The 64,343-nt window shown below is 57.3% G+C and overlaps 1 protein-coding gene and 1 long non-coding RNA gene across 3 annotated transcripts in view; both read right to left on the bottom strand.

The window, feature by feature from the left end:
- The window catches only part of STUM (stum, mechanosensory transduction mediator homolog), a 60,106-nt gene extending 42,620 nt beyond the window's left edge, over positions 1 to 17,486 (bottom strand). For both annotated transcript variants that reach the window (XM_053909431.1, XM_053909432.1), the window contains exon 1: positions 17,119 to 17,486. In XM_053909431.1, the coding sequence (XP_053765406.1) occupies positions 17,119 to 17,314 (196 nt within the window). In that variant the 5' untranslated portion in view covers positions 17,315 to 17,486. The remainder of the gene's footprint in view (positions 1 to 17,118) is intronic.
- Positions 17,487 to 38,014: 20,528 nt separating this feature from the next.
- On the bottom strand, positions 38,015 to 42,234 carry LOC109250475 (uncharacterized). The gene is made up of 2 exons (XR_002073040.2): positions 42,001 to 42,234; positions 38,015 to 38,938 (listed from the first exon to the last, which is right to left on the bottom strand). It is a non-coding gene; the product is annotated as an uncharacterized LOC109250475 (long non-coding RNA).
- Positions 42,235 to 64,343: the final 22,109 nt, after the last annotated feature.

Below are 64,343 nucleotides of genomic sequence, written 5' to 3' on the forward strand. Positions count from 1 at the left end.
TGCCTTTCCCCTGGTCTCTCCGAGCATCCCCCGAGTCCCTGCGTCCTGACACAGGGGAGAGCTGGCCCTGGGTCCTCGGGGGGCCCCACACGGGGAGATCTAGAACATCCCGTGGCGGAAGCTGCGTTGTGCTGAGGTGAGAGCTGGCGGGGAAAATAAAACGCACGGCGGAGGGTCGTCCAAGAGCGGGCCCAAGCGACAGGCCCCTGTGGCTTCTCCCGCTTTCGTTAAAATCATTTCCGAAGCACCGAGGCCCCGCTCCTTGACGTGCGTCAGACTCAGAGTCAAGCCACGGACGCTGAAGCCCAAGACCAACCGAACCTTCCGACCTCAGAACCCCAGCCCTCTGGGCCAAAGACGGTTACGTTTCCATCCGCTTCCGAGCCGGGCCACAGAGTGATTCCTGGGAAGATTCCATTTGTACGTTCAAACCCCAGGGCCCCCCTCCCCGCCGGAGCAGCCAAGGCCGAGGGGAAGTTCTGTGCTTGGCGTGATGACGTGATGCGCTCACTGGCCGTTGGCTGGAGGTTGGTTTCTCTGAGGTCCACCGAGGATTCTCTGACTCCACACGGAGATGCCAAACAGGAACAGACAAGAAAAGACCTCTCCAAAATAGATCTGGAGCCCTGGGATCCGCTCCAGCTCTGGCTGGGGCGTTCAGATTCTTGGTGCGCCCCAAAGGCAGGCTGCACAGGACTGCGCCAAACTTGCGTGTGACCTCGGGGGTTTCAACAGGGGGAGTTCCTGGGAAAATCTCTTAAGGGCGTCTGGGCCCTACAGGCCAATGCCACCTGCACCACGACTCCCCTCCTGTGGCCCCAGACGGCCCCCGAGTTGGTCAGAACTGGTAATAGACCTTAGGGGAGAAGAAAGAGCCTACTCAGAGTACCCTACTTTGCATTTAGTTGAACCCTAGGAGTATATTTGATTTTTAACCATATATTTTTTAAATTCTTCTTTTAATGTTTATTTCTTTTTGAGAGAGAGAGAGAGAGAGACCAGGAGAGGGACAGAGAGAGAAGGAGACAGAATCCGCAGCAGGCTCCAGGTTCTGAGCTGTCAGCACAGAGCCCGACGCAGGCTCGAACCCACAAACCATGAGATCATGACCTGAGCCGAAGTTGGACACTTAACCGACCGAGCCACTCAACCGCCCCTTTAACCAGATTTTTTAACTTTTAAAATACTCCCAAACTTGCAGAGAAGTTTCAAGAACAATCCAGGGCACTCCCATCTATGCTCTACCCATCACCAATTCTTGCTACTTTGCTAATTGAGCGACTTTCTTTCGCTCTGTGTTAGGATTCCTTTTTCCCGACCCATTTGTGAACAGGCTGCATACGTCACGGCTCTCGAGTCCCTTAATCGTGTGTCTAACAACAAAGCTGTGTTCTTACACAGTTGCCGATTTGAGGAAACGTGACAGCAGATACGGTAACGTACCTAATTGAGAGCCCAATATTCCGGCTTTGCCACTTTGCTTCGATAATGTCCATCTTGGTACTTGTTTTCCCTTCAGTACAGGATCCGATCCAAGATTATGCTCTGTACCCGGCTGTTGTGTTTCTTCAGTCTTCTTCAATCTTTCACGACACTGATATTTTGGAAGAACGCTGCCCAGCTATGTTGCAGAATCCCCCTCACTTTGGGCTTCCTGGTGTTTCTTCAGAGTAGGTTCAGATCACGCACCCCCCAACGCGACACAAGTGTTGCTATGACGCCCCCCCCCCCCCCAACCCAGGATATCCCACCAAGAAGCCCGCCATATCTTTGCGTCCCGCCTCGGCGATGTAAATTTTTAACAGCTTAACTGAGAGGTAATTCATGTGCCGTCACATTCACCCATTTAATAATTGAGTGGCTTCTGGTATATTCAGAGTCGTGCAAAGCAGCACATCCAATTTGAGGATGTCTCTGCCACCCGGGAAGAACCCCCGTATGTATCCGCAGGTCTCCCCGTGTTCTCCGAGCCATGCCCCTCGGCCACACTGTCTTCCACCTCTGTGCACCTGCCCCTTCCAGACAGTCCATAGAAATGCGCCCGTACAGTGTGTGGCCATAATTCTTTCAAGGTCTAGGCGATATTACTCGGTTCACCCGGCGAGATGCTGTATGACTTTTCCCTTTGCAGGTTTTTTTTTTAAGTTTCTTTATTTATTTTGAGAGACAGAGAAACAGAGACAGAGAGTGAGAGCAGGTGAGGGATGGGGGCGGGGGGAGAAAAATCCCAAACAGGCTCCACCCTGTCAGTGCAGTCTGATGCGGGGCTCGAACTCATGAGCCGCGAGATCACGACCTGAGTCGAAGTCAAGAGTCAGACGCTTAACCGACTGAGCCCCCCAGGCGCCCGCCCCCAGCCGCAAGTCATAAGCATTCTGTGGAGACACTTTGAGGTCACGCAAACATCCTGCTCTCCGTCAAAACTCCCCCCTAGATGTAATGTGATGGCTACTGCCCAAGCCAATCTTGATTAAAACGGTTTACTAAGATCGATCACCTCCCCTGTCGGCCTCCTCCACTTATCAGCCATTAGCTGCATAACTCGAACGGACGGATGGAGGCCCGGTTCTTCTCAGTAACCTCGTGACTGTCCCCAGCGAAGCTCCCGCAGAGCAGGTCCTCTGCCCCAGCGAAGGGACAGCCAACATCCCTCCCTGGAGTGGCCGGGACACCAAGGACCCCTCAGAGGCGCACATGCTCCGGTACAGCACGCCCTCCACTCCGCCTGCAGCCAGAGAAGGCGGTCCCCCCTACCTCCGGCTGAGCTGGGAAGGCGGAGGGGGGGGGGGACACGAAAGCCTGTGTCCCTCGGGTTGGGGTTCGGCAGATGAAAGGAACAAGGCGCCCTCCACCCTACTTTGCCACGGGAAATCAACATGCGTTTCGTTCCACCTGCCCGGACCAGCGGTGGGAGGCCCCACCAGCAGGTGACAGACACTTAGCCCGCACCGCCACGGGAAGGACACTCTAGATTTAAACAGAAAAAGCAGGATTTCAAGGGAGCAAGAGGAACACGGAGGTGGCCGGACGGTGCCGGAAGGAGTAACGCCCCCACGGAAGTGGTCAGGAGGCCACGTGAGACGGGCCTGGACGGCTGGGCATCCCGCCCGTGACGGGGGGGGCAGACGTGCGACAGGCGCCAGGGCCCCAGGCGGCACCCTGGGAAACCAAGCAGCCCCGCTGGACTAAACAAACCACTGAAGCAGCGTGGATAACGTTCACGGGTCCCGCGGGCCCAGCGTGGCGTCCGAACCGAGCCCGTGCATGGACGACGGGGAGCTGCCGAGGGCTTCGGAGCAGAAGAGGAAGTGATCAGAGCGGGGACAGGGGCACAGATGTGATCTGGGGACACGGAAGCCCCGTTGGCACAGCAACGTCACGGCCCCGGCTGCACCACGCGGTGACCCGGGAGGGGCCGCGGCCACGCAGCCCAGCCCACGGGGGACGCTTCCCACACACGCCAGCGTGGCCAGAGCAGGCCTGTCCCGCAGGGCAGGGCTCTCTCCAGCCCAGAAAGGTCCCAGGGTTCAGCTTCCGCACTGGTGCCCGGGCTGTCGCGTCTTCCCTGGGGGGGTTGGCCTTCCGCGCCGGACGCGTCTTGTCACCATCCGCCACAGCGACCCGGGCCCGGCCTGCCCGGACGCGCATGCCTGCGCCAGCTGACCCCGAGGCGGCCACGCCAGAAGCTTCCTCGGAGGCACCTGTGTTGGCGCGTTCCCGTCGCATGGCGCTTCGGAGGTTCTGAGAGAACGCCGTCAAATAGCGAGACCACAAGACAGGACGGGCGGAAGGCACAGATGATGGATTTGCTAACGAACAACAAACACGGAATCACACACTTTGAAAGGTGCACGCGGTACGTACAAGTGGACCTCAGGGGCACTGCGGGTCTGGCTCCAGAACGCCGCAGCAAAGCGACGGTTACAATAAAACAAGTCAAGGGGGCGCCTGCACGGCTCAGTCGGTTCAGCGTCCGACTTCGGCTCAGGTCACCATCTCACCGTCTGCGAGTTCGAGCCCCGCGTCGGGCTCTGTGCTGACGGCTCAGAGCCTGGGGCCGGCTTCGGATTCTGCGTCTCCTTCTCTCTCTGACCCTCTCCTGTTCATGCTCTGTCTCTCCCTGTCTCAAAAATAAATAAAACGTTAAAAAAAAATAATAAAAATAAATTAAAAAATAAAATAAAAAAACAAACCAGACAGGAGCGCCTGGGTGGCTCAGTCGGGTAAGCATCCGACTTCGGCTCAGGTCATCATCTCACAGCTCTTGGGTTCCAGCCCCGCGTCGGGCTCTGTGCTGACGGTCGGAGCCTGGGGCCGGATTCTGCGTCTCCTTCTCTCTGCCCCACTCACGCTCTGTCCTCTCCCCAAAGTAAATAAACATTAAAAATTTTTTTTAAAAAAACAAGTCAAGCGAACGCCAGCCGTCTGTGCGTCAGAATCGTAAACGCCGACCACAGACCACTATAGCAACTGTAATAACGAGAAAGTCAGAAATATCGCGAGAGTTAGCCGAACGTGACACGGAGACAGGAAGGGAGCAGATGCGCTGGGAAAACGGCCCCCAGAGACTTGCTGCCACGAACCTTCCAGCCGTGGGAGATCACTATCCACAATGCGCACGACAGGCCTGCGAATTCACCTCCACGAGGCCGTCAGGAGGGGCGCAGAGGCTGGCAGTGATGAGGAGGCCCTGGCGGCGGGTCACACGCCGTCCCCCGCACCCTTCAGTACATCTCTGCAGGGCCCGTGCGCACATTCGATTTGACAAGTGGCAATCGGGCGCCCACTACGAGCGGCACCAAGGCGGCGGGAGGGTCACTGCCGGAGTCGGCGGGGACAGACCCAGGGGAGGCCCCCCGGGCAGAGGGGGCCCCTCTCGGGTAAAGCTCCCGGCCCTGGGAAGGCCGGACCATTTCCTTTGTCCAGGTTCTAGGACAGGCTCTTCTCTACAGACACCGGATTATTCTTGGCATCGAAGTCAAGCTTCTCTGTAAACGACCAAAGCCGACGGGGTGCTCGGCTCCACGGGCGAACCCCGGCGGTGCCCAACCCCGCATTCTGGGCTCCGGGACGGCCCTGGCCTCAACGTCAGCTCACTCCGTCCAGGAGAGCAACCTCTCCAATGGATTTAAGGCCTTTTCTAAAGGAAATGCAGAACAGGCCCCTGTGTTTTGCCATTTGAATAAGGAAACGTTGCCCCCACGCCGTCGCCTCGGCGTCCCCTCCAAAGGTCGTCCCGGGTGCGGGTGCGCACGGCTCAGACTGGGGCACGGAGACCCAGCACTCAGTTCTTGTGGGGAAGTTCCCACGCTGGAGATGCACCTGCCCGACGTACGGCCAAGGCCACCCCCACCTTGCCCAGGTGACGGGGCTTCACGGGGCACCACACAGGCCTAGGAACCGCCTCTGCCTATGGTAAAATAACTCGAGGTAAAGGCTGGGGTGGGATTCGTGTGAGCACATGCATATGCGTCCCCCCCCCCCCCCCCCCCCACACACACACATTACCAGTCGGATGCTCCCATGGCCTCTTAGAAAACTGTAAAGTCAGCCTCAGGCCCTGGGTATGGGGTGTGCACCATCAACACCCCCCCACCCCAGAGACCTCACACTCACCCCCCAGCACGTGGGGCCTGAATGCTCCTGTTGTCCTGCCCACGAGCCCGGAGCCTCTGCCAGAATGGCCCCAGAGATCACCTTGAGAACCCACGAAATTTTCCCGATGTCCACTCATAATGAAAAAAGACAATGACCTTGACAATGACCTTGTGAGGCGGCTGGGCGGGAATTATGTCCATTTCACGGATGGAGACACAGAGGCTCGGAGAAGTCACTGGGCCTGCTCCGGGTCTCACGCTCTTGAGATCCGGAACGAGCTCCGAGGCCTCCTGACGTCTGGGACACTTGCGGCTTCGGGACTCTGATGCACAACCGGAAATGTCACTTCATTCCGTGCCCCCCTCCCCTCTGGGTCATTGTTTTTTTGTTTTTTTTGTTTTTTAATATTTATTTTTGAAAGAGAGACAGAACACGAGCAGGGGAGGGGCAGAGAGAGAGAGGGAGACACAGAATCCCAAGCAGGCTCCAGGCTCTGAGATGTCAGCACAGAGCCCGACGCGGGGCTCGAACCCTCGAGCCGCGAGATCATGACCTGAGCCGAAGTTGGACGCTTAACTGACCGAGCCACCCAGGTGCCCCCCTGCCCCGGGTCATTCTGTTCAGCCCATGGCTCGTTTTCCCTGAGGCCAGTTTTGCCGACACGCATTCCCTCACCTCTGTGCACCGCATTAGCTGGGCCCAGAACATTCTTCCATTAACACACACGCCCGTTGCTCCGGCCCCCCTCCCCGACAGCCAGCCAGCTCCTAGAGGGCGGGGCCTTGTCTTCTCTGACTCCGTTCCTCAGCTCGAGTACAGACCTGGAACACAGCAGGGGCATACTGCGTGCCCAGCAAGTGACACGCTGCTGGGGGCACCCGGAAGTCACTGTCCCCTGCTCAGCACTGGGGCCACGCTTCTTTGAAACACAGACTTCTTCCGTATCCCCTGCTGACCAACCACTTCCAACAGCTCGGGCCCTCGAAACATCTCAGAAGAAATGGGGAGGCCAGCTGCGTTACTGAACTGGACCCAGTCACCCCTGACCCAACCCATAACGGGACACATCCCACGGGAGAGTTACTGAGCGCATCACACAGCTCGCGAGAGTGACGGGGAGCCTCTGGCCCCCTGGCCACACCTGACACGGTGGCAGGTGAACACCGGAGTTCAACGATCCTGCAGCGTATACCTAGACAGAAAGAGTCACCACGAGGGGTGTAGACACAGAGGCCCCGAGCATCTTAGAAGATGCCTGTTGCCGTCGTCCAAACTCTGCCACATTCGCACTGGAGCATCGTAACCCGATGAGAAGGATGTTTGCTCAAGACGATGTTTATTCAGCTTCTCCAGTTAGAAAAGTAATACACAGGGGCGCCTGGGTGGCTCAGTCGGTTAAGCGACCGACTTCGGCTCAGGTCATGATCTCACAATCCGTGAGTTCGAGCCCCGCGTCGGGCTCTGGGCTGATAGCTCAGAGCCTGGGGTCTGCTTCAGATTCTGTGCCTCCCTCTCTCTCTGACCCTCCCTCGTTCATGCTCTGTCTCTCTCTGTCTCAAAAATAAATAAACATTAAAAAAAAATTTTTTTTTAAAGTAATACACAGGGAAGCCTGGGGGGCTCAGTCGGTTGAGCGTCTGACTTCAGCTCGAGTCATGATCTCACGGTTCGTGGGTTCGAGCCCTGCATCGGGCTCTGTCCTGACAGCCTGGAGCCTGCTTCAGATTCTGTGTCTCCCTCTCTCTCCCTGCCCGAACCCCGCCTGTGCTCTGTCTCTCTCAAAAATGAATAAACCTTAAAAAAAATAAGTAATACATTTTATGTTCATTTTAGAAAATTTGGAAAATACAGAAGAGTATAAGGAAGAAAAATAATCCCCCAGGCTCTCGCCACCTGTTACCATCTCAATGTGCCATCTTCTGGTTCTTTCTACCCATCTGTCTATTTACCTAGCTACGTTCCACCTTGCATCGTCTAGATTTTAAGAGTCTGTCGATCATAAGACACGCCGCTAATCTGGCAACTTTTTAGGAAAGAAAGGAAAAAGATCGTGTCTCTTGGTATCAGTCTCCCGTTTAGAAACATCCCAAATGTGGGGAAAGGAGGTACCCTGGAATCAAGCAAACAACAAAGATTTGAGATCCTACTGATGGCACAATTTCAACCTACTTTTTCCCCCTTCTGCCACATCATCAGAAACTTTGTAAACACTATTTTCATAGGTATATAATATTCTACCATAAAGACAGCCACGATTTATTTAACCTTTCTTCCATTGTTGTCACCTGGGTTTATTTATAACACCATTTCTTAAATTTTTTTAATGTTTTATTTTTGAGAGAGAGAGAGGGAGCGCAAGCGGGCGAGGGGCAGAGAGAGAGGGAGACACAGAATCCAAAGCAGGCTCCGGGCTCCGAACTGTCAGCACCGAGCCTGATGCAGGGCTCAAACTAAAGGCCCACGAGATCATGACCTGAGCCGAAGTCGGAGGCTCAACCCACTAGGCCACCCAGGCGCCCCAACACCATTTTTTAAAGTAATCTCTGTGCCCAACGTGGGGCTCGAACTCACAATCCCAAGATCAAGTAGTCACATGCTCCACTGACTGAGCCAGCCAGGTGCCGAGTTTGTTTATGATTTTCGAGGTTATAAATAATGCTTCGTGGCACATTTTTATGCATAACTTTTTGTCCAGGTTTTTGGTTGTCTCCTTAGGATGAATTCCTGAAAGCGGAATTACTGAATTAAAGGGCATGAACATTTTAGGACTCTTAATACGTAAGGGCCAAACTGGCTTCCAGAAAAGATATCCCAATTTACGTTCCTATTGACAGGGTATAAAAGTCCCTTCTCTTTCCATAGCGTTGATTCTTATCCTTAAAAAAAAAAAAAAAAAAAAAGCAAGTAGGGCACCTGGTGGGGGCTCAGTCGGTTGAGCGTCTGACTCTCGATTTTGGCTCAGGTCATGATCTCATGGTTCGTGGGTTCAAGCCCCACATCGGGCTCTGCACTGACAGCATGGTGCCTGCTTGGGATTTTCTCTCTCTCTCTCTCCTCCTTTCTCTGCCCCTCCCCCCCCTCTCAAAACAAATAAACTTAAAGAAAAAAATCAAGTAATACAGGTATATAGTTTTTTCAAAAAATCAAATAGGGAAAAAGGGGCTTTCAGGGGAAAGCAATTGTCCCCTACGTCACCTCTCCCTGCTCCGCGTCCAGCTTCCCAAGGGCAATCACTTCTTTTCTTTCGGGACAGATCACGAGCCAGGGAGGGGCAGAGAGGGGGAGAGAGAGAATCCCAAGCAGGCTCCGTGCTATCAGTGCCGAGCCCAACGCAGGGCTTGATCCCATCAACTGTGAGATCATGACCTGAGCTGAAATCAAGAGCCGGACGCTTGACCAATGGAGCCCCCCCGGGTGCCGCAAAAGGCAATCACTTCTATTTCTGGTTTTAGCATATATACCCACCCCCCCCAACCCATCATCCATCCAGCTTCTGTCTGTGGAGCCTCTGTTATAAACCAGGCTCTGTTCCAGGGTGCAGGGGTTACAGCAATGAACAACGCAGACCAGAATCAAAACCAAACAAACAACAAACCCTGCCCTCCTCCAGGAGACAGACGGTAGGAAAAAATAGTGCTCTTAAGGAAAGCGGAGTAGGGAAAGGTAGGGGTGTGGGGAGGTGGGGAGGAGCTGCAGTCCCAAGTAACGTCCTCGGGGAAGGTGTCTGAGCTGCACTGCATCCCCTCAAAGTCCCCAAGTTGAAGTCCCCACCCCCAGCACCTCACGCCAGCCTCCGGAACTGTGAGAAAGATAAATTCCTGTCGCTCAAGCCGCCCGGTCTGTGGCGCTGGCTGTGGCCGCCCCGCCACACCAATACGTGGCCTCGCGGCGTCGGCGACACGGGAGCAGAGATCTCAGGACGCGAATGAGCGAGCCACATAGATCTCTGTGGGACGAGGACGCCAGGCGGAAGGAACAGCAAATGTCAAAGCTCTAGGGTGAGAAGGTGCCTCTGAAATATTCAAGAAATGGCAAAGAGGCCGGTGGGACAGAGTGAGTGAGACGGAGAGGAGGCGATGACCCGCAGGACCGTGGGAAACAGATGCGCGGGCCGTGTCTCAGTGGCCCGTGAGCCCCGGGGCGGGGCCGCTTCAAACTTACGACGTGTCGTAAGCGAGCGACGCACACCAGGTCTTGAACACTTAGCCCGCAAAACAAAAACACAGAACCTTCCACTGATCATTTTTATTTATTTTTTATTTTTGAGAGAGCGAGAGAGAGCAGGGGAGGCGCAGAGAGAGAGGGAGACACAGAATCGGAAGCAGGCTCCGGGCTCCGAGCTGCCGGCACAGAGCCCGACGCGGAGCTCGGACTCACAAACCGCGAGATCGTGACCTGAGCCGAAGTCGGTGCTCAACTGACTGAGCCACCTGGGCGCCCCAATAATTTTTATTGATACGCATCGGATGATAAGTACTTTGGACATATTGAGTTAAATATCTATTAAAGCCCATTCCTCCTGTTCTTTTTTATCTCGTATAACGTAGGTACTTAGAAAATCTTAGGTTATACCTGTGGCCCATGTTCTATCTCTTTGGGAAAGTTCGGGCCCAAGGCCTCGTGGGTTGTGACAAAAACTTGGGCTTTTGCCCCGAGCGACACGGAGCGATTGGGTTTCCAGCTCAAAAATGACAAGACCTGACTCCATCCTATTTTCAAAGGATCCCTCTGGCGGTCACGGTGAGGGAGGACCACTAGGGACATCAATAGAGGTGAGCAGGTCATTTACGGGGCCACTGAGATCATCCGGGAGAAGACGGGCTTGGGCCAGCGAGGCAGAAGCGGCATGGTAGGAAGTGGTCAGATGCCGAAGAGATTCTGAAAGCAGAGCCAGAAGCATTTCCTGGCAGATTGGGCGTGGGGTGCAAGAAAAAGCAGTCAAGGATGAGTCCGGGTTTTTGGCCTGAGCTCCTGGAAGGATGCCATTTGCTGCGAGGGTGGGGGGAAAGAAGGGAGAGGCAGGTCCAGGGAGAAACAGCAGGGGTTGGTTTTAGAGAGGTTACGCCTCGATGTCTTTTGGTTTCTGGGTGGAGACGTTAGGAAGTCAGTGGGGTACGAGACCTTGGAATCCGGGGAGAGCTCTGAAACCAAGATCTGGCTTTGGGAGTTGTTATTATAAGGACGTAATCGAGGGGCGCCTGGGGGGGGCTCCGTCGGTTCAGCCCCCGACTCTTGATTTGGGCTCAGGTCGTGATCTCAGGGTTTCGGGAGTTGGAGCCCCGTGTCAGGCCTGCTTGGGATTCTCTCTCTCTCCGCCCCTCCCCTGCTTGTGCTCTGTCTCTCTCAAAATAAATACATAAACTTAAAAAAAAAATTTTTTTTTAAGGATGCAACTGAAGGCCAGGAAACAGCAGGAACATCAAAGGAGCAAGCGTAGGTGGGAAAAAGAACAAGGTCAAAGAGAAGGCGGAGACTGAGAGCCTCAAGTGCCCCGGGGACCCCCAAGTTTGGAGGCTGCCGAGACGACCACGGGAGACAGAGAAGGAGCTGTGAGGTGCAGAGAAAACCAGGACGGGAGGCGTTCGGGGGAAGATAGTGTTTCAAGGGGGAGGGAGTGGGGACGCCGTCCAACGCTACCGAACGTTCCAGAAGACGGAGACAGAGACCTGACCGCTGGATTTAGCAACCTGGAGGTGCCGGCGATCCCGACAAGCACAATTCAGGTGAGTGATGGAGGCAGAGGCCAGTGGGTTCGAGGGGAGGTGAGAGAAGAGGGGTGGGTGACCGCCAACCCGCATACTTCCTGCGGGAGCCGAGAGAGAGGGCCGTGGCCGTGGTGCGGGGAATGGTGCAGGACCGAGAGAGTCTAGTTTTAAAAGGCGGGGCACGATTTCAGCAGGTACACGCACCACTGGGAATGAGCCAGTCGACACAGAAACCTTGGTGATGTCAGAAAAGGGCGGGAACTCTTCTGGTGTTTTCCTGATCTCCAGAGCACACTGGTATCGCTTGTTCCTAGTTCATCAGCATTGGCCCTTGACTTTCTGCTAGGCTAGGTGGGATTAGCTTACTGACATCACCCGTCATCTTCCTGCCGTCCCCTCCAAAATTATCCCAGATCACTACTGCCCCACTGTCCCTATAACTCTAGCTCAGTTCATCAACTGATCACCTTGGCAACCTTTATGATCACCTTGGTAACCTTTATTTCTCGGTCTGCCAACTACATACAGCATCTCGCTTTATAGGAGTAGGGCATTCACACCCTCTACCCTACCCCCCTCGCCAATGCTTGACGACAACAAAACCTCAGCGACTCATGCTTCCTTCTCATTCACATGACACGCGGTGCCCGGCCTCTGATGTCCTCTTTATTCTGGGAGGCAGACTGCCGAGCAGACCCCACCGGCCATTCTCACGGGAGAAAGAGAAGAACGATGCCAGAAATTCACAATGCCTAAGTGTCTGCTCGGTCACCGCCACTCGCATTCAACTGGCTGAAGCCAGTCACACGGCCAAGCCCGTTATCAGTGGGCAGGGAAGGAAGTATTCCCCTCCCACAGGAAGCATGGCAAGCCATATGGCATCAGGTGGGTAAGTGCCATCCTCTTTCAGGGAGGACACTGAAGAATCGGGAACGATAATTTAATCTACCACAATCCACTTGCCAAGTTCTACGAGCTATGGTTTTCATTTTACGTCGCCCGGATGGAAAATCTTTACATCTTCTGTTATAGCTGTTATTAAGCAGTCTTCGGGGCTTTGTCTGCAGCTGCGTTGAAGAGTTGAAAACTACCGAGCAGCATTTATATTATTATGACTAAGCAAGTATTCTTTGCTGCAGAGTCAAAGAGGAGCTGAGAGCCCATAGTGTGGGCCACTGTTCCAATGAGACAGGCCCTACGCACTTAAAAGAGCCTTTCTTATATTTCACCATCTGCTCAGTATCAGGCCACATTTTGATTTGTTTCCTATCTGAGTTATGCCTTTCATGAAAAAGGTTTGGTTTTTCTGAAGTCGCTGATTACGTCTCTTTTTTCTATTGTTGGTAGAGGAAACGTGTGCTGCACTGTATCCCCACTCCCCTCCAAATTCTGTCTCACTCCATTTATCGTGTGGAATATTTTTCTTCTTCTTTTTCGAAGCCTGCTGACCTCCTGATCTAACTGGGAGGGCTGCTTCATTTTTGGATCCTGATGCTTTTGCACAGCTTTTTGTCTTTACTGCAGTTACTGATTGCTTTCTGTTTTTTAACAAAGCTTTTATTTCTGGCAGTCCCAATGACACTCTTAACTCTATGGAATGTCCCCTTCTCACATCATCCTCAGAAAACTCTTCCCCTGTGCCTTCATCCTCCCCCTCTAAAGAAGACTGACTGCTCTCAGACCCGCTGAACAATTTTTCCTCCGGTGGATGTTCATGGCTGCCCTGAATTGGATCCGTTGTTTCCTGGATCTCATATCTTCTCTCTTGGTTTACTCTCTGGTTTTGCTGAAATACGTACTCAAATAACTTCCTTAAGAAGGCTGAATAGGATGTAAACTTCCTTGGTTCTTGAATCCTCAGGACTGCCACACTTAAATATAAAATAAAGGCATCGGACCGGATGATCTCTAGTCCCTATTCCAGGAGTATGCTTCTAAGTCCATATTCATTCATAAATAGCATAGCATATTCATAGCATCATTAGCATAAATATCAAGGAGAAATTTAAAATGGTTGAAAGCATTCAAGGAACTTACGTTTAGAGTGGCAAAAAGTAAACTCTTAAAACAGTGACAAAAAGCCAACAGTACAAAGGATGCCACAAGAGAGGACAATATTCGTCATCGGTTTGAGCCTCAGGGCTACAGGGAATTAAGACAGAAGCAGAGCCGGCCTGCGGTGCTCTTATTAGGGAAGCAAGACTTCAGCTGAGTGTCAAAGAGTTAGGCAGTGTATCAGAGATTAAATATTTCTGAATGTCCAACCGCGGATGGATGGCCAACAGGATTCTGACAGAATGGCTAACCGTCAGTAGAGGCTCTCCTCCCCACCACTCCCCTGTAACCAATGTTTTCGTCTCACCAAGTCAATGGAGACAGATAAAATCTTCAAATACAAAAGTGTGATGTTGCCCCTGACCAACAGACAAACCCTCCGTCCATGCTGGGTCCTAACAATGAACTTTCGCGACACATATGAATAATTGTATAGAAACTTAAAAATGCCCTACTTTTTGGACCGTGAAGTTACCCACGATGGTCTTGATGAGTAGCACTTCACCGAACGGGACAGGGGGACATGGGGGGGGGGCTGCCGGGAGGCACTCTCTTTACCACCATCCGTTTTTAAATTTCTTTTTAACGTTTATTTATTTTTGAGAGAGAGAAACGGAGTGCGAGCAGGGGAGGGGCAGAGAGAGGGAGACACAGAATCGGAAGCAGGCTCCAGGCTGTAAGCTGTCAGCCCAGAGCCCGATGACGCGGGGCTCGAACACACGAACCACGAGATCATGACCTGGGCCGAAGTCGGACACTTAACTGACTGAGCTCCCCGGGCGCCCCACCATCACATCCATTTTTAAAATTTGTTTTGTTTTGTTCCCATGAGGAGTCAGAGTGATCACAGATCACTGCTCCTTCCCTTCCTTTCCCCAGGGGAGGAAGCATCCCTCTGACATCCTAACAGCACGGACACTTGCATCGAGAAGGCCCGGGGATTATAAGGACTCGGCATCTCACGCAGACCCTGCACACTGGGTGAGCCAGAGACACCTGCATTAGAGGAAAAACATGGCCTCATTCAGCCCCCCACTTGCTCTCTCATTGGATTTGCAAATGAGGAGAGGACTTGCGGAGAAAGGCATTTCCAGAAAAAAAGAAAAGATCTTTGGGCCAACGGTCTGACCGGTTTCCAAAGAGTCCCAGGTAAAATGAGGACCCCAAATGCTTGGGGCCGTGGGGTTGATTTCCTCGGCAGGGTCTAACCTACTGCTGCGCCCCTGGGAGCCTTTTTCTGAACCCCACTTCCACACAGGAAGAATTAACTAACTGCACACAAACGCTCTGTTCTTGCTGCCAAGACAGCATTCACCAAATTCAAAGTTTGCATCAATCTTCCCCAACAGTCTATAACGCCTCGACTGACATATTCATCGTCAGGCCCGGTGGAATGCGTTTGTGGAATGAATGACAGCGCGTGGACCGAAACAGGCTGCGTGTCACAAAAGGGCAGAGCCAGACATGAATATTCAGTTAATATTCACAAATATTCAGATAAGCCACAAGGACCTGGAGAAGAGGGTCTCGGCCAAGGAGAGGGTTTCCAGGCACTGGGACCACCAACACCAGTCATGGAGGACAGAACAAAACCACCTGTAAGTTTCACCGGGACTGCTCTGCTATCGGGGCTCCCCTGCGGGTCGAGGGGAGCAGAGAGAGCCACAGGACTCAAAGGCCCCAAAGAGCACCCCCACACATCCAGAGGTGGGGGCAGGGCTCGGCTCTGCAGAAAGGCCAAGGGCAAGAGGAACCCACCACCCCCGGAGCACCGCCCCTGCGCCCCACCCCGGAGCTTTCTATCATTTAATTTCATCCTCTCAAGGACCCAGAGTGACAGGCATCCCCGACTAACAGAGGAGAAACACCACCCAGGATCAGGAACCCCTCCCGCAGCACGGAGAAGGGCGGGGGCTGTGCGCCCAGTGAACTATACAAGGCAACCCAAATGAAATGGAAAAAAAAAAAAAAATGCCCGGATTCAGTTGCTGAAAATTCAGACATCTGCACCCCCTCGGCTCACCGGTTTTAGCCCTTTGGCGGTTTGCTTATTTTTCTCTTTATTCTCTCCTGCCTTCCCAGGAAGGTTCCTTACAAAAATCCCGTGGGATTCGGGTCTAACAAAGAGAAGCGTGAAGAGCTAGACCCCTCGGGCAGGAGAGCAGGGGCCCAGGAGGAGCGGCAGGCAGGACCGGGTGGGAAAGGTACCTGGGGAGGTGAGACCCGGGGAGGCCTGCAGGTGCCCTGGTGGGCAGCTGCCCCTCCTGGAGGTGATCCCCTCAGCCGGCCCCAGCCTGGTACAGCATCTCCTACCCAGCCACATGCATCTGTTTCCTCAAAGGACCATATCGGGTGATACTGACTTCATCACATGGAAAAAGTGAAGACACGCGATCTTCACGTCCTGGAGAGATGGCTGGGCGGTGCTCTGTACTCCAGCAGGTGGGAATCTCCGACGCAATTCACATCGGCCAGGCTTCCTCCCGGAGTCTACACTTGCAGAGAGCCGGCCTGATGACCCCCACTCCACCCGGGGGCAGGGCGGTGCAGGCTGCTGGAGGTGCCGCGGAGGGGACCCCTAACCGCCTGCTCGGACGGCTCCACGACCCTGGCCGGGCGGCCGCCCAGCGCAGAAGCACCAGTAGGCGCGAAAGGGAACGTGAATCCGACCCGAGTGGGTGGGTGGGTGTGACCTTCGCTATGACGGCCACGGCCAGAGGCCCGGCTGAGCGCGCTGAGCCCGAGGCCGTGAGAAAGGCCAAAGTAAAACAGAAAAGCACTTTCAGCTGACCTCTTTGGGAACTTGGAGCCTTATACGCTGGCAGCCGGCTCGCTCCTGGGAGGGCTCAGAGGCGCCTGTCGCTCCAGTCCCGCAGGCATTTGGGGGGTGGGAGGGGTTCCCGGGCAGGCAAGCTGGGGGTTGGGGGAGGGCAGATTGGGGTGGGGTAAGGAGACGCAGGGTGGGGAAACTTCTCATTCCCTCCCGCTACGCACCCTTCGGCACCCGTACCTCTAGAAAGGGGCTTTGTTTTAAAATTTGGGACACTGGGAACCTCAGGGCCCCCGCGGGCAGCCAGGGTCCGACACAGAATTGCCCCGGCGCGCTCCCCACTCCGTCAGGAACAGAAGGGCTGGGAAGGAGCCACGGGGTCCCCTCCGGCCGGCCGGGAGCGCTGGAACTAGCGAGATGGTCCCCCCGACCCGCGGGAGCTAACGGGCGCTGGCGGAACCGAGGGCACCCGGGAAGGAGGCGGAGGACGCGCGCCCCCGCACGGTCCGCACCCCGCGAAGGCAGGCGGGCTCGCGGGGTGTCCCTTTTGCCCCGCTCGGCCGCGGTCTGTCGCCGCCGCGCTCCCCCCGCCCCCCACGCCGGGACTCGCGCCCCTCCAAGGAAGGGGCTCGCGGGAGGGCGCGCGCGGCGGCGAGCAGGGGCAGAGGGTCTCGGGGCGTCTGGAGCGGCGCCTCGCCGGAGCCGGGGGAGCCTTTCCGCGCCGCCGCCCGCCGGCCCCCGGTCTCCCGGACAAGTTCGGGCTCTCGGGGCCGGACCCCCGCGCTCACAGGTGGGGGGAGGCGCAGGGCGGGTTGGGGGGGGGGGTGCCGCGCGGCGCCTCCCCCGGGGCGCCCACCCCACGCGCCGCGGCCACCTGCCAGGGGGCGCCGGGAGCGCGGGGGCCGGCGCGCGGGGGCGCCCCCCGGGGGTGACCCCGTGCCCTCCGCGGCGGGACCCGGGGGCGCCAGGGCCGCGGCCGCCGCGTCTTACCCAGTCCCGGCACGAAGGTGTTGAGGAAGAGGCAGATGACGGCCACGGGGAAGGGCATGTAGGGGATGGCGGCGCGCAGGGGGCCCTTCTTCTCGCGGACCTGCACCACCACCCCGCTGGACGCGGACGCCGCGCGGGGGTCCGCCGCCGCCGCCGCCGCCGCCGCCGTCTCGGCGTCTTTGTGCGAGGGCTCCATGGCGGGGCGCGCCCAGGGGCGGGTGGCGGCGGCTCCGGGCCCCGGGCTCCGCGCCGAGCTCAGGCGGCCAGCGTGCTCCCGCGCCGCGCGGCTCGCCCAGAAGCCCGCACTCCCGCGTCCCCACGCGGCCGGCGCTGCGCCGCGCCCACACCCCGGCGCGGGGCGGAGGGGGCGGCGCCACACGCGGCGGCCGCGCTCCGACGCCCCTCCCTCTCCCCCTCCCCCGCGGAGAAATGCCACTTACGGGTGGGGGCGGAGGGAGCCGCTGGTCCGCCCCCTCCCCCCGGGAGGGATGGACGCCCCGGGGCCCCCCCCCCCCACCCCCGACAGCCGAGCCGACGCGAGCCTCAGCCCCGGGACGCCGCCAAGGGGGCCGGTGTGCTCGGCGGGCCCTGCCGCGAAAGCCGGGAGTTGGGTCCTTTAATCAGGAGGATGCACACGACGCGGCGCAGGTGGGGGGCCGGGGACGCACGGCGCCTGGTGCCTAGTAGGCCAACAACTCCTTCCGATTCTCCTGGATTTGGTTCCGGTCGGTAATAGGGCTGCAGGCAGGAGACAGCTTTTCGAACAGGTTCGAGTCTGCTTAAGAGGGGACCCTCCCCTGCACGCACGTGCGCACGCCCTCGCACTCAGATGCGGAAGGCCTGCACCTGCTGCCGGGAAGCGGGGATGTTGGGATCCAACCCCTGGACCGTCGTCCGGGAGGAAGACTTGGCCTTGTGCGCGCTCGACGTGGTGGTGGTTAAAAAGCCAGCGAGGGCACAGCGCCGTCTGGTGTTGACAGTGCGGCAGTTGGTGGAAGCGAGGAGAAGGTTCGGCCTCAGGGTCCAAGCCGCGGCATGAGGCCCCCTACGGAGTTAGGGGGGTTTGGTTTGGTTTTGGTTTTGATTTTTTTTTTTTGGAAAAATGCCGTCCTCACCTCCACACCTGGAAAAAATGAACGGACAAAAGCATCCGCCTCTTTTTCAATGCGGCGAACTGTCCGAATAATCGGAAAAATCAAGTTCTCCGTCTTCAGGAATAAGAGTTATTTGCATGACCCTAAAACAGCCCAGGGGTCAGAGGGAGGACGCTATAAGACCATAGGGTATTTTATGCGGATCTTCATAAAATTTAAAGGCAGAGGCTCAGCAGGGGGTAGTGGTGATACCCTGGACACAGACTCGTGCACACACACACACACACACACACACACACACACACACAGTAACTAGCTCGGACCTGGCAGTCAGAGTGAACAAGACTGAGCGTTTCAGTCTCTTCTTAGCCGCTAATTACCTGTGTGGCTGAGAAGAACTCACATGAGCCTTTTCTGGGCTTGAGTTAGTGCGATTGTCACATCAAAGCTGGGTTCGACACACGTTTGTTGGAGGTCTCAGAAGACTCAGGTTCTGGGGACAGAGGAAGGAGTAAAGCCCAGGCTCTCGCATCATGGGTCTAATAGATAAACTGCGTCAGGGTGATAGAGTCAGACAGTGACAGAAGCCAGGGCTGAGGGTGCTGAGCAAACGTGGGCCTGTCCCGGAAGCTGCTACCGGCCAGAGCCAGCAATGGCTTTAGCCAGCTGCTTGCAGGAGATGTGTCATGTTTTTTATTCTTTTTTTAATGTTTACTTATTTGTGAGAGAATGCAAGCAGGGGAGGGGCAGAGAGAGGGGGACGGAACATCCAAAGCAGGCTCCACACCGACGGTAGTGAGCCCAATACGGGGCTCGAACTCATGAACCACGAGATTGTGACCTGAGCCGAACTCAGACGCTCAGCAACTGAGCCACCCCGGCGCCCCTGTGTTTTATTTTAAAGAAACACTTCTTTATCCAAATACTCTCTGCCAGGCACTGTACTAAGCACCTTACCCATTTTAATTCATTTAATCCCCCGCTCCGTAACTCTGTGGGGTAAGTATTCTTTATGCCCTAGTTTACAGGTGGGGAAAGGGGGGCACAGAGAAGTGGAGTATCTTGCACAAAAGTCACCCGCTAATAAGTAATAGAGCTGGGATTGGAATGTGGGCAGTGTGGCTCCAGAATCCGAATGGATGACGGTTATTTTACTCAGAAACCTAGGAGATAACCCACGTTATTTGAATATTCTTTCGAACGATTTTAGGGCCGTGCAAACAGGCGGGGGGGGGGGGATGGATTTCAGGGAAGAAAGTGGATTTACATCCCTCAATGTGCCAGAGGATTCACTTAATATCTGGATGTCAGGAAGATATCCAGACAGAGCAACAGCATGGATGAAGCATGGAAGTCAAGAAAAGTAGGGAACATTCCAGGGATTACAGTGTGTTCGGGACCCCGTCTCAGGCACGAGGGGTAGGAGCTGGCTCTGGTGGTGGGCAGGAACCCAGGAAGGAAGGGCAAAGGAATTCGGGCTTTATCCCGGTGGCAATGCGGAATCACGGGGAACATTCTGAGCAGGGGTGTGGCCTGGCGTGAGTGTTCCGTTTACTATTACTATGTGACAAACTACCCCAGAATTTCGTGGCCTGACCCAACCATTTTGTAATGATCACAAATTCTGTGGGTCTGGAAACATCTGGAGCCTCAGCTTAGAAGACGCAGGTGGTGGCGGCCAGAGCAGCTGGGGTCGAGGACTCACTTCCAAAATGATTCTCCCATCGGTACCTGGACTGAGATAACTTGAGAGCTGGCTCAACCGGGACCATGCCCCCCAGGGCGCCTACCCGTGGCCTGACCACGTGACTCGGACTTGTCACAATATGGCGGCTGGCCTCCAAGAGGAAACCCCGCCCAGAGGGGCCCCCAACGAGAGCATGGGCAGGGCCAGTAGAGGCTGCGTGGACTTCCTGCCCTGACCTCAGCTGTCACCCGGTGTCACTTACGCGGACCTTGTTGGCAAAGCAGTCACAAACCTGCTTAGGGGACAGCCCACCTCTCAATGCAGCAATGTCCGAGAACTTGGGCCCCTGGCTCTAAAACCACCATCATGAGGTGTGGTTTGGGGGACGGTCCCTAGCACCATGGAATGAGGCAGAAGGAAAGATGGGGGGAGAAGGAAGTTTAAAAGGACAAACACTGGGGCGCCTGGGTGGCGCAGTCGGTTAAGCGTCCGACTTCAGCCAGGTCACGATCTCACGGTCCGTGAGTTCGAGCCCCGCGTCAGGCTCTGGGCTGATGGCTCGGAGCCTGGAGCCTGTTTCCGATTCTGTGTCTCCCTCTCTCTCTGTCCCTCCCCCGTTCATGCTCTGTCTCTCTCTGTCCCAAAAATAAATAAACGTTGAAAAAAAAAATAAATAAATAAAAAAATAAAAGGACAAACACTAAGAGTGTCTCATGGAGGCCAGATCTTTAAGCAGTGTCAAATGCGTCGGGGGTTGGTAAGACCCCAAAAGCACCTGCAGGATGTTTTGTCTAGTTTTAAAATATCCACCTTATTCCATATAATACTTAAGGAGGTATCATTTACAGCGGAGTCTCAGTGCAAAAGTCTCTCCCACCGTGTCCATTTTCATCCACATTATTGAACGTGTCGGCATACAATTATTTATAATACCCTCTTATCTCTTTCGTGTCTGTAAAATCCGTAATGATGTCTCCTGTTTCCGTCCTGATACTGTTCCTGTGGGCTTTCTCTCTTTTCTCCGTCGTTCCTGCAAGGGGTTTCTACTATGTCCACACAACAGGGCAAACGTCTCAAACGGTTACATCGGCCAAAGAACAACATATCCAGGCTGGGCACTGGGTCACGTAGATAAAAATATGAAAAATAAAATAAACTATAAAATAAAACAAAACAAAACAAAATAAAAGAGGTGCCCGGGTGGCTCAGTAATTTAAGCGTCCCACTTCAGCTCAGGTCACGATCTCATGGTCCGTGAGTTCGACCCCTGCATCAGGCTCTGTGCTGACAGCTCAGATCCTGCTTAGGATTCTCTCTCTCTCTCTCTCTGCCCCTTCCCCACTTCTGTTCCCTCTCTCTCTCTCTCTCAAAATAAATAAACTTTAAAAAAAAAGCTTTAAAGTACACTTAAAAATGTCGTTTGGCCTTGTTCTGTCAGCAGAACAAAGTACCTCCACTTTGGAACTCTCTTTAGCTGAAAAACAAAATTATTTTGCTAAGATCAGCTTCCAAACTGTACAAGAAATTCATTCGCCACTGGGGTGGCCCCTTGGGCAAAGACGAGCATCGTAGCATTGGCAGTAGAGAGACTTTGTTGGAGCTCTGTGTCTCTGAATGACTTCTTAACCCTGCTGAGCCTCGGTCTCCGAAATTAGAAATAATCCCCGTCTCCTCCGCGTCGGAGTGAGGATTAAGTGAGAGAACATACGTAAGGCACGTGAGACACAGCACCGGAATGAGGAGCTTTTTTCATCCCAAATGGTAGAAAGGCAACCCCAGTTTACCTTTCAGGATACAAAAAGAAAAAAGAAAAAAAAAGAATTTATGGATATGATGGCGAGGCCAAACTACAGTCCCCAGAACCGCTTCTATTCGGGGTGGGCTACAAGTGACGATCTCTGCAAAGGGCTGGAGGACAGAGGGGGGGGTGTGGCCATTCCATGCACCCTCCCCAAGGCGTTCAATCAAACACGAATAATGTAGGTGCTGCAGCGAGGGAGTTCTGCAGGTGTGTTAAAACCCCTAGCCGGTTGACTTTAAGTTAGTCAATGGCAGGTTGTCCTGGGTGGGCCTGACTTAATCAGGCGTCAAGGGGGGGCACAGGCCTTCTCTGAGGGAGACTCTGAGCCGCCCAGATCCTCCCTTCCCCCTGGGTCTTCCTTTCTCACTGCAGCCTGTGGACACCTAGCTTTGACCTTGCCATTGGGTTCCAGCCTGCTTGTGAACTTCCCACCCTGAGGGCCTGGCTTGTGGGCCTCAGATTTGCTCAGCCGGCCCCTAGGTGGACAAATCCATCCCTCTGTCGTCTGTCTGTCTGTCTAATCTACATGATTCTGCTAGTTCTGCTTCTCTAGTTGAACCCTAGCTGACACAATATGCTTGTGTGGCCGGGAGGCCCAGAGAAGCCCCGGGTTACATCAATAAGCTACCTAATGGACGAATGCCTCTCTCTCTATCGCTTTCTGTGTCTCTCTCAAACGATCTCCACTCTGTGTGGCTTCATTCGGCCGACTGGGTCTCCCCATGCGGTGAGGAAGATGGCCTCTGAATGCCCCGGACTCACTTCTTCCCAAACAAGCCCAGCAGAGAGAGAGATCTCTCGGGGCGGGTTGAGCGTCCGACTTCGGCTCAGGGCACGATCTCCTGGTTGGTGAGTTCGAGCCCCGCGTCGGGCTCTGTGCAGACAGCTCGGAGCCTGGAGCCTGCTTCGGATTCTGGGTCTCCCTCTCTCTCTCTGCCCCTCCCTCCCACCCCCCCCCCCAAAATAAACATTAAAAATTTGGAAAGAAAGGAAGGAAGGAAACGTCTCTCTCTAGGGGCTCTTGGCTCAGTCACTGTGGCCGGGTACTAAACGTGGCCAGGCCCGTGATGAGGGGTTTTCAGGGACCGACAGCCCCCTCCGCCCTCAAGGAGTGGGTAGAAGGGCCCCCAGAGAAATCAGTGGCACCATAGCCAGAGCAGGGGTGTGGGGAGGCGTGCTGGACACACAGCTGTAGTAGTGACCGCTGTCTGCGACGACGACAGCGACTGGGCTTCTTGATCATTAACCTTCTAGGTCATGGATCTCGACCTGCGGGAGCCACGTGTTTGGACTCTTCCCACCCCGTGCTGACTTCCGTGGACATGGCCTCCAGTCGTCTTTCCCAGACACACCTACTCCCGGGAAGCGTGAGCTCAAAGACAGAGAGCCCAGCGCGGCTTGTGCCCCCCTCTCACGCCACCCCTACCCAGCCGTGCGACCCCGGTCAGAGCGCGTCGTCTCCCTCTGCCTCCACTTGCCCGTTTGCTGAACGGGAACGTCCACACCCAGCCTTCCCCTTCCGGGAGACCGAGTGTGGACTCAGCTCACAAGTTAGAAGAGGAGGGTTATTTCAGGCCTTTGGACCAGGTGGCCCCAGTCCCTGCTATCTCCGTGGAGGCAACTTCTCCCCCGCCGCCCCGTAAGGACATCTGCCCTCCGCACTGCCCCCCTGGAGCCAACGCGCTGTGCTGGGCTCGGAGCGGGCCCCTGTCCCGACGGAGGGGCGCTGCCCCTCCGGGGCTCCTGTGTTCTCCCGGAATGGGGTAAGCGTAAGAGTAACGCTGGCGAAGGAGCGGTAATCAGACCCGGCTGTCGAGATTTGGACACCAGCTGTTTATGGAAGCGTCTGGAGAGCCAGTGCTCGCAGGAAGGCACGCTCAGAGGCACAGGTGCCGGTGCAGAAGCTAGTCCAAGCTGCAGGAAGCTGAGCTGGCGGGGACGGGCCGGGGTGGCCGTCCAACAGGCTTGCTCCTTGCCCTGCCTGGTCTTTGAGGACCGAGGGGAGAATCGTCATCACACAGAACTAACTCACCAGTCTCGACGACCCGAGGGAGACGTGCGCAGGCACGGGCTCTATCGAGGCCTGGGAGAAGGAGACCGCCGTCTCCTTCGGGGCCCCCCAGCAGCCCCTCAGAGCTGGCGCTGCCCTTGGGGAGCCCTGCTTCGGACGCAAGAGTTTTCCGTGTTTCTAAGGTTGGGAAGGCTGCGGCCGCGGACCACGTCGCCAAGGAGAGCGTCAGATGCCCTTTAAGAGGATGGGAGAGCCAGGGCCTTTCCGATCTGTTGCAACGGGGCAGACGTGCACTCTCTGAGGATCCCAGGACTCCTAGACCCTGCGCGCCGGCGCCTGGACCCAAGTCCATTTACCATCCGGTTCCCCACCGCAGGCCCCAGTTCAAGCGCTCCGTGGCCACACGGGCCCCAGCAGCTGCCGCGCCCAGCTGTTTCACACACACACACACACACACACACACACACACACACACACACACTCTCACTGCAGGGGAGGTGTTCCTTATGCCCATTTCACAGATGAACACCTTGCAGCTCAGCAAAGTTGAACAGTGAGCGGGGCCAGACGGGTTCCAGAGCCTTGGGCCCCCTTCCTCTCTGCCTGCCCCAGCCCCCCCTGCTCCATCCCCGCCCCCGGGTCCTCCTGCGTCTCTCCCTCTCTCTCCCCTCACCCCTGCTCCCCCTCCCCCGCCTCCCAGCTTTCATTCTTTCCTCCCTCCCTCCGAACACAGCAGGCAGGCAGGCCTCACTCGGCCTACTCCCCATGGGGCCTGCACAGCCCCTAATAAATCTATTAAGTTGTATCAATCTATAAGTCAGCTCTCCTGATTAAATCTGGTGGGCATCGGGTTTGCGTTTCCCAGTAATTACAGCTGAAGATCCAGGCAATAAAGCAAAGTGACTGACAGAAAAAAATGAGATGACCTCAAAATACCTTTCCTCTTCTCTGCCGTGGTCTGTGGCCACCGACTACGGGCTCCCTGCTGTGCTATTCCCCACCTGTCCCTGAGGCTAAGGGTGTGGGGGACAGACCTCTGGCCTCGAGCCCGAAGGTCACAGAGAAAAATGTCTCCAAGGGGGACAAGACCCCCCAAGGGCCCTCATCCCCTCCACTCAGGAGAACCTCTCCTCCTCCGGGTCTCGGGTGATAATTCTTTCCCTCCGCTCGGGGAGGGAAAGAGGCGGACGGGACCGTCTGAGAGCTGGCTGTCCCCTCCGGGCTATTCCCAGCAAAACAGAAGGGGGACTGCAGGAAAGCAGGGGGCAGGCAGAGGGGACCAGAGATGGGGAAGGCGGAGCCAGGAGCACAGGGGAGGGAGGTACCCTGGAACCTGAGAATTAATCTCCCTCTCTTCTCCCTCCCCAGAAACCCAAGTAGGGGTGGGGCCACTCAGTTGGGGCAGGGCCGCAGACCATTCATCCCCCACTCCCCTCCTGTGAGGTTCCTGGCCGGCCAGCTTGGGCTTCTGGAACCTTCTGCCCCACCGCCACCCCCCACCCCCCTCGCTGCAACACTCCCACACCCGGGCTTCGCACAGAGGCTGCACATCCCGGGTGTTCGATCAGTGTGGACTGACTTCGCCCACTTGTGCAGGCACCAATCAATTCCTGTCTCCCCGCGCAATTTTCTCGTTCGGCTTCCCCGCGCGCCCCCCCCCACCCCCCACCCCCAGCCACTGATGTCTTCTCGGAAGCAGTGGGTGTCCTAGAACGAGATGAGTCGTTGGGGGACGAGAGAAGCCAGGGAGAAGGAAGGAGAGGAGTGGGTCTGGGTGGGGGAAGGGGAGAGACGGACGGACGGACAGAGGGAGCTTGCCTCTTACCCTAAAGGTGATGGGTGCCAGGACGCAGGGCGGCTCGTGCACCATTGTACTCACGACTCTGGCATTTAACTAAGAAGGTGACAGCGTGACATAGGCAACGGGGATTAAGAGCGCGCTTGTCGCACTGAGCACTGCGTGGTGTATAAACTTGTTGAATCACTGTATTGTGCAACTGGGACGAATATAACACCGTGTGTTAACTCTGCTGGGATTAAGTAGAAAGGAAGGGAGGAGGGAGGGAAGGAGGAAGGAAGAAGGAGGGAGGGAGGGCAGGAGGGAGGGCAGGAGGGAGGGCAGGAGGGAGGGAGGCAGGAGAGAGGGAGGGAGGAGGAAGGAGGGAGGGAGGGAGGGAGGAAGGAAGGAGCTGGAAAAGGAAACAAAGACCAGCAGCCCCAAGTCCCGCAGCCTGGACATCCCCCATCGCTGACCATGGGTCACACAGAGACCCAGTGTCCCCCCACTGACCTGTGTCCGAGTCCATCAGCTGAACCCCTAACACTGACCTCCGGCCCTAATGCTGGGGGTCCTGGCCTGGTGGCCCTCCCCCAGGCGACCCCTCCAGCACCCAGGAGGGGGGGGGGCAGCAAGCAGGGCTGGGCTGCTTCGCCCACTTGTGGGGCTCACGTTTCCCGTGATGACACATGGGGACACAGAGCTCTGGGACTCTGGGCAGTTAGCTCCGGGGGGGGGGGGGGGTTGGGGGGGGTGGTGGTGGTTCCCTCCTGAGCGGCCAGCTCAGGCCTGTGCCCTGGTCAGCCCTCCTGCCCCGTCCCACCCCCCGCCCTCCCGGGGCCCCCAGGGGCTGCCTCAGAGACCCCGCGTGTGGCCACACTCCAGGGAGGAGCCAGGCACACGCTCAGGGAAAACCAGGTGCTCTGGCCGGTGAGGAACAGCGGCATGTGTGACATGCCATGAGGGCTCCTGCCTCTCAGCCACCATGAGACCCTGAGCAAGACACTGAGACTCAGTTTCCACACCTTTAAAATGGGACAATAACACGGGGCAGCTGGGCGGCTCAGTTGGCTCAGCATCCGACTTCGGCTCAGGTCACGATCTCGCGTTCCGTGGGTTCGAGCCCCGCGTCGGGCTCTGTGCTGACGGCTCAGAGCCTGGAGCCCGCTTCGGATTCTGTGTCTCCCTCTCTCTCTCTGCCCCTCCCCTGCTCGTGCTCTCTCTCTCTCTCTCTCTCTCTCAAAAAGAATAAACAGTAAAAATAAAATAAGATAAAATAAATGAAACTAAATAAAGGGAGATTGTCCCGGGTGAGCCTGACCTAATCAGGCGAATGCCCTTAAAGCAGAACCGGGCCCTCCCCGAGGCGGCAGTCTCTGGCCATAGTCTGAGGCTGTGCTGACGAGGCCCACGTGGCAGGGAGCCAGGGACAGCCTCTGGTCACGAAGCCAGCCAAAAGCACAGCTCGCATTCCAGAGCTGCAAGGAGAGAATTTCCAGAGTGAGCCTGGAAATGGGGTCTTCCAGGGAGAGCCTCCAGAGAGAACGAGGCGGGCTAACGCGGGGTTCGCAGCCTGGTGACACCCCGAGCAGAGGACCCGGGCAGGCCGCGCCCGGCTCCTGCCCCACCCGCGCTGCCAGAGAACAATGTGTGTTGTCCCCTTACGCTGGCATCCTGCGGGACAGTAACAGAAAACTAATGAAAGCAGAGCACCCTGGGGCAGGGGGTGGGGGTGCCGCACATGGGGGGGGGGTCAACTGTGGCGGGGGGGGCCCACCCGGTTTTTATCTCCCGGTGGAAATGACCCTGTTGCTCCCTGAAAGCTTTTGCCTGGAGCTGCCCTGAGGAGGGGGTCATTCCTGAGTCACGCAGGGCTATAGGGGAAGGACCAATCAGATCTGGCTCCGGAGCCGCGCCCCCCTCTCCCTCGGTGCCCCCAGGGTGGCCCTCTCATGACAGCCCTCTCCCCACCTCTGGGCGGACAGGGCCACTCCTGGAGAAGCAGGCCCATCACCCCGGGACCGGACCCGCACGCTGTAGGTGCAGCCCTGTGCGGGATGCTGGAGCCGCGGGACCCTGGCCGCCCCGCTCACCTCCCTCGGCCCCGCGTCCCTCCCCCGACCCCGTGCGTGTCCCCACCACAGGTGACCCTACACGGGGACCTGCTATCTGGGGGACCCTGCACTTGGCCCGCTGCAAAGGGCATCAGACCCGGCTGGAAGGAGATTATGGTCCCGGCTCGGTCCATCCCCTCCGAGGGGTGGTCCAGGCTCTCTTTGGATGCTTCCCGTGATGAGGAACTCGCTCTCTTACAAAGCAGACACCTTACCGAGCAGCTGCTGTGAAGCTGTCCTCAGTCTCCCTCCAACGCTCACCCGCTGGCCCTGCGTCCGGACTCAAGGAGTAAGGTCACGTGTGGCCTGGACTAAGAGGGACGCAGAGTCCCCAGGCCACTCCCCTCAGAGGCCACTTGTGTAGACTGTCACCCTGGGGGCCCAAGGACCCGCGCCTCCCAGGATCCGTGTGTTCTCCTGCGTGTTCCCCTGTCTCGTGACTCTCGGATCGGCCATGTGACTTGCTGTGACCAATCAGATATTCACTGTCAGGAGGCCTGACCGGACCTTGCAAGTTGGGGGTTCCTCCCTTAGAAAGTCGCTTTCTGGGGGCGCCTGGGTGACTCAGTCGATTAACCGTCCGACTCTTGGTTTCCGCTCAAGGTCACCGTCTCACGGTGTGTGTGTTTGAGTCCCAGGTCGGGCTCTGGGTTGACGGCCCGGAGCCTGCTTGGGATTCTGTCTCTCCCTCCCTCTCTGCCCCTCCCCTGCTCGCTCTGTCTCTCTCTCCGCGTGTGCCGGCCACAGGTGGGCCCCCGCATGGGTGACCGAAGCCGGTCACCTTCTCCGCAAGGCACCGGCCCAGAGACAATAGTCATTTCAAGCCACCGCATTTCGGAGCGAGTTGTCCTGCTGCGATAGAAATGGCCGAAAACCACTGATAGACTCTCCGCCAGCGAGGTTCCGGGATGGTTCTGGGATGGGACGGCCCAGAGTGTTTGTTCCAGGCCGGCCACCCGCCAGGAGGCCAGACCAGCCGGCTCAGCTGAGAGGGAGAAAACATCTTTACCGGGGACACCGGGAGCCCGCCGCTTAGAATCGCATTGGAAGAAGCGAGTCAGGAGAGGTTGGCTTGAGACAGTCACAGAGGCCTGGCCGGCTGACAAATTGTGCAGAACAGCTTGGCTCTTGGCACAAAACGGGACTGTGCTTCAGTTCAAGTTCTTGGCCGCTTCCAAATTACTTCTTATTTTATTACCCTGCAGACTGGCAGCCAAACAGGCGCGAACGCCGTTCGGGGTTCGCCAGTCGTTCCCCAAAGCCGCGAGGGTGCAGTCGGGCACCGTCCCAGGGGTTGGGGAGGAGATGCTTTTTCTTTCAAAAAAATAGAAAGAGGAGACTTGGGTACACGTTTGTGGTGATGACTCAGACGCAAAAACCAGCAAGATCGACTGGGGGCTCTAACAGCATCCCGAACGGGGAGAATTGGCGTGAAATGTTCCAGAACGTTCCTGCCCCAGCCTCCATGAGCATGAGGGGAGCGCCTACGGCCCCCTGCCTTCCTGGAGCTCACTGGTGAAGAGGAGAGGTCAGACCAGTGAGCCGGCAGGTGCGAGACTGGGTGAACACCAGCAAGTCTGGGGCCGGGGAAGCTTCTAGAAGAAGCAGTGTCTAAACGGGGGAGCGGAAAGGTCGGCAGAGCAATCCGGAAGGTGGGAAAAGGACGCTGAGTGGCCGAGGTCACCCTCTCCCGCCGGGTACACGTCCATCTCTCTTATGGTTAGGTACCATTTTTGGCGGTGGGCAGTGTCCGGCTGAGCAACGGCATTTCCCAGACCCCCTTGTGGCTGCTGGTGAGTAATGTGGTCTGAATGGAAGTGCCCAGGGCTTCTTAGAAGGAGTCCTGTCTCCCCTGCAGCCTGGTGTCCCCGCCTGGAATATGGACTCGATGGCTGCAATCCAGCAGCCATTCTGTGCCATAAAGCAGGCGTCAGGAGGGAAGCTGCGAAGCATGGCGGGCGGGGGGGTCAACAGAAGCCTGGCTCCCCGACAGCTGTGGCGCAGCTAGACCAGCCCTGGAGAGCCTTCCTTCCGGCTCCTTCCACACGCGAGAGGGTACGAACGGCATATTCAAACCCCTCGTTGTGTCACCCTTGTCACGTGCAACCGCCATCTCACCCGAACTGACACGGCCGCGGTGCCAAGGCCCAGAGGCGACAGAGCCCCAGGCATGGTCCTCCACCTGCAGGGTGTGTGGTGGGGAGGGGTAGGGAGGGCCGCAGGGGTGAGACTGGAGTTCTCGGGGCAACAGGGCGTAGGGGGGCCTCCACGTCGCTGCACTGATGGAGGGTCTTAAAGAGAACTCCTCCCCTTCCTGTCGTCCACATCTGGAGAACGGAGCCAGATGCCTCCGTCCCCAGAGCCTCGGGACCAGGGAACAAAGTGTCCCAATCAGCGCGTGTCAGCACTGGGGACCCGGTCACAGACGACAGCCCTCGTGTGTGACAGCGGCCTCTGGGCCGTGTCAGATTCAGCCTCCCCTCCTTGAGCTGTGTGAGATTAGAGGACAGAACTCGTAGGAAAACCAGGAAAGGTCTCCAGCCTGCCCTCACGGGTGGCTCCTGAGAGGCCCGAGGCCCAGGCTGGCATGGCCCACGAGCTACGCCCGGGAACAGGGACTCTGGAGCGGCCCAAGCCTGCGGCTCGGTTGGCCCTCCCACACCCACCGGCTGCCCCAGCAAAGGTCTGACACCCCCGGGCTCCAAGGGGGACATGGCCCCCCTGAGGAGCCCCCACGCCCAGCCTTTCACCTTTCTTGGGGAAACCTCCCCACCCCCTCCTGGGTCGGCCCCCCAGCCCAGAGGAACTCAGCCCAAACCTCCTGAGCAAGCCTGAAACCCAGCACAGACTTACCCCCACCTCGGTCGCCCGCACCCCCCCCCCCACCACCATGGGGAAAGGGACATCAGAGGAAGCTCCTCGAAAACGAGTTAGGCCTCTCCCACCATCGCTGACAGATGGGCCCCTGAAAATGACGCGGCGGACCAAGCTGTCGCTCCAGATAGCGAGGACGCCACCCAAGACCCCCGGGGCGCAGGTCAGAAGGACTCGGAGCCAGCGCAAAGAGGCTGTCCCCGCCAGAGACGGGACGGCGTGTGGCAGTAAGGACAGGGGCGTCAGGAGACTGAAGCAGGTTCAAGCGTATTTAAGTCTGTGCACCTGCAGCGGCATTATAAAAAATAGAAAGAGGGGCGCCAGGGTGGCTGAGCCTTGAGCGTCCAGCTCTCGATTCGGGCTCAGGATCTCGCCGTTCATGGGACGGAGCCCTGTGTCGGGCTCCGTGCCGTGTGCAGAGCCGCTGGGGGATTCGGTCTCTCCCCCTCTCTCCGCCCGTCCCCACACTCTCAAAATAAATAAATGAACTTGAAAAAAGAAAGAAAGAAACTAATCGGTTATCAGTTAAGGATGCTAATAAACTAATTCGTTATTTTGCAAACTGACAAATGAAAGGGAAAGCATCAAGTGAGAAGCAAGGACAGAAAGAAACCAGTCTGTTCTGAGTAAATATATCCCAAGATGTTAACGGAGGAGGAGGAAGAGGGGGAGGAGGGGGTGGAGGAGGGCCAAGGGGGGAGGAGGAGGGAGAAGGAAGGGGAGGGAGAAGGGGGCAGGGGGAGGGGGGGAGGAGGGGAGAGTTTAGCCTGCAATGACTCTGAAGTCCTGGAAACAGGACTGTGCCCTGCAGGGTCAACGGACGGAGTCCCCCGGGGCCAACAGGCAGGGGTCCCGGGACATGGTCCCGGACAGAAAGTCCCGCGAGCAGGGACGCGGGGACCTTCTCTTTTTAGGCCTTTTAAAAAAAAAATAGAGACAAAACACAGCAGTGGTGGAGATCAGCCCTCCCGGGAGCAGACTGGCCTGGCGTGAGTCCCAGCTCCGCCAGGCGCCAGCCGCGTGAACTTGGACAACTCACCTCCCCTGTGCCTCGGTTTCCCCCACTGCGAACGGGGACAACACCGTGGGAAAGGCTGGCGCAGCTCCGGTCGCAGAGCGGACGGACGAGTCGCGAGCAGCGGTGACCGTAGTGGCAGAAAGTGGATCCCTTTCCTCGGCCGCGCTCTCCTCCGCGGGGGTCTCTCCGCGGCTGGGGTCACCCGGGGCGCCCTCCTGCCCCCGTCCTCCCCGAAGCCTGCCCCCTCGCGGGGAGGGCGCCTAGAAGCCGGGCTCCAGACACAGGCTTTTCGCTGGGTGCCCCCTCGGAGTCTTCTTGTTAAATCCCCGCTTAGACAGCGGGGGACGGAGGTGTCACGGGCTTTTTTACAGGGGAAGGGAGTCAGGGGGTCAGGGCCCACGCAGGGCTGCGGCAAGAGCCGGCAGTGAGAGCCCAGCTCACGGCTGGTCCCGGCACCCCCAGCCCACCGGCCTCCAAATGGCCTTTGCAAGGTGGGCTTCCCGCCCCCACCCCCAGATCTGGTCTCCCGGCCAAGCTTTAAGCCCTCCCCGAGCGGGGGACCCCAGTTAGCAGGAACTGCCATCCAGCACGCCAGGCACAGGGCTGGGTCCTGCGAGCTGGTGGCCAGCACCAGGGCCTGTGGGCGGCGGCTGTGACAGGAAGTCACGGGAAAGAGGCAAGAGAAAGGGGGGGCTGCTGGGTCGCAGCTGGGGGTGGGGGGTACCTCCTAGTCTGGCGGACAACCAGGCAGGTACAGCCCGGCCCATCCACCTGCCTCCCCTCCCCTCCCCTCTTCATCCAAGCGCGGATCCAAATGAGGACCTCGTGGCAGAGGGACCAGGAGGGCAGACGGCAGAGCCGGGAGGTCTGAGGCAGCCCGGAGCCTGCTCAGGATTCTCTCTCTCCCTTCTCTCTCTGCCCCTCCCCCGCTTGAGCTCCCTCTCGCAATAAATAAACTTAAAAAATTGTTTTAAATTTATCACAGATAAATCTATTGCATCTACTGAGGTGGTTAGACAGCTTTTCCCTTTTAATCCGTTAAATAAGGCAAAGGTAGGGGCGCCTGGGTGGCTCGGTCGGTTGAGCGTCTGACTTCGGCTCGGGTCACGATCTCACAGTCCGTGAGTTCGAGCCCCATATCGGGCTCCGCGCTGACGGCTCGGAGCCCTGAGCCTGCTTCGGATTCTGTGTCTCCGTCTCTCTCTGCCCCTCTCCCGCTTGCACTCTCTCTGTCTCTCAAAAATAAATAAATATTAAAAAAATAAAAAAAAAAATAAGGCAAAGGTCCACCTGCAGTTCTCTTAGAGCAAACCATCCCAAACCTCCAGGATAAGCCTAACGTACACGTAGTATATTATTTTTTCATGCCGTGTTGGTGTCTTATTTGCTAATACTTTGTCTAGTGGTTTTGCATCTATATTCCTGAGTGCGATGGGCCCGTCTTTTTCCTTCTGACGAAGTCTTTGGGTTTAGGGTCAGCATTGGGAGAGGAAGGTACTAGAATCCAGCTTTCATCTCGGCACAGAAATCCCTGGAAGCTAATTGTTTTTTTCTTTTTGTTAATGTTTTTTATTTCTGAGAGAGAGAGGCAGACAGACAGAGCACAATCAGGGGAGGAACAGAGAGAGAGGGGGAGACACAGAATCCGAAGCAGGCTCCGGGCTCCGAGCCGTCAGCACGGAGCCCGACGCGGGGCTCGGACCCACGAACCGCGAGACCGTGACCTGAGCCGAAGTCGGACGCTTAACGGACTGGGCCACCCAGGCGCCCCTCTGAAAGCTCATTTTTAATAAACAATCAACGACAGCTGGTAAGGACGGCTTTGTTTCCCTAAGTCCCTAAAAATCAAGTACTGAAAACTTGTTTGGGGAGCATTTTCTTGGGGGTTGACATCACACTCGGCAAAATGCAGTCGTAAAGCGTGTCTTGTTTGTTTGCAAAGATCTGGACGCGTTTCCCCGGCTCTGTTCCCCCAGCACCTTTCCTAGCTGCCGTGATTCCTCCGAGTGGCCGGTGGTGTTCCACACACCCGTGGGATTTTGCCAGCCTGGCAGGGGTCCTGAGAAGTGCCAAAGCTGGCTGGATGTGACGTGAGGGTTTTGGGCAGAGCACGGGACCCGCCGCGTTCCTCGCAAGAAGTTAAGGTCACGGCGAAGTGATCATAAGCTGTGGGCTCCCGGGTGAGGGCACTCTGGTCATCATTCAGATGGAAATTTCTAGATTTTCTTCCGGGCAGGCAATTCAGCGTGAGGGCATTTTGCCCCCCGGTGGCCCCACTCAGGAGCAAGGCGCCCTTGTCACCGCAGGAGGGGCTGGGGCCAGGTCTCCCGGGCAGGGCCCGGCAGGGCCCAGGCGCAGCCGTCTCTGCTGTCCCTGGGTCCCCAGTGCCCGAGATTCCAGGAAGCTCTCAGGGCAGGGAGGGGTGTAGCTGCCAAGTTCAAGTGCAGGAAGACACCTGACCTGTGCCCCTCCCCCCCCAGCCATGCATCACGTATCACTGGCTTTTCTCCTTTCCTCTTGGCCGCACCCAGGCCGGGGCCAGACAGGCACCCTAATCACCAGATGGGGCCCTGCCCGGGAGGCCCCCGCGATGGCAAAGCCCCGTCAGGCTCCACTTTGCATGAAACACAGGGCACCCTGAGGGGTTCCTGGAGGCCGAGGGGGCACCTCATGAGGTGGCCGGCTGCCTACAGAGAACGTGTCCGCGCTTTCTCCTCTCGCCCCCTCTCCTTCCTTCCCACTGGAAGGAGAGAAGAGAAGAAAGTAGGAAGCGAGAGAGGAAGGGAGGGAGGGAAGGAAATCCGACGGAAGAGAGAAATGTGGACGCGTACAGGCAAGTTTTAAAAAGAGAGAAAATGGGGCGCCTGGGGGGCCTCAGTCGGTTGAGCATCTGTCATCAGCTCAGGTCACGATCTCGCAGTTTGTGGGTTCGAGCCCCGCGTCGGGCTCTGTCCTGACGGCTCGGAGCCTGGAGCCTGCTTCGGATTCCATGTCTCCCTCTCTCTCGCTGCCCCTCTCCTGCTCGCATACTGTCTGTCTCTCTCTCTCTCAAAAACTAAATAAACATTAAAAAAAAAAAATAGGCCTTTTGATTTTTTGATTTTCTACTGCTGCAAAAACGAACCGTCCCAAAACTTAGTGGCTTGAGCCCATCAACAAAGAAACACTCTCTCTCGTGAATCTGTGGGTTGATTGAGCAGTTCTGCTGGGTTTTCTTCTGCTGCGGTGCGGTGGGGGGGGCTGGGCTGGACGATCCGAGGTGACTCACTCACACGTCTGGTGCCTTGGTTGGGGGTGGAGGGAGGCTAGCGTGGGCTTTTATTTTGAGAGAGAAAGAGAGAGTGTGTGTGTGTGTGAGGAGGGGAAGGGCAGAGCTAGAGAGAGGGAGACCCAGAATCCCAAGCAGGCTCCAAGCTTCGAGCCGTCAGCCCAGAGCCCGACGCGGGGCTCGATCTCCCAAACCGCGAGCCCGTGATCTGAGGCGAAATCAAGAGTCAGACCGTTAACCGACTGAGCCACCCAGGTGCCCCTAGGTGGGTGCTCTCGCCTGCACACAGCTGGACCCCCTCCACCCAGGCAGCTGAGTCCTAAATTCCAAGAGCTCACCAAGGAGGGAAGGAAAGTCGCCAGTTGGCTGCGTGCCCCGTCCCGTCCCCTGCCTCTTATTGGTCACAGCAGCCATAAGACCAACCTAGGTGGAAGGGGAAGAGAAAGAAACTTCACCGCTCAGTGGGGGAGAGTGACAAAAACCTTGTTACCCTCATTAATCCACTACAAAAACGTGAACATATACGTATTAGCTTCTGGCTTTTAAACTGATGAATGGATAAACCAAATATTAAAAGTCACCTCTGTTACAGGGCACCCGGGGTGGCTCAGTCAGTTGAGCGTCGACTCTTGATTTCGGCTCAGGTCACGATCTCACGGTTTGGGAGTTCGAGCCACGCATCTGGCTCCTTGAGGACAGTGTAGAGCCGGCTTGGGATTCTCTCTCTCCCTCTCTCCCTGCCCCTCCCCTGCTCATTCTCTCGCTCTCTCTCTCTCCCTCAAAATAAATAAATAAACAAAGAAATTTTTAAATCACCTCTGTTAGTAAAAGTTACCTATGCAGGGAGAGAGAATGGAAGTCAGACTCTCCTGAATAGATCTGGTTATATAGTTTTGACTTTGAATCAATAATTTATAATAATAAACAGGCAATATACCTGAAACTCACATAACATTGTATGTTAATTTCGCTTGACTAAAAAGTAAAAACCAAAAGTTAAAAACAAAACATGGAAAAAAGGCAAGTCTTAACAATCGAAAGCAGGGGCTCCCGGCTGGCTCGGTCGGTGGAGCGTGTGACTCTTGATCTCAGGGTTAGGAGTTCGAGCCCCATGTGGGGTGTAGAGATCATTTAAAAAAAATTTTTTTTTGATGTTTACTTACTTATTTTTGAGAGAGAAAGCACGAGCGGGGGAGGGGCAGAGAGAGAGAGGGAGACACAGAATCTGAAGCAGGCTCCGGGCTCTGAGCTGTCAGCACAGAGCCCGACGCGGGCTCAAACCCACGAACCGTGGGATCATGACCTGAGCTGAAGTCGGACGCTCAACCGACTGAGCCACCCAGGTGCCCCTAGAAAACCTTTTTTAATTGAAGACAAAAGGAAAGAAATTCACCTAACTGCAAATCCAGTCACTAGCATAACAACAGAGAGAAAATAATTGCTTCCAATGACTTTCAAATACAGAATTTCGATTATACAGTCCTGGTAGGATATATTCTAAGACAAAACAAACCAGAAAGAAATGTTAGGCCCCACTCAGTAATCCTATTCTTAGCCCAATAGGCACACAGCTATTTTGAAACTATTATAGTTTTATTGTGGAACCAGGCAAATAAGGGATTGTGTTGAAGTCACTAAAAAACAAGCTTTCAGCAAAGAGAAAAGGAAGGAAAGCATAAATTCAACCAAGTTAAGTACGAACTCTGTAATCTTGCATGTGAATTGGAAATATCAGTATGAACTCATAATTCTTTGCCTTTCAAAAATATGAGCATAAAAACATCGCATTTTGTGACATTTGTATAAATTTCAAAACCGAACAAAGCCTCTGACGTTAGAAGTCAGCTGGGTGGTCTTCTTTGTGAGGGGTTAGTGCCTGGGATGGGAGATTAGGGGGCCTTCCAGGGGCTCCCATCCATTTCTCAATCCAGATACTGATTAGGAAGTGTCCTCGTTCTATGTGAAAATTCATCAAGCTGAACGTTTACGATCTATTCGCTTCCCTGTAATACGTGCTCGGTTTCAATGAAAAGCTTAATTAGAAACAAACAGGGGCGCCTGGGTGGTTCTGTCCGTTAAGCATCTGACTTCGGCTCAGGTCATGATCTCTCGGTTCACGGGTTTGAGCCCCATGTCGGGTTCCGTGCTGACAGCTCGGAACCTGGAGACTGCTTCAGATGCTGTCTCTCAATCTCTCTCTCTCGCTCTCGCTCTCACTTGCTCTCTCTGCCCCTCCCCCACTCGCACTCTGTCTCTCTCTCAAAAGTAAATAAACATTTAAAAAAAACAGTCCTTTAAAACAAACAAACAAAACCCCCTGAGCTGAGTGCCATCAGGACTGCAGGTAATGACAACCCCATAGCACTGAGCACGGCTAGTGACCAGATGCGGTTCTCTATGCACCATTTCCTCCCAGAGTAACCACGGCTCCTCGGAGAAATGGACAAGTCTAGGTCTGGGGCAGGAAATGCCTAAGAGGAGCGTGGGGTATCTTGCTGCACCAGAAAAAAAGGAAGGGCTGAGGTCACATCAAAAAGTCAGAGGAGCCAACCCTGAGACGTACCCACTGACCTAAGCAGAGACCATCTGAAGAACACAAAAGAATAGTAATTGCAGTAGATTGGAGGCATCGCACCGATAGAAATCTGTGTGCCCTAATGTTACCAAAAAGGGGCACCTCGGTGGTTCACTCAGTTGAACATCTGACTCTTGATTTCGGCCTAGATCGTGATCCCAGTGTCATGGGATCAAGCACCACATCTGGGCTGAGCGTGGAGCCTGCTTAAGATTCTGCCTCTCTCTCTCTCCCACACACACTCTCTAAAAAGATAAAATAAAGGTTACTAAAAACAATAAAAGCCACTGGTCAATATTCAAGGCTAGGGCATAACTCCTTACTCTGAATACTGACTAAAAGGAGAGATATCCTTCTTTGTAAGAGGTAATCGTCAGACAACAAATCAGAAGAAATGATAGCCTGGAAAAATCACAAGTTTGCAACCTCTAAGGAAATCACAGATCTGAGCTGCTAAGCCCATCTCGCTGGTACGACCTGAACCCACCTGACAAGACAAACCAGACCCCGCGCCTCGTGCCGGACGCGGTAAAGAGCATGCAACACGACCCGTAAAAATCTTCTTGCCTGAAAAATGCAACTGGGACCCAGTGGCCAAGGAGGGGGTCGGGGGAGGCAGGGGTCCACCCGTGTGCAGGCGACAGAGAATTTTAAACCAATAATAAAACCAACACAAAGTCAGTTTGCTTTTTATTATCACCGGGCACCGGCCGCCCTGAGCGACGTCAGTGATAAAATTCCTCTTCCTCCAGGAGATCTGTCCCCGGTGGTTCTCCAGCCTTCACACACCTCTGCCTGAATAACAGCTTACAGAAAATATGGAACAGGGAGGAATAAGTCACCTGACATCATAAGGCAGCATTCATCGCAGTCCGGAAGACGGAGCATTCTACGGGGCAGACGGCCAGGGGTCTCCAAGTGGGGGAGGGAAAGGAATGGAGGGGTCCAAGGAGACAACCGATGAGCGAATATGCAGGCCTCAGGGGGCGCCGATTGGACAAACCAAGCTGGTTAAAGACCATCCGGTACAGGTCATTAAGTTAACACGCGCTAGGCGTGACAGTGACCTAACGGCTGCGTCTTACACGCGAACATATCAAACCAGTTCAAAATGACCCAGATTCGTTCTGACCCAAATGTCACGGCCTCTAGGATCGGCTTCAAAATTCTCCAGCAAACAAATGAACGCCAGCGAAAGCGGGCGGAACCGAGCGAACAAGATGGGCCGTGACTTGGGTGATGGATACACAGGGATTCCTTACAATCCTGTCTCTTTCTTTCTGGCTCCTGTTTTCTCATAAGCAAAGAGAAGCAACGTACGTACAGGAGTAAGTGCCGTGGTGTCCTCGCTGCCGTCATCACCGTCAGACCCCGGGCTGGGGCTCGGATGCGAAGCAAGCGGCATTTAATTGGGAGGGAGCGGCAAGAGCCAGCTCAGGTGTGGCCCGGTGGTCACCCCGGGGAGCTGAAGAAAATGTCACCGCAAACAGGTGGCACATGATCTAGCCACAGGGCTGGCGTCAGGAGCTAAGGCAACAGTCGGACATCCTTGGGGACGGCCACATGGTCTCAGGCCTCAGGGGACAGGGGGACCCAGGGGGCTAGGGACAAAACAAGGGGCTGGTAATAGTGAGGAGAGCCTCCCTCCACGGGACCGTGACACGAGTCATAAACACATCATCACCGACTCAGGTTACAAGGGGGCCCTGAGCTCAGGAACAGGGGGCGGGTTCCTGGGTCTGGATCCAGGTTTGGTGGGGGGGGGGGGGGGGGTCCCTGCAGTGACGCCCAAAGTGGGGCTAAGCTCTTGGCATCTCCCCACCCGGGACACGACCGCGCAGCCCCAGAGGCCCGGGCACGGGGGGAGCCCACGGAGGGGGCGGCCTGAATACCGATGGTTCTCACCCAGAGACTGCAAAGGGGCCTAAAGGCAGATCTGTGTCGCCCAGCGCTGGGCAGGACGGCCAGCACCAAAGACACCCCCGCCCCCAGGCACATGCTTGCCAACTGCAGGCGTATTTCAAAAGCAGTGATAAGGGGCCACCTGCTGCTCGGTTGCTCCAGCTTGAGTGATGGTTAGGGAGCGGGGTTCCTGTCACACGGCCCTCCATGCGCCCATCTCCCTCTCTTTTCTCACTCCTCCCGTCTGCCATCTGTATCTGAGAATGTGCGTGTGTGTATGTGTGTGTTTACGCATGCGTGCCTGCACACGTGTGTGCGTGTGTGTGCACGCTCATGTGCACATGCGCTTGTCCCCTGTGCGCGCTCGTGTGCGTGTGTGCCATGCATGTGTGCACGTGTATGGGCGTGCGTGTGCCATGCGCTTGTGTGGGCGTGCACACTCGTGTGCATACTGTGTGCACGCGCTTATGTGCATGTGTGTGCGTGTGCATGCTGTGTGCGTGTGCACACTCGTGTGCATGTGTGAGTGTGCTTGTGTGTGCCCGCTGCGCGCGTGCACACTCGTGTGCATGCCGTGTGTGCGCACTTATGTGCATGTGTGTGCGTGTGCGTGCTGTGTGCACGTGCACACTCGTGTGCATGCTGCGTGCGCGTGCACACTCGTGTGCATGTGTGCGTGTGCGTGTGTGCTGCGTGCACGTACACTCGTGTGCATGTGTGCATGCACACTCGTGTGCGTGCTGTGTGTGCTTGTGCGCGCTTGTGTGTGCACGCGTGCATGCTTGCGTGTGTGTGCGTGCACACTCGTGTGCACGCTGTGTGCGTGTGCACACTCGTGTACATGTGTGAGTGTGCTTGTGTGTGTATGCTGCGTGCATGCACACTCGTGTGCATGCTGTGTGTGCGCACTTATGTGCATGTGTGTGCGTTTGCATGCTGTGGGCGTGCACACTCGTGTGCGTGCTGTGTGTGCTTGTGCGCGCGCTTGTGTGTGCACGCGTGCGTGCTTGCGTGTGTGTGCATGCACGCGTGCGTGTGTGTGGTCATGAGTGTGTGCACGCATGCTCACGTTGCTGTTGTGTGTGTGTGTGCACTTACGCACGTGCACGTGTCTGCGTGAAGGTGCGTGTCGGAGTCAGGGGAGGTAGCATGTCGGTCTCACACGCCCTCTTCTTTCACCGGCCTGACCTTTTTATCCCCATCCCCACTTCTGTGCCTTCAACTGTGCGAAAAGACCCTGCTGTCCCCTCCAAGAACCTTCCCGGTCCGGGCTTTGCCTGGGGCGGGAGCGGGTCAGGAAGCAGCGTATCTTGAGCTCACTGCTGGGGCTGAACCAGGGAGGAAAGGAGGGACCGGTGGGCTGGCCCAAGTGACACTCCTGTCCCCCGAGGTCCTTCCTCTCCGCACCCCCCCCCCCCCCCCCCCCCGCGCGCCCGGCCCCACCCCCACTCCCTGTGCAGGGCCAATGCCCTCCTCCGAGGAGGGCTTTACGCCCTCCGGCACAACAGCAGGGCGGGTGTCAGGAGCTGCCTGCCGTGTGAACGAAAGCCCACTTAGGAACCGCATCCTGCCGTCTCTCCCCCGCCCCCCGCACCCCAGCTGCCTGCACGGGCCAGCGAGGTCCTCTTCTTGGGGACAGAGGGGTGACCTTGCCCCAGCCTCTGCGGAACCCTCCCCCCCCACCCCCTTACAGCCCTCTCAGGATCATTCTGAGACACCTCGGCGTCTCCACTCCATGGAGACGCTTTAATTCGTTCCAGAGCTGCTAATTAAAGGGAGAGCTGCTGTGCGCGGGTCGGGGGCTGGGGGGGGGGGGGTGCGGAGGGGACTCCCAGCAAGCTGGGGTCCGGGTGCTGTGTGAGCCGCGGCCAGGCCGTCCTGGGGGGGGGTGAGGGGGGGGGGTTAGGGACACGCCACGAAACAGACGCAGCTCCAAAGACCCCTCTGATGCTCACGTGTGGCTGTTTGGTTGTTCTGATGAGAAGACACCCGAGCCTCATCATGACTGGCGGGCCAGCTCGCAGACAAATGACGGACACACTCCAGAGCGGGGGCGCACCGCGCTCTCTGTCCAGGGGACTGACTGACGTCTCTACGGAGATGCTTTCAGACTTCCATGCGGATTGAAGGATGGCCCCAGGGGACAGTGAAAGGCCAGTGGGGGCCTGGCTGTGGCCCCGGTGGCATTAATTGGCCTTTTAAGACCCTGGTAGCTTTGGGCCCCTCTGCTCGCCAGCCCCATGAGAGTCCCCAGTCTTACACTTGCAGACTCACCCCAGCCTCGCAGCCTGCCCAGTTGGGGGGGTGGGGGGAGACATGCAGAAGGGGCTTTGGCGAGACAAGGGGCTGGAACTGAGGAGGGGAAACAGAAAGGGGTGGGGGAACCCGGGAAGGTGTCTCTGGTCACTTGGGCGGGGGCTCGCCCGGAAACGCAAAGCCCCCCCGAGAACGTTCCCAAGGCCCCGGGACCTGCCCTCCCTCTCTGCCCACCTCCCTCTGGAAGGCCAACCTTCCAGCGAGCCGTGCCCACCCCCCCCCCACCCCCATTCCCAGGCAGGAGCACCTGTATGGAGACCTGGAGTGAGTCACGGCCCCCCTCTCCGCGCACCTCTGGGCTGGTTGGGGGGTTGGGTGGAATAAGGTAACGGATCCCCTCGCAGGGCAGAGGGCTTGGCCCTGACGTGCCGCGACCTCCTCCCTGCCCCCGGGGGTGCCCGGACGGGCCTCCCCAGCCAGCCGCCTTCCCTGCTCCCCCAGACACCTGGCTGGCCTGGCGGTGCCCTTCACGCCCGCTGCACTTGTTCTGCCCGCGGGCTCCGCCCAGGCACATCCAGGAGCAGAGATCATCAAAGCCTGCCTTTGCTCGCTGCCCTCCTCCGCCTCCCCCTCCCCGACGGCAGGGGCGGGAGCCGATCTGCCCTGTTGGCTGCTGCACGCGCACCGGGTACCCTCCAAAGAAGGGAGCGGGTGAATGTGCTGCCTCCACGCCTGAGCACCCCAGCTTCCCCTGCCTGCACCCCCTTTCCTCCAAGGTCGTCAGCTCTCCAGAGTCCCCCCCCGCCTGCCTCTGGAGGCCTTCCCTGAGCCGCCCCGCCCCGCTCGGAGCCCCGCCTTGGCTCTCACCCCACGGGACCAGGGTTCAGTGGGCACGCTTCCCCGCGCGCATTCAGGACGTCAGCCCCAGGGCCCACGTTCCAGACACAGAGGTTCAAAGAAAAGCAAACGCCATGCACACAATTGGCGCGGAGGGGGGAAAACATCTCCTTCTCAAAGCCTCCAGCCCACAGAACTCCCCTAGTCCCTTCCGGGGACCACAGATGCTCGGCGACAGTCGAGATCCGTCTTCCAGAAGCAGGAACTGGGGAGTATTTCTGGCCCAATTAAGCTTTAGTGCTTGACAAGAAGCAAAGGCAGCCTGGTCTCTTTCCACGCCTAATGTGCGAAACATACGGGCTCCGCGCATCTGGGCGTCTCGCCCACCTTCCAGCACCTGCTGCCCGCCCGGGACCGAGCGTGCACACTCTTAAGGTTTGTGAGTTCGAACCACACATCGGGCTCTAAGCTGACAGTGCAGAGCCTACTTGGAATTCTCTCTCTCTCTCTCTCTCTCTCTCTCCCCCTCCCCCACTTATTCTCTCTGTCTCTCTCTCTCTCTCTCTCACAAAAAAGAAAAACCATTAAAAAATTTTTAAGAAGAGAAAATCGAGCAATTATCTCCATTTCAAAGGTACGAGAACTCTAACTGCTTGTTATGGTCACCGGCGGCCTCTCGGGCTCGTGCGTGAGAACAGCGCCGCGGGGCTAAGGTGGAAACTTCCAGGCAGGACAGATCGTTCGTCATCAGTTTCGGCCGGGATCGGGGCTGGAGTCGTGATGTCTGGTGGAACAATGGATCGGAGGGTAGATGCGAAGACAGATTGGTACTTTAAGTACACACGCCTGCAAAGCTCTGAAAGAAGGCAGCCCGGATCTACCCGCTCTAATACAAGCGGCCCCTGAAACAGACCCCGTTTAGTGCCAAGAGCGTCTGGCTGTACTTAAAAAGGAAGCCTCTAGCAGGCGGCTGGTCCTCCGGGCTGGACCCACCCTGCCCTGATCCCCGGAGGCCTGACCCTCTGGAAGGGTGAGAGGCAGCTTGGACCATCAGAGCGAAGTTATTTAGAATAATATTAGGCTCCAGTGCCTAACTGAGCACTTTAATTAATTGAGTCACCATTAATTGAGCACTTACTGTATGCCAGGTGCTTTACAGACTTCCAACATACCGACCTCACGGATCCCCAGTGAGAAGTATGTTTAGGCTTATGTACCAGATGAGGCAACCAAGGCTCAGAGGGGGTAAGCAACTTTCCCAAGGTCACACAGCCCGTGACGCAGCCGGTTGTCAAACCAGGACAGCGCGATGTCAGAGCCTGAGGTCTTGACTGCTACCTCTCCCCTCCATTCCCCCCCGCCTCCTCTCAGCAAGAGCAAACAGGGGGCGCCTGGGGGGCTCAGGCGGTTAAGCGGCTGAGCCTTGATTTCAGCACAGGTCGTGATCTCACAGGGTGTGAGTTCGAGCCCCTACGATCGAGACCTGTTTTTCTATCCAACCGTCATTCGGTGGGACCAGCCGGGGCTGCTGACCAGCTGGTTTGCACTGTGCGGCTGTACCTGTGGATAAAATGCTGAAACCCGTTCCCACTGTGGGCAAGGATCCACTGTCCTGATGCTTGCCTCCTCGGCCCCATCACCCCGACCTCTCAGGAGCCCCCCCGGTAGGGCAACACCCAAGCCTGCCTGGACCCCCGCGGGACCCTGGTGAAGCAGGCTGGCTGGAGGAAGGGCCCAGGGCCGGGGGGCCACTGTGGCCCAGAAGGGACCAGAAGCTCGGGAAGTCAACGCTGGAGAGTTGGCCCTGAGTGGAGCGGAGCGAGGTGAGGTCAGAGGGGGAGATGAGCCTCAAAGACAGAGGCTGGAAGAGTAAGGACGATGTGGTTAGAGGCTTAGGAGGGGGCCCGGAGCTGGGATTCCAGTCTAATGACGCCAAAAGCATAAGGGAGCCTGCGGCCTGTTTCCCGGGGTCCTGGTGTGCGGCCCGCGGGCCCTGAGACCGGGTGGGAGGAGGCCCAGGGCCGACCCGGGAGAAGCAGTTCTGTGGAGGCTTGACTGAGGAAAAGGAGGGCAGTGCCGGCCCCTCTCCTGCCCCCGAGCCCCCGCTGTGTCTGCGGCCCCTCTCCTGCCCCCGAGCCCCCGCTGTGTCTGCGCGGGGCTCCCGTCCCCGCGCTCTGACTGTGGGCACGCGAGCCCATTGAGGACAACTCGGCCTGTAGCCTCCACCCTCCCGGGCCTCCCCTGCGCTGCATGCGGTTCAGTGGGGTTTTTATTACAGATGGAATCAAATAAGTCAGAGACAGCTCCAGAGGGCGGTGTGTCCAGCAGAGTCCAGTGGGGCCCAGGCACGACCCCTCTGGCCCCTTCTCTCTGAGCCTTCCTCCCTGCGGTGCCCACCCAGACAGCTTCACTGCTCTCAGGGCCGCCAGGGGGCTCAGCAGGGTTTAAACCCAGGGTCCCCTTCCCTACCACCAAAGCATCGCGATGAGGTGGGGCTTGGGGTTCCATGCCCGCTGCCTTAGAAGGCTGAGCAAGGCCCAAGGAGGCTGAGAGCCAGAGGCTGGGGGTCTGGGCCCTGACCAAGCCATCGGGACCCCACCTTGTCTCCTCTCCAGCCCTGTATGGTCTGGTGAGTCGCCCCACTTTCTCCTCTGTAAACTGGGGATAAAAACTCCTGCAGGGGGGTGGCGGGAGGGTCGGATGAACTCAGTGAGGGGCCTCTGCTTGGGCTGAGTCCGTCCGCACTCGTGTGCCTGTTATGTTTTATTTCTACATCTAGCGCGTGACCTCTCTGTCTCCATACATTTTCCCTTCTGTCGGAATCTCCTTCCGAGTCTGAGCTCAGACCCCTGCAAGGTGGGCCCAGGCAGCAGACTCGGGTTCAGGACCCGGGACACATCCGCACAGACCGGCTGGACCAGCCCTTCCCGGATAACACAGATGCTTCGTCCGGGCTCGCAATGCCCCAGACCCAATGAACACCGCAGACTTAGAGCAGGCTTGCAAATTAAATCCCGTTACTGGCTCCACAGGGCATATCCTGCTCCCAGGGCCGTGTGCCGGGAGAGGCAGACATCAGGCTTGTCTGGCACCCGGGGCTTCCGCGTGTGCTGCGTCAGGAGACAGGCACGCCCATAGGTTCATTCCAGCCTTGTTCGGCTTCAACGACAGCCTCGGTGTTCGCACAGGAGCCTGGCAGTCAAGGCATGGGACCCCACTCCTGCCATGAAGGAGCACGCGTCACTCCTCGGGAGGCAGCGAGGTGGCAGGTGACGTGGGGAGAGACTGAGGCGGGCCTGGCTCAGCCCTGGGTCTGCCGCTTACCAGCTGTGTGATCCTGGCCGACCCGGTCAGCCTCTCTGAGCCTTGGTTCGTCGTCTGCTTGATGGGGAAGACCCGCCTTGAGGGCCGATGGCGAGATGAAAGGAGATAATGTCTGCAACGCACCTGCTCGGCAGAGGCTCGTTCTTCCCCACCCCCCACCCCCCCCCCACCCCCCCCGCCCAGCTCATCCAGACGGTCAGTTACCAGCACACGTGTCTGGTTCCCAGCGGACGACGGTGTGTGTCTCCCTCCAGAGCCGATGAGGGGTCAAAGCCAGTCCCTGCCCCAGGAAAGGTCCTGGGGGAGGCGGGGGGACAATTTGAGTTCAAGCCCTGTTGGTGGAAGAGACTCTCCGGGCCCTTGCGTGAGAATCAGTCCCGCCCCCCGCTGTCACAGGGGCCCTGACTGTCTGCCTTACGGGTATTCCAGCTCAGATTCCAGGACACTCGGTTTGTCCCCGTGGCCCTCCCTCTTTCTGTAACTCAGTCCCCAGAACCGTATTGCCACAATCTGCCTCGGTATCCCCACCTGAGCCATGCCCTGGGACTAGGTATCTTACCTTCCCCAAAACTCAGACCCCACTCATTGAGCCAAACCCCACTCCCAGAGGACGAAGGTCCCCAAGGTCAACTGCATGTGCCTGTTGTCCGAGACGTCCACCTCCCTGGGACGGCGGGGTGCCTGCGGGCTGCCCGCTCCTCCTTCCCCCTCCCCCCAGAGCTGTCTGAGCTCAGCCCCTGCTCGGAGCCCTCAGGGGATGCCGGAGAGGCCCCGGAACCCCAAACGGTAGCACAAGACGCGTCTACAGGTCCTTGTCCTCTCTTCCTCCAAATCCCCCCCACCAAGAGGAAAGCAAATGCATTCTTTGAAAGTAAACCCAAAGCCTAGGAGAAAATGAGACGCGATAATTATAGACAGGAGATTTCAACAAAGTTTAAAGAAGACGGAAAGCAGATGGAGAAGGAAAGTTGGCAGAGGGGGCTGTAAACTAAAGCTCCGGCGAGGCAGGTTCCAGATGAGAAGCGAACCCATTTGCCTGCGGAAGACCAGACACACTCGGGACGGGGAGGCAACAGGTGTAGAGAGTAGTGGTCCCAGTTCTCGGTCCAGGGCGGAGAAGGGGGGTGGGGGGCTCGCGTGGAAGCCTGCTCGAGCCGGACCCCAGAGTCCCTCCCCCGCCACGCACCGGGGCGAGAAGCCCAAAGCTTGTTCTCTGGAGAAGCTTGGGGATCCCAGGCCGAGCGTGGAGGGGAGGAAGGTTCAGGAATGCAGTCCTGAAACTTCACGGTGGATTTCCGATTCCCGTCCTCCGCTCCTGCCGAGGCACCCTGTCCCCGGGCAGGCAGATAGAGGATTCTCCTCTCTGGTAGTTGAAGTGCCCCCGGAGAGAAAGATCCCCGAACACCAGCAGCCCCCACGCATTCAGAGCGTGCGGTGGCTTCACAGAGCTTCTCTGGAAGGTGAGCAGACGGTCAAGGGCTAACAGATATTCATCATCTCACAGTTTCGCTGGGTCAGGGGGCTGAGCACGGGCCGTCTGCAGCCCCATTAGGGCCCAGATCAAAGCAGCCGGGCTGTGTCCTCATCCGCAGGCTCGACCTAGGAAGAATCTTCTTCCCGACTCACTCAGGTTGTCAGCAGAAGCATCTCCCCGTGGTTGCGTGACTGAGAGTCCCAGCTCCTTACTGCCGTCAGACCTACGGGCCACAGGAAGTCCCCAGAAGCCACCACGGTTCCCTGCCGCGTGGGCTTCTCCACCTCGGCCGCGGCCTCTGTCAAGCCCACGGGGACGGCCTCTGGTCCCAGTCCGCTAAGAAGGAGCCTCATCCAACAGTAAGGGGCAGTAACCCCCCATCGCCTTTGCCACACTCAAGGGGGGTGAACGCCAGGAGACCGGGATCAGTGGGGTCACCCTAAATTCTATCCGCTCACCCCCCTCAGGCCTCTGCCAGCGCTTGTCGTGGTCGGCCGGGACTTCCCCGAGCACTCTGGGACACTGGGACACACAAACACCTTTTTTCCCCCTGTTTTGATTACTGATAGCAAATGCCAGGCGGACTCATCTGCCCCTCATTTTTTTGCACTTAATAGATGCCGAGATCATTTTACATTGGTTCATAAAGAGATTTTTCATTGTTTTTCCGCCGCTGGGGAAGCCATTCCCAGCCCTTTCCTACTGCAAATATCTCCAGGGGAGGCCGTTGTGCAACTACAGCTGCCTCTGGGGAGTGGGACAGGAAAGGGCAGGATCCACTGTGACCATTATAAGCTTTTGTAAGTACTTGATCTTGACTCTGTACACACAGTACTTCGATAACTATAACAAGGACCATGGGATCTCCTCGGGGGTGGTGGGGGGGAAGGCTGGCTACACGGGGAGGCCCTCCTGCCCTCACCACCATTAGCACAGGCTTCCAAGTCACCGTGAACTGTCACCCGCCCCCCCCCCGACCCCCCGCCAAGCCTCTTTCTTCTGCAGGGCTCAACATTTATTGAGCATTAGCTATGTGCCAGGCGCTTGGAGGATGGGACGCGAGGGGGAAAGAATGCTTCTCTTTTTAGGCAAAATGTCCCACGTGTCCCTCTTAATATGTGAAGCCAAAACACCAACACAGTCCCCGAGTGTCCAAGGGGCGGGGGGGGCGAGACCCTGTGATCCTCGGCCTGCCGCCCAGCTCTGTCCCAGGTGGACGACAGACAGAGTGTAGTGTTTGTAGCAGTGAGGCAGGTACACAGCATCTTCACTGGGTAACGACACCACGCCTTGCCGCTCAGTGTTCTGTCCCCGTCCTCCCACAGCAATGCTGCCTGATGTCACCGTCAGGGACGTTTACTGAGTGCCCTCCTGTGATTAGACCGTGTAATCCTCACAAGACAGCAACCCGACAAGACAGTATCGCTGCTATACCTTCTTTATAGATGAGGAAACTAGACCTCTGGACAGCGCCAGCGATCTGCCTGCAGTCACACAGCTAACGAGCGGCAGAGCTGGTATTTAAACCTGTGTCTGCTCATCTCCAGGCTCTTAATCTCAGCACCGTGGGGTTTGTCCCATAAATGCACAGCAAAAACATATTTTCCATTTTCCTTCTGGCGAGCACTGGCCCTCTTGACGACCCACGCTGACGTCCGTCCAATGACCACAACTGGTTGGGTGTGGTCTCTCTAACATGTACAGATCCACTCAATGCCGCTATCGGCCGGCCCACATTTTTTCGGTGTGGCTGAAAGGACTTGAGACCGCCCTCAAATGCCTTGCCCAAGTCAAGCGGGCAAGGCCACCTGAGATCCCATCAAGGCTTTCCCTCTAGAGCTTCCCGAGGGGACAAAGTATCAGGGAGCCCAGCAAGCTCCCTGCCCATCCTGTCCCCTGCTTCATCCTTGGCCACTGGGGTTGGCTTTGCTCAGGGGGCTCTTCTGCCCTCCCAAAAGCCAGATCACAAAGGCAGCTGCTCGCTGGGAAGTGACAGGAGGAGGCAGAGGGTGAGATGAGGGGCATTGCCAAGTGGCGGAAGTGAGATTAAAATGTATCTAGAAGCATCTGGTGCTGGGGAGCCACGCTGGCTCGTTTATCAGCCCAGGACAGCAGCCCAGAGGACGGGCCATTGGGACCGGGGGTCCAGCTCTTATCACACCCTGACTGCTAGAGGCGCAGGCGTGGCTCAGGCCCCCACCCCAACAGCTTCTGTCCTTCAGTCAAGTGGACCCGTGATGCCAGATCTTTCTGTTTGTCAAAGAAGCTGCAACTCCGGACTTTTTTTTTTTTTTTTTTTTTTACTGAAATCTCCCAGTTTTTCCATCCTGGCAAGGAATGCAGTGGAAAACACACACACACACACACACACACACACACACACACACACTCACACACACACACACACACACACACACACGTGGGTCTGATGGCATCAGCCCAGGGGCCACCCTCAGGCTGTACAACCTGCCCTGCACAGGGGTCCCTCTACCTCTGGGGCTTGGGAACCTGGCCTGGCAGTCTGCCAAGCCTCCCGCGCCCGCCCCCACACTCTCCAGGAACACAGACCCGGAAGCACCCCAGGGAGGCTGTCCCCTGCTCCCCAGATGAGCCCTCGCACCTACCCAGCTGGCAGAGGGAGAGCCAGGGAGCGGGACAGAGGCACAGCCCGTGCTTGATGGACAGAGCAGGGGAGCCGGCTGCCCTGGGCCTCTGTCTCCCCTGAGCAGAAAAAGGCTTGAGTCACCTTCTGTGATGGGAACCCCAGATCCTGGGCCCCTGGGCTGGGGCCACCTGCCTTTGACCGTGACCGCACTGGCTGCCGTTATTACCCGGGATGCAGGGCGGGGGAGGGATGGCCGCAGTTACAAAGGATACGTCAAAGCATACACGAAGGACGAGACGCCCGGCTGTAAAGGAGCCCAGAGAAGTCCCACAGCTGTCGTCTGCCCGTCCACGGTCCCCGGGGCAAAGGGACAGAAGTGACCCCCTGCCGGTCCCTGCACCCTGGCTGGACCGGGAGGAAACCTCTCCCTAGAGGCGCAGGTGTCCTCACTGAGGGGTGGGTGCGGCCTCCCAACAGCCTCCAGAACCTTCCCTGGGGGTCACTGCCCTCCAAAGCTCTTCCCTGCGAGGACCCTGGAGGCATCTTCCGGCCCTCCCTGCGGGGGGGGGGGGGGGGGGACATCTCCGAGGGGCGGCGGTGTACCTCAGGTGTTGTTTCTGCGGGCTTCACCGGCCCTGGAGGGGAGGAGGTCAAAGGAAAGGGCAGGGGTGGGGGCGGCTGCAAGCCCGAGCCCCTCCCGCTTGCAGCCCCCGCCGTCTGCCTGCAGGAGGCTTTTCATAGACTCCACCTGGCTCTGTGCTGAGGCGGAACCGCTCGGGCGCCTATCAATAGAACGCGGCAGAGGGTGACCAGGCGACAGATTGAGGGGTGGGCGGAGCGGTTCCTCTTCGTGCTGGGGGGGGGGGGGGGGGGCGGTGAGAGCCCGAGGCTGCGGGCGCCCCCGCCCCTGCTCTGCGCCCTTGCTCTCCCCGCACCCCAGCGCCCCCGCCCCTGCTCTTCCCCCCAGCGCCCCCGCTCCTGCTCTCCACCCCTGCTCTGCGCCCTGAGCGCCCCCACCCCTGCTCTCCCCACTGCTCTGCGCCCTGAGCGCCCAGCCCCTGATCTCCACCCCTGCTCTGCGTCCTGAGCGCCCCCACCCCTGCCCTCTGCCCAGAGCGCCCCCTCCCCTGCTTTCCGCCCTGACTGCCCTTGCCACTGCTCTGCACCCCTGCTGTCTGCCCTGAGGGCCCCCTCCCTGCTGTCCGCCCTGTCTTTCCCAGGCCCTGCCAGGGGGACTCCGGAGCAGAGAAGCTTGGAGATCCTGGAGACTCCCTGCTCCGGGACTCGCCCCCCCCCCCCCCCCCCGCAGTGCTGGAACTCGCCCTGTGGGCCAGGTGTCTGCAACCCTTCCCTCTCCCCTTGCGCCCTATTTTTGGACTGAGTTCTTCTTCCCAAAAAAGCCTTCTCTCAGGGGCGCCTGGGTGGTTCAGTCGGTTAAGCACCTGACTTCGGCTCAGGTCATGATCTCACGGTCTGTGAGTTCGAGCCCCGCATCCGGCTCTGTGCTGACAACTCAGAACCTGGAGCCTGCTTTGCATTCTGGGTCTCCCTCTCTCTCTGGCCCTTCCCCTGCTTGAGCTCTGTCTCTCTCTCTCTCTCACTCAAAAATAAACAAACATTAAAAAAAAATTTTTAAAGCCTTCTCTCGAACCTGCGTGCCCTCCACACGGCCGTTGCACGTGGCACTTCTTCACCATCAAACTTCATAAGTTACGTCCTCAGAAGGCCTCCCTGCCCCTCGATCTGGGTCAGTCTGCCCAGCAAGCCTCTCCCACGAGCCACGAGTCCCCTCCGAGCGCGCCCCTGCTGGGAACTGCCCACCAGGCTGTCCACGGGAAGGCGGGGTTCCCCCAGCGCCTGCACCCCCAGATGACTAAACCACTTTTTGAAATTAAAAAACTTGCCAAAGTAAACAATGTGTCATTTAGAGGCACAGAGGGACGGCTGGGTGGCTCAGGAGGTCAAGCACGAGTCCGAGTCTCGATTTCAGCTCAGGTCTCGATCTCCCCTCCCCGTTGGTGGGATGGACCCCTGCCTCGGGCTCCTGGCTGTTAGTGCAGGGCCTGCTTGGGATTCTCTCCCCCCGCCCCCCGCCCTTCTCAAAAGAATTGAAAGCAGGGGCTCGAACAGGTAGGTCTGGACAGCGATGTTCACAGCAGCATTATTCCCGGAAGTCCAAAGTTAGCAACCCGAATCCCCACCGGCAGGTGAACGCGGAACTCGGATGGTGTATCCATACAGGGCAAGATTGTTCGACTTTAAAAAGGAAGGGGGGGGCGCCTGGGTGGCTCAGTCGGTTAAGCGTCCGACTTCGGCTCAGGTCGTGATCTCACGGTCCGTGAGTTCGAGCCCCGCGTCGGGCTCTGTGCTGACAGCTCAGGGCCTGGAGCCTGTTTCAGATTCTGTGTCTCCCTCTCTCTCTCTGACCTTCCCCCATTCATGCTCTGTCTCTCTGTGTCTCAAAAATGAATAAACGTTAAAAAAAAATAAAATAAAAATAAAAAGGAAGGAAATTCGGACACCTGCTACAACATGGACAAGCCCGGAGGATGTTATACTAGGTTAAAAAAAAAAGAAAAAAGAAAAAACCCACGATGACGTCACAGCAGGGGGAGGGGAGGGATCCACAGAGGGCGCCGCTGTGCTGTGGGAAATACGGGGGCTCGTTCTGTTAGACTCGTCTCGTTCACGGCCTGTGCCCACACCTGCCTCCTCCGCGGCCACATACGGATGCTCTGTGTCCTCCTGGTTCTCAGGCACGCATTTGTAACACGTAACCTCTCGGAAATCGGGCTGCATCTCACAATCGGTGGGCTAAGAACCAAAAAGCCTCGCGCCCTAACGGGTTTGGTAGGCCGCTTTCTCCGTGGCACCTGGAACCGAGATGCTTCTGGCGATCGATGATGCCTCAGAGGAGACGAAAGACGCCGCCCGTATCCGTAAGGAGAAATATTTCCGAATAAGTGTTTCCAGAACCGCTTTATTGAGAGGTGAGGCACCTACAACACGATTCACCCGTCGAACGCGTACCATTCGTTGGCTTCCAGCGTATTCACAGAGCTGTGCAACCACAGCCAACCGGAGATCACGTTCATCACCCCCACGAGGGTTCCCTGCACCCTGACATTGCTGCCCATTGCTCTGTACACTCTCGGTGCCCGACAGCCACCAACCCACTTTCTGTCTGCACTGATCTGCCTTTTCCGGACGTCTCGTATCGACAGACTCAGGCAACAGACGCGGGGACCGGTGTCCCGTCACCGGCTTCTTTCACACCCAGGGAGTTTTCAGGGTTCATCCCCGTGGTAGCATTTTGCCTCATTTCCCAAGCGGTCCCATCAGCCCCCAGCTCACTGGAATCCGGCTGCTGAACCCACCACCGCCTTGACCTTGCCTGTGTGCTCCCTGGCTCCTCCTCCCCGGCCCTCCTCACTCTGAGTACAGGAATCTCAAGAGGCTGGCCCTGACGCTCGTCCCCTCCGCGGTCCCCCCCCACCCCCCAGCGGTCCCCAGCAGCCTGGCATCCTCAGTGTCAGGACCAAGTTGCGTCCTCAGCCCCGACCTGTTTGCAGCTGCCCTAGACGTTTCTCTCTGGGTGCTCCACCCACGGTGTGAAATCTCTCCGCTGGGTGACCCTGTCCTTCCGGCTTCTCTGAAGCCACTCCGGTTCGGCCTGGTACTCGGTCATTCGGCACCAGTTTGCGAGCCGTGCACCTGCCGGAGGCAGGTTAAGAGGAGGAAATGAAGCCCCTTCTCCCAGGAAGCTTCCACTCTGGGGCGAGAGACAGACGCTAAGATCCACACGCGGGGGGTGATGGGGTCCGTGAAACAAAGCAGGCCGGACGGGTAAAGCGTGACAGGTGCGCGTGCCGGCTGTCCCCCGCCAGCTGCTCTTCTCCCCCCGACCGTCCGCTCTTTCTCCTCCGTGTCCTGTGCCCCCGGAGGCCGACCCGTAAGTGATTCCTTCACCCGCGCTCCTTTCCTCTGACTCCCGGTCGGATGAGGCAGAAGGAAGAGATGCCGGGGACACCGGGGTGGCTCAGTTGCTTAAGCGACTGACTCATCCAGCTCAGTTGGCTAAGTGACTGACTCATCCAGCTTCAGGCCCAGGGCTGGGAATTGCTTCTCAGGGATGCCTGGGGGGTCTCACTACCCTAGTCAGGTGCTTTCCCTGCCTCTGACTCATTGGGGCCCCTCAAGATTCCCGTAGAAGGCACCTCGTTTCCCGCGGGGCCTGGAGTCACACTGGAAAGCTGCCCTTTCTCACAGAGCGCGCGGGGACGACCTTTCGGACGCGTCCACACTGAGGCAGAGGAGGGTGGGGTGTCGCTTGGGCGCTGTTCTCGGCCCCCCCCCAGGTCCCCCGCCCCCCCATCCCCAGCCTGGTAACCACCGCTCTCCTGCTCGCCGTCCCGCGATTCCAACCCCGGCCGGCCACACGTGTCCGAAGCGCACGGCTGGACCGTCCAGCATCAGGACCTTCTGTCGCTTCTCCTCTGCTCGCTAAGAAGTGTTCCTCGTTCCCCCGAACGGTCTCGATGCTTCGTCCCCCGTTGGAATCTTCCGCGGGGCCCGTGCCAGTGAGCCGATGCTGGCAGGAGCTGGAACAAAGTCCCCCTCCAGAAATCGCAGTCCTCCAGGAACACCCCACCGTCCTCTTACACAAATTCCTGGATCTGGGACCAGAAAGGGTGATTTACATACACTTAGAAGATGAATTCAAAAGCCACTAAACCCGAGCCAGTGAAGGTAGAACTCAGCGCAATTCACTACGGTCGCACTTAAAGTCGACGGGAAGGTGACGCCGTATTGTGAACGTTCTCCTTGTACAGCAAACACCACCGGCCGCCACACGCCTGGGGGGCCAGGGGCTGAGCAGACACCGCGCCTACTGTGGTTCTGCTGCCCAACCACCGCCGCCCCCGTCCCCCCAGCCGGCTGGTAACCCCTCTGTGACTTTGAGTAAAGCAGATTGTCCTCCACGATGTGGGTGGGCCTCGTCCAAGCAGTTGAAGGCCTACACACAACAAAAGACGGACCTCCCCTGAGCAAGAGGGGATTCTGCAGCGGTGGCCCTCACACCAGACCTGCAGCATCGGCTCCTGCCGGATCTCTGCAACCAGGTGAGCCGACTCCTTCGACACGCTTTTGTGTGGACACACCCACTTGGTTCTGTTGCTGAGAAGGACCCATCACAAGGCTGCAGCGGTGACTGGGTTCAGGGGCAGGTTCCCTTAGGTGGGGCTTAGGGTTCAGGCCAAGAATTCGGGTGGGGTGGTGTTGCGGTGGAAGCCGGGGTCAGGGTCAGTGTGGGGGTAAGGTCAGGGCTCATCCTAGAGGGGGGTTAGCGTCAGGGTGGGTTCAAGTTACGGCTAGATCGGGGTTAGGGTTAAAACGGTACAAGTGCTGTGGACGGACACGGATGGGATATCAATCGGGGTGCGGCTGGAGGCTAGCTGGGGAAACTGAGTCCGAAGGTGAGCTGGAGGAGTATCGCGGCCGCTGGAAAGCCTGCTCTCCCTCCTTCCCCCCTTCCCAACGATCGCCTAGACCTACCTCCTTGGCCTGCAGCCCTGGGCGTCAGGTCCCTTCTGGGGAAATCCCAGGATGTGGCAGTGGCAGCTTCACCCTCCTGGGAAATTTCACCCGACTCCTCGTGACCAGAGCTGCTCGCCCAACACGCATTCTCCCTCCTTCCGGAAACCGACTCCCAGATTTACCCTGCGTTTCTAGCAGTGCTCTCGGCGAAACCTCCGTTGCCAGAGCCTCATAGCTCCCGGGGTGGCCTGGTGACCACAGCCTGGACTGTGAGAAGGGCGGGGAGCAGCTGGAGGGACTCGTAGGACGTCTTCAAGAGGAGGCCGTGTGCCTCCCTCCCCCCAGACCTCACAGCATCGGCTCCCAGCTCGCGCGTAGCCTGGTCGGCACCCGTCGGAAGGTCCGTAGCGAGCGCCCTTGTCCTTACTGTCAAACGGGGGGTCTTGGCTTCCTCGGTCCCCGTGTCTGGCTTCGAGCACCCAGGGCCCCCGCGTCCCCAGCGCACCTGGGGACAGAGCCGCCCTCTGGCCACGCAGTATCTTACAGAGGGTGATGCCGTGCCTCCCCGTCTGGGGCGACCCACCGGGACGACAACGACGCCGTGGGCAGATCCCGCCTGCGGCGAGACTCCTTCTACAATGTGGTGACCACAGTCACGTGTGCGGTGCCCTGAGAAGCCACCGAGACGCGAGGCCGTCTGGCCACCTGCCCAAGCAGTGCTCACATTCTGGCTCCCGGCTGCCCGTCCATAGACAGCAAACAGCAGTTAACGATGGCGATGATTATAACTGAAGCTGAGAGTAGGACAGACTCTGTTGTAAATGCTCGGCCTGGATCGTCCAGTGCAATCCTTACACTAACCCCCTTTCCACGGGTGACTGTGGCACCTAACGTGCCGGGGGGGTCACGGAGCTGGGAGGGGGTAGGGCGTGTTTGAAGAAACAAAGACAGATGAACATAGGGGACGGGAAGGAAAAATAAGATCAAACCAGAGAGGGAGGCAAACCGTAAGAGACTCTTAAGTACACAGAACATGGGCGCCCGGGTGGCTCAGTCGGCGAAGCGTCTGCCTTCGGCTCAGGTCACGATCTCGCGGTTCGTGGGTTCCAGCCCCGCATCGGGCTCCGTGCTGACAGCTCGGAGACCGGAGCCTGCTTCGGATTCTGGGTCTCCCTCCCCCTCCGTTCCTCCCCTGCTCGCGCTCTCTGTCTCTCAAAAATAGAGATTTTTTTTTTTTTAATTAGAGGAAAAAAATACAGAGAACCAACTGAGGGTTTCTGGAGGGAGGTGGGTGGGGGAAGGGCACGAAGGAGGACACTTGTTGGGACGAGCCCTGGGTGTCGTATGTCAGTGATGAATGGCTGAACTGTACTCCTGAAACCATCGGTACACGATATGTTAACCAGCTTGGATTTAGATAAAATTAAAAAAAAAAAATAGTCCCTGTCGGTTGAGCGGATATAAAGGCCAGGGGAGCACAGCCACGCCCCCGACAACAAGGACCGATGGGCCCCAAATGACCCCAGGGTCCGGAAGGAAGTTCTGCCCCCCCCCCCTTGCTGTGTTCCCACCACGATCCTCGGAGATGGGAGCTGTTCTAGGTGCTGCCGTACCCGTTTTACCGGTGAAAAAGCAAGCCGAGCCGGAGATGAACGAGTGCCCCCAAAGTCACAAAGCAAGCGGATGGGTCCCTCAGCCCGCAGTGCCCGGGCGCGTAGCGTGTCCGCTCCCGCAGGCTTAAAACCACGCAGATGTTGTCCTTTCCGGGTGCTGGAGGCCACACGTCCAGGATCAGTAATCTGGAGCAAACTCCAAGTGTGGGCAGGGCCACGCTCCCTCCAGGGGCTCTGGGGAGAACGCGGCTCGCGGCCACACCACGCGCGTCCCCGAAGCCTCCCCTCCAACGCCACCCGGCCTTCTCCTCAGCACGTGGTCGGGCCTCCCCGCCCTGCCTCCTAGGAGGACACATGCGTGCGATCGCATTCGGGGCCGACCGGGGCTAGCTCAAGTTCGTCTCCCCATCCCGAGACATCTAACGTATTCACGTTCGCAAAGATCCTTTTCCCAAACATGGCAGAAGCGACAAGTTTCGCGGATCATGGTCTGATTCTTTGGGGGCCGTTATTCAGACCGCCACACAGACACCCTCCCGACACGGCCTCGCCGTAACTACATGATGTCCGTTTTAGGGATAAGCCAGGCTCCCGGGGGGTGACCAAGCTGCAGGTGCCGGGGGCCAAGTCTCTGACATCTAGAAGCTTACTTCATCGGAGGAAGCCAAAGCCCGTGCAGGAACTGCACGCCCACCGCACATGCGGGCACAAGCATCCACTGACCTGACATGACTTGGCCTGACGATAATCACTGTAAGTTCAGAAAAATTTTTAACTGTAAATTGCATGGCATTTTTACAAAAAATGCGTTTTAACATTTATTTCTTTTTTTTTTTTTTTTTTTTTTTATTTTTGGGACAGAGAGAGACAGAGCATGAACGGGGGAGGGGCAGAGAGAGAGGGAGACACAGAATCGGAAACAGGCTCCAGGCTCCGAGCCATCAGCCCAGAGCCTGACGCGGGGCTCGAACTCACGGACCACGAGATCGTGACCTGAGCGGAAGTCGGTCGCTCTACCGGTTAAGCCACCCAGACGCCCCTTAATGGGAGCTTTCTGAAGTCAGAGACCTCGTGGGTACTTTACCTACCGATACCACACACACACACACACACACACACACTGGTAACCTCTCTAGTATTCACAAGACCCTTTCACTCATTCATTCATGGGCCACCATTAGTTGAGCACCTACTATGTGCCGGGCACTACGGAAACGCGGCGGAGCGAAAAACAGCTCCCGTCCCTGCTTGGGCGCTGCTCAGGCCTGAGCGGAGCGGCCCCGGCCCCAGGGACCAGGAAGAAAAGGAACAGGGCTCCGCGAGAGGGGTGGTCCCCGCGGTGGTAACACCACAGCCCAGGGCGGACCCGCTCAGACGAGGCCCAAGCGCCACGGCTCCCACGGGCTCCCACGGGCCGCCGTGTCCCCCAGCTGCGGCCACGTGGGCAGGGGGCACCGCGTCCCCACCCGTGTCCGCGGCCAGCCCGAGCCCTCTTCGCCAGCACAGCCAACCCCGGTGTGCGCTCACCGGAGCAGAGAGAAATCACTGAAAATCATGCGTCTCCAGCGTTTTACGTTTGTGGAAATGACGTAACCGTTGTTCCGGTCTCGCAGTGTGCAGTCCGGGCCTTTCTGTGCCTGCAGGTCTGCCGTCTGGACTTGACCCTCTCTCTCAGCGGAAGCTCTGTTGCCTTTTACCCGGGGTTTCCACGTGCGACGCCTCTCCAGCGAAGGGAGGCGCAGAGACGCTCGTGAGGCCATCTGCCTTCAGAGCCCTGGTTGTTCAATGTCGTTTCCGCAGTCTTTTTGAGTCTCACCCACTTCTGGTTTTTCTGGTTTATCCTTTCTTTCTCTCTTTTCTTGCTTCCTTCCTTTCCTTCCTTCCATCCTTCCTTCCTTTCTTTCTTTTCTTTCCTTCCTTCCTTTCCTCCCTTCCTTCCTTCCCTCCTTCCTTCCTTTTCTTCCTTCCCTTCCTTCCTTCCTTTCTTCTTTTCTTTCTTTCCTTCCTTCCTTCCTTCCTTTCTTACTTTTCTTCCTTTCTTCCTTTCTTTCCTTCCTTCCTTCCTTTCCTTCCTTCCATCCTTACTTCCTTACTTACTTTTCTTCCTTTCTTCTTTTCTTTCTTTCCTTCCTTCCTTTTCTTCCTTCCCTCCTTCCTTTCCTTCCTTCCCTCCTTCCTTCTTTTCTTTCTTTCCTTCCTTCCTTCCTTTCTTACTTTGCTTCCTTTCTTCCTTTCTTTCTTTCCTTCCTTCCTTCCTTTCCTTCCTTCCATCCTTCCTTCCTTTCTTACTTTTCTTCCTTTCTTTCCTTCCTTCCTTTTCTTCCTTCCCTCCTTCCTTTCCTTCTTTCCTTCCTTTCTTCTTTTCTTTCTTTCCTTCCTTCCTTACTTTTCTTCCTTTCTTCCTTTCTTTCTTTCCTTCCTTCCTTTTCTTCCTTCCCTCCTTCCTTTCCTTCCTTCCTTCCCTCCTTCCTTCCTTTCTTAGTTTCCTTCCTTCCCTCCTTCCTTTCCTTCCTTCCCTCCTTCCTTTTCTTCCTTCCCTCCTTCCTTCCTTCCTTCCTTCCTTCCTTCCTTTCTTTCCTTCGTTTCCTTCCTTCATTCCTTCCTTTCTTTCCTTCCTTCCTTCCTTCCTTCCTTCCTTCCTTCCTTCCTGTATGACTTGTTTTTATTAAATCCTCCCAAGGCATTTACGTTCACTTTCCCAATAGTTTTTGCACTCAGGTTTTTACCAGTTTACGTCATATCAGTGAAACCGTGTAAGGTTAAAGCTGCAATGGCAACTCCGACGGCATGATCAGGTTCTGGGACAGCTGATTCTTGCAGCGTGGCAGCTGTGGGAGCCACACGGGCCGGATGCTGGCGGGCTGCGGCCGTTACATTTTGCAGAGGGCCCGGCAGCGAAGGCCCCGGGCCACCTGGAGGCTGGTGGGATGCTCCCTGCGAACACACCTGACGCAGCGGTGGGACGGCGGTGGCACACGCCAGGGGAGGGGCGCGTCCGGGCCCGAGGGCCGGGGCCCCGCGGAGGCTCTCCCGTGGCTGCCATCATCGTGTTTCTGGGGCCCGGTTAACTAGAGAGGAGGAAGCCAAGGGGCCCGGGCAGGTGGCAGGGAGGCGAGGCAGGGCTCCTCCTGCAGCAGCCCACTGGCAGCTCCCAGAAACTTCTGGAAGCCCACCAGCAGCTCCCAAGGTCATCGGAACTACGCTCCTGAGGGCTTGTCCTCTATCTCTGTAAACTGGTTCTTACCACGGAAGAGAAAGTCACTTGCTACCCATTTCTCAGCAAAAACTCCCCCCTGCAGGCGAAGAAGGAAGAACCCTCCTCTCCTGTAGAGCTGGCTCCGCACCCGGGTCGGGCCCACAGCACCGATCGAGGCACCGAGGCCCCAGCCCCACTGCTCGGCAGCCCCGAGCCTGAACCGGGCTGCTCTCTCCTCCCTGACAGTGCTTTTCCTGCCTACCCGGGGCTCATGCTTCCCCCAGGGAGCCCCCCGGGATCACCCGCAGTATCTCCCACGCGTGCAGCTCACACAGGCAAGCACCCGTCCGGGCTGAGGTTGGTTAGGGGTGTTCCCACGTCTCAAAGTGCAGGATGGACAGGGACCCCCGTTTTGCTCCCGGGAACACGATGCGGTATGCTGTCTTACCCCGGCTTAGTTCGGGGTGGAATAAGAAACCCCACGATGATCTCAGATGACACCGGGCGTTGGGGGGATTTGAAAGCTGCTCACAGGCCGCATCGGGCTACGCCACAGACCCCCGAGAGCAAAATGCTTGCCCTCTGCCGTCCTGTGCTTGGGCCTTTAGTGGCTCGTCCTGGGGAACGGTTCAGACAAACTGAATTCTGTCCGTCATGCTGACCGCTAATCGCTAGACAGAAGGAATTCTTCGTGTTTATTATTGGCGTTAGTCTTACGGCCGCAACGAGATGGGAGACGTTCAAGAACAGAAGCAAGGGCGGGGCGCCTGGGGGGCTCCGTCGGTGAAGCGTCTGACTTGGGCTCAGGTCATGTTCTCACAGTTCGTGGGTTCGAGCCGCGCGTCGGGCTCTGTGCCGACCGCTCGGAGCCTGGAGCTGCTTCGGATTCTGTGTCTCCCTCTCTCTCTGCCCCTCCCCCGTTCATGCTCTGTCTCTCTCTGTCTCAAAAATAAATAAAAACATTAATAATAATAAACACATCCTGTGTCTCCCTCTCTCTCTCTCTGCCCCTCCGCCGCTCGTGCTCCGTCTCTCAAAAATAAACAAACATTACAAAAATTAAAAAAGAAAAAGTAAGCCTCCAGCAACAGACAAGTAGAGAAACAAAATGTAGTATATCCACACCATGAAGCGTTACTCGGTGAGAAAAGGAACGGCGTCCTGACCCTTGGCCACAGGGGTGAACTCCCAGAACATTACACTCAGGGACAGAAGCCGGTCTCCAAAGAACACCTGCTGTCTGATTCCATTCACAGGCAAGGCCCCAGTAGGCCAGCCCTGTTCTTTCTGTGCTCGGGACAGAGAGCAGATTCCTGGTTGCTGGGAGGGGTGAGGTTGGTGAAAAAGGAGAGTGAGAAGGGAGCTGAGCTGACTTCCCAGGGGGTGAGACGCTCTAAGGTGACCTCAGTGGGGTCCGCGCGGCCCGTGAACTACGAAAGCCACTGAAATGTATTCTCTCCGCGGGTGAATTGCCTGGTGGGTGAATTACGTCCCAACAGAGCTGCCTTTAAAAAACACAAACAAAAAGCAAGACACAGGAGATGACGTATGAGATAGTTCGCTTCGAAAGCGGTTCAAAAACGACAGCAGACAAGGTATTTGGTAGGGTCCACGTTTCTGTCGACGTCCAGAAGAACCCTTTCAGTCAGTCTTAAATGAAAAGCCCTAAGCCACAAGAATACAAAGGAGGGGGGACGGGGGTGCCTGGGTGGCTCAGTCGGTTAAGCGGCTGACTCTGGCTCAGGCCACGGTCTCCCAGTTTGATTTGTGGGTTCGAGCCCCCCTTCGGGCTCTGTGCTGACAGTGTGGAGTCGGCTTGGGATTTTCTCCCCCTCTCTGCCCCCTCCCCTGCTCTCTCTCTCTCCAGCACCTCTCTTTCTCTCTCAAAACTAAATAAACATTGAAAGAGAAAAAAAAAAAAGAATACAGAGGGGAGGGGAGCTCAGGACTTGCGGGGGTGGGGATCATGGGATTCTGGAAGGACTGGAAGGGGGAAGGGCGCTGGAGGCGTTTCTGGGAACTGCACCTGGGACCCTCCACGATGCCCAGAGATTGCAGTAGTGGGGGCAATTATTTAGTTACTCCTTGTTGACCGGAGCCCTTCTTCAGATGTGACCCAGCTCCAGGTCGGAAGCGGAGACGAGGACCCTGAAGGGCTGCCGTGAGCAGGTGGCTTTTATTTACCATTGATTCGTTTATATCCGCGTCTTTGCAGATATTAAAAAAAAAAAAAAAAAGAAAAAAGCACCGAGGGGAGGGAGCGCCTTGCATCTTTCTGAATCTCATTTCTTCACCTGACGAGTTGGGCTCCTGAAGCCAAGCGCCTGGGGGACCAGGGGACCAGGCGTGAGGCTCCAAAGATTAAGTGAGAACACACAGGGCCTGGGGACGAGTATAGCTCTGGGCCGCCAACCCCTTCCCCCCTAAGTGCTTGTGCTCGGTTAGCAGGACTGTGCACAAGGAGAGAACCGGGGTGTGAGGGCCCGAAAGCCAAAGTCCTCTGTGACTGCAAGTTGTTACTTCTGTCTTTATTATTACTTGAAGCGCCTCGCGGCCATGAACTTGACGGAGGAAATGCAGTAACAGCTTGTCCGAGAACCGCGTGTGTTTTATGGCTCTCTCCCAAAGCTCTGATGGCTGGGGGACGAGGAGGTGGGCAGGGAGGCGCTTTTAGAAGGTGCCGGAGGGGAGAGGGAGGGAGGACTCACTGTTCTCTCCCCCCTGCCAGCGAGGAGAGACAAGCGAGCGAGCCCTTTCGCTGGGAAGCGCGTCTGGACTCCTAAGGGAGGCGGGGGTCCCCCCACCCCCCACCCCGCTGTCAAGTGCGGAACCAGAACAGAGCCTGGATGGCGGCCCCTCGCTGATCCCGCACCGAAATGTGCGGGGAAAATGGCCCAGCTGACTGCCTCGCTCCTGACCGGTTGCAGAGAAGCTGGACAGACACTGGGTCACCGACCCCCACTCCTGAACCAGCCTCCCCTCCCCTCCCCCCACGCCAGGCCGCCAGCCGTGCTCCAGACCAGCATCTCATCCAGGGCCCTTCTCCAGAGGGCAAGGGCAGCCTTATTTGAACCCGCCTCTGTTCCCCCGCTCACTCACCCCCTAGGCACCCACACTTCCCTGCGTTTAAAAACACACTTAGGGGTGCCCGGGTGGCTCAGTCGGTTAAGGGGTTAAGCATCTGACTTGGGCTCAGGTCGTGATCTCACGGTTTGTGGAGTCTGTGCATGCGAGCCTCCTGGGAAGGGAGGCTCCCGAGAGGGGGGCGTGGGCCCCCGGAAGGTTGGGGGTGAGCTCCCGGCCCCCACCGACTGGGCCTTTGTTCTCTGCTCATCGCGCATCCCTCCAAAGTGGATGTCAGCTCCACGGGGGTGGGGGGCTGGTGTATGTCAAGCTACAGGGACCCTCCTACAGTCACCAGCTTTGATGTCACCAGGGGAAACCAACCAGAGGCAGCGTTTTTCGGACTGTATCCGTTATGGGATGTGTTCAACGTCACAAAAGATCAGCCAGTATAAAGTCATCTAAACGGACTCTTCATTTGGGACGTACCTCCGCGAAGTCAGGGTGAAAGGCCACGCACGCCCCTGAGATTCTGAGCCACCTCGGTCAAACAGACATTCTCTCCCCCCACCCCCCACCCCCCACCCTGCCCCCCCCCCACCCCGCAGCAGCTGGGGAGGCCACAACCTGATGGCGGGACCCAGTATGAAGATACGCGTCAGAGGCTGGATTTCGTGCAAAATAGCGGACTCGCTTACGTCAATCCTAGATCCGGTCACTTGTATGTGCTGACTCTGTCCCCCGCCGTGTCCGCTGGTAGGTCTTGTGGGCATGCAAATGAGGCATCCGAATATATTAATGCAGATAGGATGAGGTGGTTTTCATCAGGATGCAGGCCGCCCTGGGCGGGGGGGGGCTGGTAAGGGGTCACTGTTCATACACCACGCGAATGTGCTGCCGCCTTCCTTAGAATAGAACCGTATTCTGTCAGTCCTTCTCAAGCTGCCCTTCCCCCAAATCCCTGTAGTGAGTGGAGGGGGGGGGATGAAACCAGAGCTTAATCAGGTTCCTCCCCATCCCGTGTGTACAGAGCGTGTAACCATGTAGAGTGCGGGGATCACATCGTCTGGCTCCTGTCATCCCTACCTTGGCACCCCTGCAAACAGCCACCCGGGGACCCGAGGAGATGTGGATGATGGTGGCAGAGCGTGTGCTCCCCCAGAGCCCCATGGGTCCACGAGCGGCTGGCCCGACGGAA

This window comes from Panthera pardus, unplaced genomic scaffold (assembly GCF_024362965.1).
Source record: "Panthera pardus isolate Hobbes unplaced genomic scaffold, ASM2436296v1 HiC_scaffold_21, whole genome shotgun sequence".
NCBI classification, from domain to species: domain Eukaryota; kingdom Metazoa; phylum Chordata; class Mammalia; order Carnivora; family Felidae; genus Panthera; species Panthera pardus.